This window comes from Carlito syrichta, unplaced genomic scaffold, assembly GCF_000164805.1.
Source record: "Carlito syrichta isolate Samal-C Ts95f unplaced genomic scaffold, Tarsius_syrichta-2.0.1 Scaffold68529, whole genome shotgun sequence".
NCBI lineage: Eukaryota > Metazoa > Chordata > Mammalia > Primates > Tarsiidae > Carlito > Carlito syrichta.
Window position 1 is genome coordinate 25,141 of NW_007012625.1, and position 54,627 is coordinate 79,767.

General features: G+C 41.4%; 1 protein-coding gene across 1 annotated transcript; it reads right to left on the bottom strand.

Moving 5' to 3' along the window:
* Nucleotides 1-10,235: 10,235 nt before the first annotated feature.
* Nucleotides 10,236-42,861, bottom strand: SGPL1 (sphingosine-1-phosphate lyase 1; the record flags this gene model as incomplete). The annotated part of the gene is made up of 13 exons (XM_008052104.1): nt 10,236-10,689; nt 11,204-11,324; nt 12,318-12,464; nt 13,625-13,863; nt 15,148-15,297; nt 15,942-16,040; nt 17,071-17,176; nt 18,497-18,585; nt 27,316-27,444; nt 29,411-29,487; nt 32,121-32,268; nt 35,805-35,872; nt 42,696-42,861. Coding segments are annotated over 13 exons (1,680 nt in total), but the record flags the coding sequence as incomplete, so codon positions are not given.
* Between the last annotated feature and the right edge of the window lie 11,766 nt (nt 42,862-54,627).

The following is a 54,627-nucleotide window of genomic DNA, read 5'->3' on the forward strand; positions in this document are numbered from 1 at the left end:
CCCGTGCTGGGGGCGGGGCTTACGGCCTTCCTGGGCGGGGGTGGGGAGGGAGACCATCATGCGGAGCCGGCCGATCTCGCCTCTTTTGGCGGCGGGCTTCTGTTCCGTATTTGGGGGCGAAGGGGAGACTGAGTGTGTGCGTGCCTGTGCGTGCCAGTTCACTGCCCCCTCTCGCTCGCACTTCTGGGTACAGGTTCTGGCTGGCCCCAAACCTCTGTCCTCTGTGCCGTCCTGGCCTCGGAGCCAGTTGCTGCTCCGCGTTTGAGGCCTGTGCCCCGCAATAGGGGCAGGACAGTTCAGGATCATCCCTGCAGGCTGAGCTCCGGGTCGAGGAGGCATCAGGTCCTTGGCTCAGCCGTGGCTCTAAGAATCCTAAGAATTCCGGAAGCTTTGCCAAATAGACCGCTTCTGGCCCAGAGGCCTTAGGAGCAGTCAGGACTGGGGGGTGTCCCATTTGACAGGCTGTGGCTTGGGGAGGGAGGGTGGGTGGGGCTGATGGTTAGGCGCTGAGGCCCCAAAGGTGTGGGCTGGAGTAATCAGTAACCCCTGTGGACTCTGCTCCAGAAGGCTAAGCAAAAACCCCTTCCCTATCTGTGTCCCCAGAGCCCAGAGGGCTTGTCAGTTCTGCCCCAGCCTGTGCGACCTGGGGGGTTCCAGAAGACTCTACAGAGAAAGAGGGGCCTCCCAAGAACTCACCTGGACCCACCCTGCCCTTCCCGGAGCCAAGGCAGTAAACAATGGGTTCTGCTGCCTTGGCTGACTTCTGGTTGCCTGGATACATGGACCAGGCAGATCAGCCACGGAAAGGGCCAGCTCTGGAGCAGAGGACCTCTAGGCTGCTGGGCAGAGGATGCAAATCACTGGCTGCTGCCACCTCTGTAGCCATCAGAGCAGAGGCCAGGAGAGGGACCAAGCCCTATCAGTTCAGAGAGCACACAGGCTTTCAGGAGGGAGAAAAAGGACTATAAGAGCCCTTCAATGCTTCAGCTACCCCAAGTGTCACAGCCCGGTTGCCCCAGGAAGTAGCTTTAAAATGCAGATGACAGTTGCTTAATGGCACTGCAGTTGCACCTCAGGATGTTCTGGGAGGGAGGTTCTACCAAGGGAGGTACAGCCGTCTAGCTAGTAAAGATGGAAGCCAGGCTTGAACCGGTCCTGCCTGTTCAAATCAGAGAATGCAGTTTGCCGGCTGCCTCAGAAAAGCTAAAGAAACCTCTCTTGCATTCCCTCCCCAGGCCTCAATGGCTCGTGTTTTTTTTTCCCAGCTCCTGCCCTTGGTGGAGGGGGTGTTATTTGAGAAGCCCAGGTTAGGGATCTCTTAGGCTCCTAGATCTGGATCCTTCCTCAGACAGAGCTTACTTCCTTATCTTCTCCGAGGTTCCACTCATGGCCTGAATTGTGGGCTGCCTTGAGGGCACTTTGCACAATAGGTAAATAGGATTGGTCACTGGGTTTGCCAGTTGCCCTTGGCCAAGTTACTTCCACTTTTGGAACCCCTGTGGCTTGGGCTTCCCAAGCAGCCAGAAAAGAAGGTGGAAAACCTGAGAAACCTAGACCTGGTAGCTCGGGATGAGAGGCTCCGTGGGAGGGCGATCGAGCACCCACCTACCTGCCGACCAGAGACAGCCCAGTGGCTGTCAACTGCAGTGTGGCTAAGAATGGCCGGGACGCTTGTTTTAAAGGCTGGTTCCTTCACCTGGCCCAGGGATGCGGATGCACAGACCACATTTAGAGAGTGTTGTCTGTGCTGTCACTGACTAGGGTAGGGGTGAGAAAGCAGTGGACCAGTCATTTCCCACCTCTAGGCCTGGTCCCCCTCAGTACATCTCAAAGTTATGGTAGCAGCGTGGGGGGTGCAGAAGATAGAGTCGATTATAGAACAGGGAGGTTTACACAGTCAGGGTTCTCTTTTCCAGAAAGATTGTATAGCAATGCATTTGCATCTGGGTTCTATTTTGCTTTTACACCCTCGTTCATGTGATAGATCTTATCACTGGAGGGTCTATGAGACTCTGGGGATAGGGTCAGGGAGGAGTGCAACCCAGCCCCGATGTAGGCATTACACTTCCTTTGAGATTTTCTTTCTCTGAGTGGAGCGTAAAACTCAAGACCTGAGACCCTATCAGTGAGCAAGCCAGGACCTCACCTCCTGGGCAGGGTGCCACCCTGGAGACCTTCCAGTCTATTGACTAAAGACTGCTGCCCTTTGGTCACCTGTGTCCAAAACACCCAATAAGACTGGCTACATTCACCGGAAGTTCTGGGGCCCTGTGTGTTGGCCGATGAAAACGAATGCCCTTGGGCCTCTGTTTCCTTCTTCTAGGCTGGCAAAGCACACAGGCTCAGTGCTGAGGAGAGGGACCAGCTGCTGCCAAACCTGAGGGCCGTGGGGTGGAATGAGCTGGAAGGCCGTGATGCCATCTTCAAGCAGTTCCATTTCAAAGACTTCAATAGGGTACGGCACCAGGGTGGGGCAGGGTTTTCTGAGACTGGGGCAGATGGAGTCACCTTTCAGAATTTTTTTCTATCCCATAACGTCCTTTTAGTCAAGAGTCTTAGACACTATGCTCACCCAGGTATTTGGATGTTCCCAGTAGGAGGAAGTTCATTTTCCTGCACAACTTGGACAGCATCATTCCTGGGGATCGGAGAATAGGAAGATGGGTCTTGGGTTCTCCCTACCTGGAGCTTTTAGAAAAAATCCTAGGAGGATACAGTTCAAGTAGGAACAACAAGTGTACATCTGAGACATTTTAACAGACAACCAAAAGATGCCACGACCAGAAGCCTCTAGTGTTTCCACCTGCTACTGGTCCTTGTAACAAGACTTCCCTCCTACTGCAGGGACAGCCTCCAACTCAGGCCCGAGGACCAGTAGCAGGATGCCAGTGGGGAAATGATGAAAGCCAGAGGGGTCTCCCAGGAGGAGGCGAGTCCATTCTCCTGCATCTGGACCTTGAATTGGCCTTAAAAAGGTGTCCTGGAGTCCTTTCTCTCAGAACACTAGCCAGGGTCTCATTTTACTTTAATAGGCTTTTGGGTTCATGACGAGAGTGGCCCTGCAGGCTGAGAAACTGGACCATCATCCTGAATGGTTTAACGTATACAACAAGGTGAGTGATGCTGTGCGCTTCTGTGGTGCTCTGCCCCCATCCACATTGAGAACTCAACACATTGTAAAGAGCCCTACCTTGGACTTAACCTTGGGCTCTCCACACCCATCCGTTATCCTCTCATTCTGTTCCATTCATCTCATTCCTGATCTCTTGAAGATTGTATGCGCCTAGAATCAACATAAACACCCCTGGAGAATTGTCTCACTAAATAAAAAGAAATGAAAATTGGCTAGGCACGGTGGCTCAAGCCTATAATCCTAGCACTTTGGGAGGTTGAGGCAAAAGAATTGCCTGAGCTCAGGGGTTCGAGACCAGCCTGGGCAACTTAGTGAGACCACGTCTCTACAAAAAGTCAAACAATAAGCTGGATGTGGTAGCATGCACGTATAGTTTCAGCTACTTGGAAGGCTGAGGTGAAAGGATCACCCAATCCTAGCAGGTTGAGGCTGCAGTGGCCGTGAGTATGCCACTGCACTCCAGCCTGGGTGACAGAGTAAGACTCAAAAAAATGGAAATGCAAATTAAAACTCATGAAATACTTGCAGTTAGAAAATAGACATCGAGAAGGCAAAACCCAAGAAAGTAAAGGCTGTGGGATCAGTCCTACTGATTGTTAATGGCTCTCAGTGGGTTTAATCTTTCTGGAGGTATGGAGAATGAAAAAGTAATAAACTTAAACTAAGAATACCCACGCATAGCCATGCTATCAGATGGTCTGCTTAATGAATGAAACAGTCATGAAATGCCTACTCAGTGCCAAGAGCTCTGCTGGACTCTATTTATGGAAACACTAAGGGTGGAAGAGACCATCTGCAAATGGATGGTGTTGAGGTGTTGGCGCTGGTGTTTGATTTTGTCTTTAGCTTTTAGGTTGACATTTGGATGTTAAATTTTTACCCTACAGTGGAAGTGACCATTATTTTTGAAAGACATCCAAGGGGAGATGGAGAAGCCAGTTTGGCACTATTGTGTCAGGCAAGTCAGGGGTCCCCAGGAGACAATGTCGTGACCGGCTAGTTCTGGAGCTCCTGGTGAGGCTGAGCCTGACAGCTAGTGACTCCTTCCTGATCTTCTGTGAGGTCTGTGGAAGCCCCGAATTTCTGGTTTTGTTTCAGGTCCACATCACGCTGAGCACCCATGAGTGTGCAGGCCTTTCGGAACGGGACATAAACCTGGCCAGCTTCATCGAACAAGTAGCTGTGTCCATGACCTAGAACCTGCCCTTCCTCTCTGGTTCCTCAGGAGAAAGGGTGACTGAACCGGGAAGCCAGGGAGGGCGCTGAGGAGCCCTTGGCCCTAGGGTCAGCCACCTTAGTTGAGGGGTGAGTCCTCGCTGTGGGAAGGGCGCCAGCATCCCTGCTGATACCAGGAGTTCAGACCTTTCCCTCCCGCCACTCATGTTACATTAACTTGAATAAGCTCTCAGTTCCCAGCAACAGTGATGATTTTTCTTCCAGCCTCCATCTTGCTCTCTTTCTAGTTCACTTCCAGGAATCTGTGATGAAGGGTGAAATAAAAGTCTTATCTTAGAAACCAGGACCCTAAAGTAAACCCCATGCCATGTGACAGAAACACATGTGCTTTTATGTCTCAAATAAAACTATTGTATCACTTGATCACAGGCTCTAGAACCTTCTTTCCCACTGGTCAATACAAACTGGTGACAGGCATTTATAGCACTTAGTTGCACAAGGCATTATTCAAGGTACTGGGGAAGGAGAGGGACCAGACCACCCCGCCTTCAGGTTCACTATCATCTAGAGCAGGAGTTCTCAACCCCTGGGCCTGGGTCTGTGGCCTGTTAGGAGCAGAAGGTGAGCAGTGGGTGAGCAAGTGATGCTTCATTTGTATTTACTGCCACTCCCCATTGCTTGCATTACCACCCGAGTTCCACCTCCTGTCAGATCAGAGGTAGCATTAGATTCTCATAGGAGTGCAAACCCTATTGTGAACTGCGCATGTGAGAGATCTAGGTTGTGCACTCCTTATGAGAATCTAAAGCCTGATGATCTGAGGTAGAGCTGAGGCGGTGATGCTACGCTGGGGAGTGGCTGCAAATGCAGATGAACATTAGCAGTCAGTGAGGACCAGTTACCATGGTCCATAGAAACTGTCTTCCAAGAAACCGGTCCCTGATGCCAAAAAGGCTGGGGACCGCCGAACTAGAAGAATCAAACAGAAAACAATGAACTGTCACTAGACAGAATGAACTAAGCTACTATAGATGGCAGGATAAGAAATGAGCTGAAGGGAACACAAGTGATCGTGACAAGGGCCATCCTGGAGGCCTTCATCTGAGTTATGTCTTGAAGGCCTGTGTAGGATCCTGGGGAGGCAGAGCTGCTGAACACAGATGAAGGTGTTCAGGGCACCTGTGTTATATGCCCAGTGGGACCTGAGTCTAGAAGGGCATCCCTAATCTAAAAACCGGAAATCCAAATGCTCCAAACCCTAAACCTTTTCGAACAGACATGACGCTCAAAAGAAAATGTTCGTTGAAGCATTTCAGATTTCCAGTTTTCCAGTTAGAAATGCTCAACTGGTCAGTATAACACAAATATTCTGAAATCAGAAACACTTCTGGTCCCAAGCCTTTTATTCAAGGGGTACTAAACTGGTACCTTCTTCCTGGATGTGATGGCTAAATTTATGTGTGTGCCCAGACATTTGCTCAAACGTGATTCTGAGTGTCTGTGAGGATGTCTCTGATTGAGATTAACATTTGAATCCGTACACTGACTACAGCAGAATGCCCTCCCTGAAGCAGGTGGGCCTCATCCAATCAGTTGAAGGCCTGTACAGAACAAAAGGGCTGACCCTTCCCCAAATAAGAGGGAACTCCTCATGCCTAGCTGCCCTGAGCTAGGACGTTGGTCTTTTCCTGCTTTCCAACTCAGATGAAACATCACTCTTTTGGGGTCTTAAGCCTGCAGATCTCCAGACTGGAACTAACCCATGTGCCTCCTGGGTCTACAGCTTGCCAACTACAGATCTGGGGACTTGTCATCTTCAACAGTCACGAGTCAATTCCTTTCGATAAATGTATCTGTGTTCTTGGTTCTGCTTCTCTGGAGAACCCTAATACACGAGCCTATCGCATTAGATGGGGAGATTTCTCCTGATGGTCTGCAGTTTCTCAGAATCTTAGCAACGTTCTCAGGGCTGGCCTGTTTTTACTCTACAAGAAGACAGGCACAGCTCAGGAGATGCCAGGCTGTTTACCACTGGAGCAGGTAAAAGAGCTGGTTTGCACAGGTCAGTTCCCCAGCTCTCTAGGACAGACTGTTTCCACTGATGTGCCATGGCAGAGAAGGGGACAGAAAGCAGTCTCATTTTTCAGTGTACATGCCACACAAGTATCCCTTCATGTGTGCCATGATGCAGGAGATTGGGAAGCCCTTTTCCTAGGAGTTTTCACTTGTGACTCCTAACCTGAAGCACCATCTGGTACAGTACTAAGCTGATTTGCAAATGCCAGGGTTACCTGGAGCAGGCATCTAGCCATGTCAGACCTCAGTCATCCTGGGTGAGTTGGTCCCCTAAAAAGGGCCAAAAAAGAGGCAGAGGGTGGTGCTTGGGAAATAAGGATATTGTCGGTAGGAGGGATTTTCAAGACCCCCCCTCCTTACTAGCCTATATGCTGGTAAAGGGTTATCAATACCTATGTTGGTGGCAATTTCTCTACAAAAGCTTAAGACAAACAAAATTCAGACAGTAGTCTCCTATCTGCTCCACTTCTGGCTTAAACTTTTCCAAGTGTGCTTTGATCTGATGACTTGAGGATTGAGGGACAGAAGACACCAGACATGGAGGTGTGAACTATGCTATCTTGCCACATTCCTCCCTCTGCCTGTCATCAAAGATTAAGGGTAGAAAAATGCCAACGGTGGCACTACAGTTGTATGATGTGCCTTTATGTGGGACAAAAACACAGGCAACATTTTTTAGAAATAAATAGGTTTATTCTAAACTTAATCCAAATAATTGAAATTATAGGGGAGGCTGTTACGGAGAGAAGAGATTATAATCAAGAGAAAAAGCACAAAAGAAAGGCACTAAAACTCCAAGAAAAGACTCTCAAAAACCTGACTTGTGCCTACCCAGGTTATCAAATTAGGCCTGTCATTACTTCTGTCACAGCTGAGTCTAGCAGAAAGTTGCTCATTGTTACCAAGAACACACAAAGAAGGCAAGGGGACACAGAGCAGCAACAGGCATCCCATACATGATGTCACAAGTGGGCCAGGCCTCCTTAGCCAGGCGTATTCTGGCTCCTCTTTCTCAAGGGTGACAGGTGCTCCAAGAACTAGGCCATTTGGTCAGAAAACAGCAAAGACACCAGTTATTGGCTTGATTCTGGCAACGTCTGAATGGGCTGAAAGCCAGAATGAAATGGTGGGTTACCTGACTAACCATCTTCAGAAGCTGACCAACCCCTGGAAAGCCCTCTTATTTCTTATGCATATGGGAACAGGATGCCCAGTGGCTACATGTGTGAAGATCATTTTAGGAGCTCTATCAGCCCCTAAACCAAATGCAGGGCTTGCGGCCATTGCCCTTTGGTTAGGCACGACCACACCAACCGGCTGGCTGGAGACCACCCAGATGGCTCCATCTATCATTAAGTTGTAAGCAGAAGTAGATGATGAAGATGGCAGAAATCATAAAATAGGGCCCTGGCTTGTGAAACTAATAATCTGAATCCTAGACCTTCCTGAAACAAGTATGACCACCACTCCTGAAGCAGAGACCAAGCAGCTACCTATTAAAGTGCCTGGAAATTAGCCTCTGCTGCTGTTCACCTGTGTCTTATTTGGTCCCAGTATCTGTGGGCACACGTCATGATTTCACCACCAGGGGGCGATCTCTCACCAGCCCATTCAAGTGCTGCCACCACCCCATTTGTGACCTGCATGTGTGCCCAAGTAATCAAATGAATGCCACCATTCACAGTAATTACAATTTGGGTCATTTAATTATTTAATTGTTTTTTAAGAGATTACTGCTGCAATTAGAAGGGAGCATTGAGATATGGGAGGCAGGAGGTTAGAGAAGACATAGAAGATTTAAAGGTACCATTTTTCCAAGTATAAAACTGGTAATATTAAAAGTGACATGGCAGTGTGTTCACACTACTTACTTCTAATGCAGAGACAAGACAGTACAGTTTTTTCAGAGGCCAATGTGACACCTGTGAGCTACATGATACTATTAAGACCCTCTACCCACCTCTGCAACAGATTAGGTATTACTACATGCACACACATGCACAGATACACACAAAATGAAAAGCCTACAAAAGTGTCAAGTCAAACTAAGACTCTCAATCATAATTAAAGTGGCTATAGTAGATCCCTTTAAAAAACATCATCTCCCCCAGCACCAATGTAGTCACAGCACAGAGATGTGAGTGGCTCAGGGGTCTGGTCCTGGGGAGAAACTGTAGGGCACATGCTTCTCCATTTTAGTAGCTGCAAGCCACAGTGGTGCCCAATAGGTGGCTCTGGGTCCCCAGACATCCTTCAACATAATGTGCTGGAGACCCGAGACGATTTACCCACAGCTCCAGCCCTAGCTACTCTCTCAAAGAGGTGCCCTACAGTTCAGCAACTGGAAGGAGGCGTGTGATGTTGTGTCCTGAGGATCTCAGCCTCTCCTGACACATATGCATATCCACCACTCCTGGAATCCACTGTGCACTGCAGAGCAAACAGGAAAGAAACACACACATACATACCACACCGGCCCTGAATGAAGTGGCCAGCTAGTCACAGTTGTTGGGTAAGAAGTACAGTGCCAAAGAACACTTCGAACAAACGTGTTAAGGAGCTTGAGGAAAGCTGAAGTCGGCCCTCCTGACTGGCATTCTGGTGGGGGAGGCTAGAAGATGCAGCCTGGAGAGGCTGAGTATTCAGGGGTCCCTGAGATGGGGAATGCAGCAGAGAAAAGTTTCTCCTGACTTGTTCTAAGTAGTCCCCTACTCAAATAGAAACCTCAAAGACGGATCCACTCCCCCTCCAGGGCCTGGGCCGGGAAGAGTCGCCACTCACCACTGAGGAGAAAGGCACACAAAATGATGTCATCAGAGCAGGACAGTGACTCAACCTAGATCAGAGTCCCCCAGAGGGGAGAAGAGGGCAGGAAGTGGGTGCAGGGTTTGGTCCTGTCCCTGCACCACCCTGAGAAACTAGTCTTATGAAGGGATTGCAGGCCCTAGGCTACAGTGGCTGCTTGTCATCCTGCTATCTGATTCCAAAATGTTTCTTTCCCTACACTGCTCCCTTTTAGCTAGGGCTGAGAACTGTCCAGTTTCTAAGGCAAAACTGCCATAGTACCTGTGGAAGCTGAACAAAGGGGGAAGAGGCAGCAAGAACACACTCAGAGAGAAAACTTTCCTTGCTCTGGGAGCTGTCTCACACCCACTTAAGGTAAGTCAAGGCAACTTGTGAAGGTGCTTTGAGCTGTTCCTTCAAGCACATATATTCTCATTACATGATGGCTTAATGAATGGGGGAGGAGAGGACCACCACCAACACTGGTGACACATATTTCAGTCTGGGGTGCTCATCGTACTCTGATATATTCAGAAAAGTACAGAAGAGGGTCTGGTTCCTGCTCATCACCATCCAGGAGAGGGCTCAGGTGTGCTCTGACCACTGCCAATTCAAGGAAGCAGCACTAGGCCAGAAGGTCCTAGGTTCTCTTCCTACTCCATAAAAACAAGAACAAACCAATGGGGACATCATTTCAAATAAGAATCTCCAAAGATGGTGGCAACTAAGTGTCAGATGGGGACAGCAAGCACAGAAGATACCACCCCAAACCCTGCCTTGGTGGACAGGGCAGTTATTCTTGAACGTCCCAATCCTGCAGAACAGGGAACAACAGCCTGGTCCATCTATGTCCTGGAAAAATAAAACGGAGCTACAATAAAAGTGATTCTGAGAGAGACAACTAATCTACTCTAAAGAGGGAGAGCTGAAAAGCCTCCTGCTTAGAGTACACCTAACACCCAGCTGGGGACACATTTGTTACATAAATGCTTCCCGCCTGAGGTAAGAAGAAACCCTTTTGCTACCTCATAAACTGTACCCAGCCTCCCTAAGGAATCAGGACAGATCAGAGCTGCCACACAATGATCAAGTGAAGGTGAAAGCTAGAGCAGTTAGAAAAGGAAATGGTTAAAACAATTCCTAGGGCAACATTTATGACAAGGGCAAAATCATTACATAATGGAATCCTTCAAGGTCTTCAAGTTAAAAACCACATAAGGATGACAAAAGGTGGACGTGAATCCTGAGCCTCAAGCTATCTGATGGTCTCTCTTGTGCTCTGTGGAGCAAGACCGCATGTCAAAGTTGTGCGTGGCCTGGTCGTATCCCGAGAACCTTCTGAAGGCCAGACGCCCCTTGTGACTAGAAAGGATGCAAGCTCAGTGGGGTTTTGGAGAACCATTCATCTGGCTTCCCTGGGTGACAGTGTCTGTGCTGTACAAGCTGTCCAGGAAGACTGAGGATAGTTCTGCAACCATATTCCTGTCAACGGTTGTCTGGGCCATGCCATAGATGGCACCCTACAAATCCAATCAAAGACACATGATTAGTGAGGATGGGTACAGGGACAAGGACAGAGCCCCCCCCCAGTCATAGCTTTTCACATGTGCCGCCCCCACCCCACCTTAGGCAACCTATCATTCTAGTAGAAAAACAGCTGGCAGAGAACATCATTCACAGGAACTTTCCTTCCAGTCTGTCTTTCTGCATAAAGGAACCATCCCATGGGACTTGCTGTATAAAATTCCAGAGAAAACATGTTTATGGCCTTTTCTGTGTCAAACTGTTCTTTTCAAATGGACACTAGCATCACCTGCTATGTCTAGCAGTCCCTAAACTTACGAGGTATTCTACACAGTGTGTCTCATGGGAGACGTCCAACCACTCTGGAGTGGGTGCAGCAGACCATCAGCTCCAATTAGCAAAGAAGAAAGGGTGTGGTAAAGGACAGGGGCAGGAACAGACTCCAGGCCATCTGATTCTTTCAAGCCCTCCACCACGTTCCCAAGGGAAGAAAAAAACCCCACGCCCTACCATTCCTGTGGTCTTCGCTTTAGGATTCTTCATGATTTGAGTGATGGATTCCCGGACATCCTTCAGGAATTGTATGGCTACTCGTTTCCGAGCGTGTACCAATGTGATGCAGATATGAATACTACAGGAGAAGGACAAGACAGAGAGAGAAAGAGAAAGAGATGAACCTTGAAAAAGAAAAAAATGTTCTAAAATAAAGCAGCCCAAAATATGGGAATTTACTGGTTGCCCTTTCATGTTATTTGTGAAAGTGCAGTCATCCAAGTTGTTCCCAGTCCTGGGAATCAGGGCTCTCAAATACTGAGGCTGTCAAGAAAGGGCTGCCATCGGGGCTCCTCAGTGTGCTCAAGAACCATTCTAAGAGAATGGCACAGCTGGATGCTCTGTCCCAGCCCTCCCCTCACAACTCCATCACTATTCCTTCAGCTGTATGACCACTAATGGGACACTTTCATGTTAGATGATCAGCCCTCATGGGCCCTCATGAGGACAGGGTCTAATAGCTGGGGTCTTGAAGAACTTCCGGGCAAAGAAGAAACTTTAACTCACCCTAGAGGGAAGATGAGGTTTAGCGGAATTGTGAAGAGGACAAGAGATAGTCCAGATAGGACTAGCAGTGCACCAATATGTGGAAGGGTAAGCTGTACACAGAGGACATGAACAGCCATATTCAGCTGGAATGGCGTGTCCACTTAAAGGTATCAAGGAGATGAGGGTAGAAAAGCCTATTAGGAAGACAGTTACAAGCCTGAATGACTAGAGACCCTCTGGAGGGTTTTGAACTAGATATGACACAAGTAAAGAGTATTTTATAAGAGCAATTTGTGTACAAGATGGATCAGAGGGTACAGAGGCTAGAGAGTAGGAAAGAAACCTCATGACCCACCACTGGTTTTGGAAGCCTGTCACCTAATTCTGCCAGAGTTTAAAGCTAATGGTATTATTCTTTGTATCACATAGCTCCAGGTGGCAAGACAGAAATCCTTTAGATTCTACAGATGCTACTCAAGTGCTGGGCTCTAGCAGTCACGTTCTACACTTCAGGTTACCTTGCTACCCATGTTCTTTCACAGTCATGGAGCAAAGGAAGGGAAAGAGGCTTCTCCAGGCTTACCTAGATGGGAATTGCAACTGGTTCAAGTTCCACCCCTTAGCGGTCATCAGGTTAAATAGTCGGAAGATGTCAAAATCATGGGAGCCCAAAGCAATGACGGACAACTGGGGATTCCCAAAAACAAAGATGCCTTTGATATTTTCTAGTCTTTAAAAAAAAAGGAAGAAAAAGAAAATTCAGCCACATATACTCCTCTGGTCACCAACTCTTTAATCTCCCTCATAATGAATGCAATCTACCTTTGGGGACTTAGTTTTCTCATCTTCTAAAAGAAGACGGCTAGAATGGGATTGGTGATTCTTATGGAGATCAGAATCACAGATGGAACATTAAAATAGCCCAAAGTCCAAATCCCATCTAGATCTAATGAATCAGAATCACTTGTTTCTAACCTGTCTACCCAACTGCTGATTATATTCCCCAAGGGTATCTGAGGCATAAAAGATGTACTAAATTTTTTTTCTGAAAAAATAATCCCTCCCTCTCTACAGGTCTAAAAAGTCATATATATAATCCCTAAAGCAAGAAATGGTACAGTGATTCTCAACACATGGCCCTATCAGAATGATATGAGGACCTTTTTCATTGGTAGCTTCAACATAGCCGTTCTCACCGAAGTACATCAAGGCAGCCCAGCAGGCTGCACTAATGCCGCCAGGCCGTGAGCCTGCGATGGTCGGGGAAGTAATACACAGAGGGACAGGCAAGTAATACACTAACAGATATGCTAGACAAAGCATGTAGCCAGTTCTGGCCTTGGCTTACCCCAGATTTCATCGGCCTCCCTGCCCCATGCCTTCTGCCCTATTTCCAATTCTTTTCTTATCCAGTGATTCCTGGATCAGTAGCATCAGTATCTCTTGGGAACTTGCTAGAAATGGAAATCCTTAGTTGCCATCGCAGCTCTACTGAGTCAGAAACTCTGGGAGTGGGTCCCTGCAATCTGCATTTTACCAAGAAGTCCTCCAGGTGATTAGGATGCATGCTCAAGTTTGGGAACCACTGTCTTAGCCATTAAACTGAACCTTAGCATTAGGGTAAGAGCTGTCAGTTGTTAAGACATCCCTAGAGACAAGGCAGTCTACAAATGAAGCCCCTGTTTCTGAAGACTTTCCAAAAGTCACAGCAGAAAAAGGGAGCTTGTCCTCCCAGGCCAGCACCATATTCCTAAAAGCTGCTGTTCTAAACCCTTGGTCTCTGCAGAGACAGCAAAGGGGCAGGGTTATGGATACTTAGCCAGGCAGGTGCCATGAGCCTACTAGGAGAAAAACAAGAGACAAGGCAGAATCCCAGTCTTCCACACATACTCTGACTTGAGGAAGCGAGCAGTTTTGATGATCTGTTTGGTAGCTTCAACATAGCCGTTCTCACCGAAGTACATCAAGGCAGCCCAGCAGGCTGCACTAATGCCGCCAGGCCGTGAGCCTGCGATGGTCGGGGAAGCATAGATGCCACCCTGCCAATCTGTTGCAACGAAGAACTGATAGCTCCTGTACTTCTTGTCACTGTACAACACCACTGAAGAGCCTTTGGGGGCATAGCCATACTGAGGGGGAAGAAGCAGACAGGTGAGAATGCAGTTCAGTCTGGCGTATCTTGTCCCAAAACTCTCATCATGCAAAGAAATGCCTACTTTTCAGTTTCTCTATGATATTTCCCATTCACACTAAGGATTCAAATCTAAAATGTTACCGGGCAGAAGGAACTTTAAGGGATGGATTTACATTCTCTTTGTAAGGGAGGCGGAATCGAGGTCCAGGGAAGAGCAGTATTTTGCCCAGTCTCTTACTCAGCATGTGGTTTTCCTTATTTAAAATATTCCTCTGGGGTGGCATGTCAGAATGGAAACAAGGATAAGTTTCCAATGCAGGCCAGGAAAGGATGGAATTTAAGTCCCTTGGAGCAACTAAAATCACCATCTGACCTCCTTCCCATCTGTTTTGCCTGAAAATTAACTATGTAATTGGTTTCCTTATAGAAAATGTGCTCCCCTAATTAACTCTTACCAAAGGTAACACAGAACTCATTTCACTCCCAAACCACACAGAGATAGATGGTTAAGGAAAAAAGGGCACAGGAGCTCGCTGGGTGGGAAGGTAAAAACAGATTCCGACTGAAAACCTGTTGCAGATCATTTAGAGTTTGAAAAATAAGTCTTTATTGTACTCAAGTTTAAAGCAAGCTCTGAAAATGCCATCCAAACTACACACACATTCCTGAGGCTAATACTTCTTCCACACCTGGATATATACTCAGAAGAGTCTCCAACTCTTCATCTCAGTTCAGCAGGGGTGGCAGGCATGGACATGTCAAGCACTGCAGGCTGGACATTCCTGAGCACACAGGTCTTCCCCTTCCCTGAGGACTCTTCTGTTTACATTTTCTTGTCACATAGACTTAGAAGCCAGCAGCATAGGCTGCAGGATTAACATCCTCCCTCTTATAACTCCAGCATCGACCCTCACCGCCTCCACCTTCTGCCTCAGCCTCAAAATTTTAAGGAAGTTCTTTATAAGGGCCATAGCATTAACGCTCACTGCCTCCACCTTCCACCTCAGCCTCAAGACTTTAGGGAAGTTCTTTATAAGGGCTGCTATACCCTAGTTACAGAGTCAGTGGATACAGAAATTCTCTTAGCCAGTATGCGATAAAGGAAATAGGTTCCTTTCACTATTATTTGATGATACCCTGTCACCTGAACCAGCTGACCTGGTGAGAGCAGAGAGACAGATTTAATCTTATAGGAGGAAGCTAATGCTTTAGTCAATTTATTGTGTTGAAAATAATCAAAATCAGCAACTGTTAACACTCGATCTCCTCCTTAGCTCACCTTATGGGTATCAGCTGAAATGCTGGTCACACCTTTCACCCGGAAATCAAATGGTTGCTCCAGTGGGTATCCTGCTTTCTCCATAAAGACAATGAGGAAGCCCCCTAGACAAGCATCTACATGAAGAGGTACTTTGTATTTGACAGCCAGCTTGTTTCAAAAAACAAAGAACATTAAGAGAATTTCACTTGTAGTTCTATAATAAAAACTTTGCAGGATACAAGTGGACAGGTAGGCTATACACACAAGGTTATTTTGTACTATGGCTCCCATGTTTTAAAAAATTGGCTGTTTTTGACATTCCCCGTTTATCTTTCCAACATATTTAGCCTTCAAAATCATTAATCTGAAATGTGGTATCTACTTTATATTTAAACATGCGTGACCTCAAGCTCCTTGCAACAACCAAGCAGGAAATGAGTAGAGCTCTGACTTAGGGTTCTGCTTTAGTCACCACAGGGTGCAGGGCAGGCGGGGCAATGCCCTGGGGCAGCATGTGGAACACAGCCCTCTAGAGGGCACTTTCCCACAGGCAGATTATTTCCTGATCTCAATCTAAAAGTGCATACTATTTCAGTTTAAAGTAAGGCCTTGGCCTTGTATTATCCTCCCCCATAGCGAAGGCTGGCAACTTCCAGAGGCCGCAGGGCTTCCCCTAGGACCTGCAAGAGCTGCTCATCAGTACTGTGGGCAAACCAAAATCCAAATTGCTTCTATTTGCCAAGTACTGCACCGTTAGACTCTGCTTTATAATCTCGATCTGTCTGCCATAGCAGCCCACTTCTCTCATGTACCTTGGCCACTTCAGGGACAGGATCTATCACACCATGAGGATACTGTGGGGCAGAACAGACGAGCATGGCAGTGTTCCTAGAGATGGCTCTTCTCATTGCCTAGGGATTTAAAGTTTAAAGGAAAATGAGGGTCTGTGTCACAATCACTCTTCTCTTCTGCTGCCAGAAGCAATCTGGGCTGCTAGCTAAGAGTTCTAGTTCAACAGTACCCTTCCTTCACCTTCCAGCCTGGGAAAGGACTCCCCACCACAGTGGCAGAATACAAGCAAGTTCAGACAGGTCATTTTGGGGAAAATTGTCTAAGAGCACAAAGCAAGAACAATAAAATCACAGCAGAGGAGAAAACAATATTGAGCTCAGAGGCAAAAGAGCCCAATATTAGTGCCAGCTCCACCATCTGCTCACAGTGAAGCCCCAAGTAAATGATTTCACATAGTCTGTTTCCTCATCTGTGAACTGTGATAATGTAACAGCTTCATCAACCTCCTTGGATAGTCACAAGGCTCAAATGTAATTCTGACAGCACTCTGAAACTAGAAAGTTCCTCTACACAAATGTGTAGGTATAAAAATAATTATTATAACGACAGTGCTACTAATATATGCCAATCAAAATCACAGTGAGAGTCTTGAGACAAGTTAGTACATGCTCATTGTACAAATAGAGAAAAGAAAGGAAAAGTGTTGCAGCAAAACCCAGGTCTTAAGAGTCCTAAGTTAGGGAACTGGACCATCTCCCTTTTAGAATTCATGAGAAAAGAAAGGAGAAGTGATGGTATTGACAGCAAAACCCAGGTCTTAAAAGTCCCAAGTTAGGGAACTGGACCATATCCCTTTTAGAATTCATGAGAAAAGAAAGGAGAAGTGTTGGTGTTGATAGCAAAACCCAGGTCTTAAAAGTCCCAAGTTAGGGAATTGGACCATCTCCTTTTAGAATTCATGACCCTATGAAAAGACTGAAGCTGCAGTCAATCACTACTACGAGTAGCTGTTTCTAATACTCTGGCTGCTATTTTTTTTTTATTACAAAAGACAGTTGGAGCCAGTCTGAGTGTGCCTGGAAAAAGCTCACCAGTAACTGTCACTCCTGCCCTCACAGCCCAGAACAGCAGGCCCTCCAGAGCACTCACCCGTAAATCCACCTCCATCGTCTTGGTCAGGGGGACCCGCACAATTCTCATCCCAAAATAATTGGCTGCTTTGTCAAATGCAGCATGGGCACTTCTGGGAGCCACACTAGATGACAGGGAAGAGAATAATGAAGTTCAGGCTACAATAGGATTCAAGAGATAACACAACAGCTAATCTCAATCAGCAAAAATAAACTTCTGTTTCTTTTTCCCCAAATTATTTAAGTGTTTATATTATTGCTTTGCTTTCCTTTTTAAGCAAAAACAAAAGAGGCCAACAGATTAATCTATGGAAAGGTTCTCCCTACTATTTAGGAAATCATTTTGGCTATCAGAAAGAGAATACAGAATGGATCCCACATTGGGGGATCCAAAGCTTGAAGGAGGGCTGACAGGTGAAAGTTAAAAGACAGAGAATTCAGGTCAGAGCAATGTAAGATAGAGCTTCTAGCAGCTGGCCACCCAAAGACAGGCACTCAATGAGAAGCAGGCTTCCTGACACAGTTCACGTTCAAACAGAGACAGAAGACTGAAACCTGCTGGGTGAGCACGTGAAAGCAGCAGTCAGGTGTCAGCTCAGTGGGCCCTTCCAACTCAGAAAGACCACGAACCTATAAGAAACTCAAGTCCCCATTTCTTCTACACATTTGGAAATAGTATTGAAAGGAAACGGGGTCACAGGTAAATATCTGCTTTGAGATATTTAATTCCTTAATTTCTTCACTTTTACAATTAACCTGTCCTTTTAAGGGAGAAAAATCTCTACTGCTAAGTAAGTACCAAGCACTGAAGATTTATGCATGAAGAAAGAATAGTAGCCTGATTTCTTCTCTTGTATGAATCATAGCATGGACCATATGCAACAGAACCCCTCAGTCACTGACACTTGTGGGAAAAACATCTTTTTGGTTACACAATATGAAAAGAGGGTCTAGAGAAAAAAATGTTACAAAGCATCAAAATTATGTCCATGGGTGGGCAGTATGGGTAAATCTCAAAAATATATTTTTATTTTTCTTCCAGAAAACAGCTCTGACTGAAACTTTCCTAGGGAGCACGTTAAGGCAGCCTATAATATTTAAGACAGTCTCACTTAAGGCAAGTAGAGAGCTTTCCTTAGGCTCAATCTGCAATAAATATCACAGGATTCAGAGAAGTAGTCCTCTAACTCTGCCACTTTTGGAAAAATAATCTCATTCATGTAGTATCTACCATGTACAAACTTGGGGGGTTAGGAATGCTCTTTAAAATAACGGGCTGATCCACTTAGAATTTAACTGAATGTGAAAGTACATGGGTAGAGGGGCCAGGACCAGGAGGAATAGAACTGGAATTATCAGAGAAGGGAAGAAGCAGGAAAAGAGATTATCAGACTCAGCTTTGCACCAGCCCCAAGCAGACAAATCTGGAAGCCACACATACATACATTTCTGGAGTTGTGATTCCCTTCTCTAAGGCCAGGTCCCGATATGCTTTGCAGGCCATCAATATGCTTTCTGTCCCCCCAGAGGTCACCTATAATAAAGAAGAGACACCATCTGTTGGGGGAGAGTCAGGGTTAGATGTCAGAGTACACTTCCTGCCCTGATCTTGACAATGTTTGATGAAGAAACAGACAAGGACTTGGAGGCATGGTGCAGGGCAGATACTGCTATGTCTTCCAGAAGGAAAATTTGGCTTTGTTGGCTAAGTCAATCTTGGTTCAGGAGAAGAATGAAAACTACTAAATAAAAATGAACAGAAACTCAGCACCATCTAGACAAAGGCACATTTGCCCAGGTCCCATGTATTTACAATCCATTCACATTTCTGTATTAATCTGTCCATTTTCAACTAGAATAGGGCATTTTATGCCATTCAAAAGTATCAGAATTAATTTTAAGTGTTCAATGCCTGTTGAGGAATACAACATTGTGAAGTTATAATTCTAGTAAACTATACATCAGCTGATCAAAAAAAGTGACATTCAAACTTTCCAAAGTAAACTAGTGGTTTTGACACATTTGAAAGAGAAAGGAAGAAGTTTCTACTTAGATGGAAGTTTGCTGTCTTACCTAAAATAAAACAAAAATCCTTATGTTTTTAAATGAAGCAAAATGTTTTCCTGAAGCTCAGCCTACCCCCTCTGATGAACACATTTCTTTAACCCAGAGTTTAAACAAAAAAATGTAGAGGTCTTACATTCATCTTATTTCCTCACTGAACTACAAACTCGTGAAGGTGGGACCAATCTGTTCATGACAGTATCTCCAGCACCTAGCACAATAGCTGACACCTAACAGACTCTTGATGTACATTTTCTGATGCCTGACTTGACTTTCAGTAAACTGTGACCAACACAGGCATGTCAGAGCCACCTGGCTATTTTCTGATAATATATGAAAATGACTACTTTCAAAACAAACAAAAAGTCATAGCACTGAACTAGCTGGACATCTTTTCAGGTTTACCATCTTTGAAAAGTTACACAATCTTTCCATTTTACAGGTGAGAAAAACAGCCCTGAGAGACAAAAGTGATTTCCCCAGCATCATACATTAGCCTCTGTTGGTAGAAGTGAAACTTTGTATGTTTTGGTATTTAGTATAGCTTGATATAAGATAAAAAGAGAGATGGTGATTACTGAACTTTCCTAAAATAATATCCATATACACAGGACAAGAATATCATTGTATACAAAATCCCAGTGGTCAGGAGTTATATGGAAAATGAAGTAAGTCATTTTTTGACTCAGGAAGTCTTCATGAAACATGTGACTATTGCCCACAAAATAATGCATGGAACCTGGGCATGGGACACATGTTTATATGTCTCGGTATTTTTATGTGGAGAAGACAAAGTGCGTACAGTTGAGGTCAGCTCAGCAAATCAGCAGCATGTCCTGTGGTTTAGCATAAAACCTCAGAATGTCACATGAGGAGCCAAGCTAGCTGTGAAGAAAGTCAGGGAAGGACCATCAAAGTCCAAGTCTCCATTGCGTCAATCTCTCACCAAGGCCCAGTAATGACTTAAGCATAAATATTTCCAAATTCCTTATCAACCACTTCATATGTCCTATTTTTAATCCAATAATTAATCAAAACAACATCATTATTTGTTAGGTAAACACCAGTGTACTTTTGACTGTAAAAGCAGGAATATCTACATTCTACTTCTAATTTTTATTTCTGTACTCCAAATTTTGTATTTAAAAATGCTAATGCTCTTCCACTTCCCTCCACCCCCATACCCAAAGAGAAACAACTTAATTATGAAGTAAGAAAATGAAAAGCCTCAGTAACCACTTGTTGGATTATCCAACTTCTTTCAACATGTATAAAAACTGTCACTCTAACATATGATACATATTTCAGAAAACAGGAGTAGAACATGATCTACTTGGAAAATTTTCTTCCAGATGCTGTTTGGAGCTAATGGCATTAGCATAATGTCAAGAAGTATGTTTCACATGGTAATCTATGAAGTCGCCTCTCATTCACTGTAATTGAGGCAAGTGAATAGAAGGAAAGATAGTTTAAAGTTGAAGAACAAAGAACAAGAAGAGTTTAAGAGCTTTAGTTGAGAAAAGTCTAAAGACTGACCAGTCATTTGGCCTTGTCTTTTTCTTGCTTCCCACTTCTGAACACTGAACCCTTTCTTTACCAAGAGCAGCTTCATTGAGAGAGAGATAGGAAGATATACAGAGAGAGAAACAGAGAGGGAGGCTAAAGGGGGAGAGGGAGAGACAGAGAGGGGCAGGGAAAGGAGACGAAAACTACTTCACAGATTTTCTCCCCTCCAATGCTTCACTGTTTTGTTTTTGATTGCCGGTATTAAAGTTTATTGCATTAGATTATCCCTTGCTCCTTGTTTGGTTGTTATTGCAGGTTTTAACTTTGTTTTTTTCCTTCAAGCATTGCGGGAGAGAAAATCTGTGAAGTTGGTTGTTTTCATCTTAATTCAGAAGTCCAACCCTAGGAGTTTTTTGTATTGCTACAATTAAGCCATGACTCTGTTGCTTTTTTTTTTTTTTGAGTTGGAGTCTCACTCTGTCGCCCAGACTGGAGTGCAGTGGCCGCTCCCGGCCACCACAGCCTCGACCTGCTGGGCTCCGGCGATCCTTCCGCCTCAGCCTTCCAAGTAGCTGGAACTACAGGCGCACGCTACCACGCCCGGCTATTTTTTTTGATTTATTGTAGAGGTGAGGTCTTGCCAAGTTGCTCAGGCAGGACTCGAACCCACGGGCTCAGGCAATCCACTCACCTCAGCCTCCCAAGGCGCAAGATTACAGGCTGAGCCACCGAGCCCGGCTGTCTCTATTGTTATAATCTTCTTCAGTGGATATGTCAGGGATCAGGAGAAGGCCAGAGTCTGACTCCCAGTCTCTTCCAATATTTAGATTTTTATAAGGTAACTAAGTGCTGGTATTATCTCCAGCCAAATATCCTCAGACAGGAAGCACCTACCATGTATCAGAACAAACAGAACATCTGGAGTGCACCACCCAGGACGAGCTAGGATGAAAGAAAATGGCATGAAAACAACACAAACATACTAAAAGTGGGGGGATATGGTAGTATGTAGCATGCAAAAGAAAAAGCCAACTCAGAAGGAAACAAGCTAAGGGACAGAAGGAAATTCCTCATAACTGTCTCTCACTATAGGACAATATCCTAAGAATATGAACTCAAGAAAACAAGAGTTCAAAAGCCGGACAATGAAAAACAAAATGAGACTACTGACCAAAAAAACCCAAAGCAAATGGCTCCCATACAGAACTAACAAATATATTAGGAACAACAAGGAACAGAATAAACACTACTGAGAATAAAATGCTGACTTGGAGGAAAAGGTCTCAAATAAGTTTAGTGAACACAGATAAAAAGACAGACTGCAAGAAGAGTGATGTCACTCTACACTTAAAGAACGTCATCTGGCCAGTCAGAGATAACCAAAAGGCAATCAGAGAATGACTGCAGTGGTTGGAAATCTGTGAAATCATATGAACAGCTGAGTAAACCAGAACAAATGTGGGGAGGAGAAGATTCGGGGGAAAGGGACTTTCAAATACACAAAAGTCTGTCACATGAGGAAGAAATATGGAACTGCTATTTCTAACAATAGAGATTATAACCTTGAGCAACTCTCCTAACTGAACTAAAAAGTCACTACATAAAGAAATATACTAAACCTCAAAACAAAGCAAGCTCAAGAGTCCTGCAGGATAAGTGAGTGCCAAAACTAGCTTTCACCCTGAGGGTGGTGCCAACTCCTAGAGACTTCAAACTCCCACATGACAGATGAGGAAAGTATGGACCAGGCGATAAATCTGGAGCTTGCTCAAGGTAAAAAAAAAAAGAAAAGAAAGAAAAAAAAGTCCAGTAGTAGATGGCTGGGAAAAAACTCACACTTATAGGTGTATAAGAAATAAACCCCAATAGCATAGAAGACAATAGCAAGAAAAACTGCTTTCCATAATCCTGATGCTCAAGTAAAAAAAATAAGAATCTCTCAAGGATGTGTAACAAGACAGCCTTTATGTGAGTTAGTGGCCTGAATTCATACTACCTTTGTGGTACAAAATGACAAGCTGAGAATTTGACTTAAATTGCTTCCAATAGCCAGGCTCGGTGGCTCAGCCTGTAATCCCACACCTTGGGAGGCTGAGGTGAGTGGATTGCCTGAGCCCATGGGCTCGAGAACCGCGTGGGCAACTTAGCGAGACCTCATCTCTACAATAAATCAAAAATTAGCCAGTGTGGTAGCGTGCACCTGTAGTTCCAGCTACTGGAAGGCTGAGGAGGAAGGATCACCGGAGCCCAGCAGGTCGAGGCTGCGGTGGCCCGGAGCGGCCACTGCACTCCAGTCTGGGCGACAGAGTGAGACTTCAACTCACACACACACAAAAAAAATTGCTTCCATTGTAGTGGTGGCGATCATTTTGTCATACAAAAGTAATGACAAATCTCTGGAAGAACTTAACTTCAATCTAGGCCTCCAAGAATCCCTATAAGTTCCCAGAAAAATGCATGGCTAGTATGGTTACAAACAAAATCAGAAATATAAGAAAATAAGGCATCATGAATGAAACCAACAGTATCAGACAGGTAAGCCTCGTGGATATTAGAATTAGCAGACATAGAATATAAAACATTTATGTGTGATATATTTAAATAAACAAAATATAAGCCAAGGAAAGGGACTATAAAGAACAACCAAGCAGATTTAAGAAAAAAAAGAACCAAACAGAATTCTCAAGAATAAAAATACAATCAATGAAATTTAAAAGTCCAACAAAAGAACTTAAAAGTAGATTAGACATAGCTGAAGAGGGAATAAAACCCTTCTATTTACCACCCAGCTTCAACAATTTTCAACTAACAGTCAATCTTTCATCTACTCCAACTGCCCCAGCCATAGGTGCTATTGAGAATATCAGTTGTTCTAATAATTATACCTTTACAGGTTATCTACTTTCTCTGACTGCTCTCAAACACCAATTAGATGTATGTTAGCTCTTTTCATTATATCCTTCGTGTCTCTTAACCTCTCTTTCGTACTTTCTATTTCTTTGGTTTTCTGGACTGCATTTGGGATTGGAGGGGCTGGGAGGGTAGGAATCTGTCTTGCTCCATAAACGTCACTTTAGAACCATGTATTTTACCTAGCTTGAAATGATCTTAGACAAAGGGCGTATGAGCCAAAATGAAGATGCACCCACTGGCCAAAGATCAAGTAATCTGAGCATCAATCTGAGCAACAATCACAATGGACTGAGGTACATAAAGTATTCTACAATCATCCATCTAAATGTATACTGTTGACTGACATTTGAATTATTTCCAGTTTTTAGCTATCATGAGTAATGTTATGAACATTCATGTACATATATCCTGCTACACAAGTGTACTGACTTTTCTAGGGTATGTCCTGAGTAGCAGGGTTCCTGAATCATAAAATATTTGTATCTTCAAATTTACCAGATAAGGCCAAACCGTTTTGTGGCTGTTTAACCTGTGGTCTCTTAAAAGTTTATAAAGAGCCTAATGGCACACTAGAATGCCTACCTATTATTAAGTGTATCCAGATTCTCCCTCTATAAGTAACCCCGTTCATCTAAATACTATAGGGGAACCTGCTACTGTATTATGGCTGCTTCAGTTTTTAACAGTTTTGAAATTTTGTTTTGAAGACGAATGAAAGATGTACTACTTTTGTTAGCTACTGAATATTTGAACATGTTGCTTTTCATGGTGCCACCGTATTAGTACAACAATACAAAATACTATCATCTGGAAAAACACACACGCACACACACACACACACACACAACTATAAAGTGTTCTTATCGGGTCCTTCAGTAATTCAATTTGCAGACTTTTATAATGATTGTAAGAGTGACAGGATCAGCACCTCTAGATCACCACCACAGCATAGGGAGTGAAATCAATCTAGCCTACATCAGCTGAGATTTAATTTTTTCTAAAGAAGACAATGTCAGTTTGTAGTGACAAATATAAACAGAAGTTTACCTATCACAGTTGAGGAAAACAAACAACAATCTACTTGAAAGAACATGTAAAACAAAAAATTCTCATGTGTGTCTTTAAATATGATGATACCCCCCTTTCTTTATTCCTATACCAACTAAATGAGACTGAGACTCAGTTTACAGCAAAATAATAAAGTGAACCTCCAGCTCTGGTAAAACGAGAAGTATATCAAAAAGACTGCTGGATGGTTCAACAAAAGTACACATAGATAAATGGGTGCGTGGTAGGTGTGTGGGTGCAGAAGTGTGGGAAGAGGGAAGGAAAGAAAGAGTGGAAAGCACAGATGTGGTAACATATTTATGTTTACCGAACCTAGGGTGTTCTTTAAACTATCCCAGCAACTTTATGCAAGTTCAAATTTTTTTAAAATAAAAAGGTGACAATAAACAAACAGAAACCCAATTAAAAGCACAATCCCAGGCCGGGCTCGGTAGCTCAGCCTGTAATCCCAGCACTTTGGGAGGCTGAGGCGAGAGGATTGTCCGAGCCCACGGGTTCGAGACCCACCCAGGCAACTTGGTGAGACCTTGTCTCTATAATAAATAAAAAATGAGCTGGGTGTGGTAGCGCACGCCTGTAGTTCCAGCTACTTGGAAGGCTGAGGCGGAAGAATCGCCAGAGCCCAGCAGGTCGAGGCTGCGGTGGTTGAGAGCATGCCACGCACTCCAGCCTGGGCAACAGAGTAAGACTCCGACTCAAAAAAAAAAAAAAAAAAAAAAAGGACAATCCCATTCACAATAGCCACACACACAAAAAAGGAATACATTGGCATTTTCCTAACCAGAGACATGAAAGACCTTTACAACAAAAACTACAAAACACTGCTCAAAGAAATCAAAGAAGACACAAACAAATGGAAAAATATTCCACGCTCATGGATTGGAAGAATTGACATTGTTAAGATGTCCATCCTACTACCCAAGGCAATCTCCAGATTTAACGCAATACCTATCAAATTACCAGCAGCATTCTTCTGAGACCTGGAAATGACAATACAGGAATTCATATGGAAACATAAATGACCATGAGTAGCCAAAACAATCCTCAGCAAAAAAAAAAACCAAACCAAAAACAAAGCAGGAGGTATCATACTCCCAGACTTTAACCTTTATTATAAAGCTACAATAATCAAAACAGTCTGGTACTGGTACAAGAACAGGCATACAGACCAATGGAACAGGACAGAGGTTCCAGAAGCAAAATCTCAATTTCTAACTCATCTTCGACAAAGCCTCCACCACCAAGCACTGGGGAGAGGAGAACCTATTCAGTAAATAGTGCTGGGAAAACTGGTTGACCACATGCATAAGATTAAAACAAGACCCCACCTATCACCATACACAAAAATCAACTCTAAATGGATCAAAGACCTAAACGTAAAACCTCAAGCTATAAGATTCTTAGAAAATGCAGGAGACATCCTTTTGGAAATTGGAACTGGCAACCAATTTCTGATCAAAACCCAAGTGCCCATGCCATAAGATATAAGATAGACAAGTAGGACCTCATCAAACTGACAAGCTTCTGCAAAGCCAAAGAAGTCATCAAGAGAGCAGGGAGACAGCCCACAGACTGGGAAAAAAATATTTGCCAACTGTATGTTTGACAAAGGTCTAACATCTAGGATCTACAAGGAACTCAAATATGCCGAAAAGGAAAAAACAACCCCATTACAAAGTGGGCAAAAGATGTGAATAGACACTTCTCAAAAGAAGACATAAGAGCACCCAACAGATACATGAAAAAATGCTCAGCCTCACTAGTCATCAAAGAAATGCAAATTAAAACCACACTAAGATACCACCTAACTCCAGTCAGATGGCCACCATCAATAACTTAAAAAACAACAGATGCTGGAGAGGATGTGGCAAAAAGGGAACACTTCTACACTGTTGGTGGGAGTGTAAACTAATACAACCTCTGTGGAAAACAGTGTGGCAATTCCTAAAAGATCTAAAAATCAACCTTCCAAATGACCCCACATTCCCCCTACTGGGAATATATCCAGAGGAACTCAAATCACTCTGTGAAAAAGATACCTGTACACATGTTTATTGCAGTATTGTTCACAACAGCAAAAACATGGAACCATCGTGCTGCCCATCAAAAGAGGACTGGATTAAAAAAAGTGGTACGTATACACAATGGAATATTATGTAGTCATAATAGACAAAGAAGGACAAAATTATGAACTTCACAGCAACCTGGATGGACTTAGAATCTATAATACTGAGTGACCTATCACAGAAACAAAGAACTGAGTACCACATATTCTCACTTATAAGCAGACCTTGGACAATTATCATAATATTATAAGAAAAGGATTGGCAGTAGTGGGAAACTGCCAGGGGAGGGCAGGGGCGGGACTGGCAGTAGTGGGAATCTGCTGGGAGTGGGAGGGGTACACCTCATCAATAAGGGTACATGCATAATGAATATTTGTATGCCTAACCCTGAATTGTACCCTACATCTTTAAAATTAAAAAAAAAAGAAAAAGAAAAGAAAAGAAAAAGGTGAAGAAAAAATACCTAGAAGAATATATAACAAAATGTTAATACTCTATGGATTACAAAACAGTAACATTTAAAAACTGCAGTTAATCTGGATCTTTCTACAATGATCAAATATTACTTGTGTAATAAAATATTTTTAATAAACTTCTATTATAAGCTAAAAAAATATGACTATTGAATGCCACTTGCATATACTTACACATCCACAGGAATCTGGTCCTCCATTGAACAGGGAACAAGCCATCCTCACAATTTCTGCCTCTATCTTACGTAGTCCTGGGAAGATATCTGGATGCAGGGGGTTACTCCATGCAAAATTTCCATAAGCCTGTAAAGAAATGCAAGCAGATGTGAAAGAAGAGTACTGCACCATATAGGACAAAGAATCATGCACTAATCAACAGTTCCTAGGTAATAATTAGGCACAAAACTAGGAATGGAAAAAGGTAATATCTGATCTTCCTAACCTAAAGAAGATCAAAATATTATGCAAATATTTGATAATGCACACAAATAATTTTACAATTGGTAAGGAAAGAAGTACAAATGTAGTTAAAAGCATAGGCTAGGCCGGGTTCGGTGGCTCAGCCTATAATTCCACGCTTTGGGAGGCTGAGGTGAGTGGATTGCCTGAGCCCGCGGGTTCGAGGCCAGCCTGGGCAACTTGGCGAGACCATCTCTACAATAAATCAAAAATTAGCCAGGTGTGGTAGCGCACGCCTGTAGTTCCTGCAACTTGGAAGATTGAGGTGGAAGGATCGCTGGAGCCCAGCAGGTTGAGGCTGCGGTGGCCGGGAGCAGCCACTGCACTCCAGTCTGGGCGACAGAGTGAGACTCCAACTCAAAAAAAAAAAAAAGCATAGGCTATAACATCAAACAGACCCAACTGGAAGTCTTAACTTTGCCTATCACTTTCAGCTATGTAGGTCAAATATTCTCTTTAAGGCTCAGTTTAGTTTCTTCATATGCAAAGGATAATAGTTATGGTACCTACCTTACAGGGTTTTAGCCATAATTACATAACATAATGCATGTAAAGCACATAGTAGAGTGTTTGGTACAAAGCAGCTCTTGTTAGTGTGTGCAGCAAAAGATTTATGGACAGATGATTAAGGGAGCCTGAAGAGCAAACAACGAACATCCCGAGTGGGCTGGGGATGTCTACTTAGGGGAACCTTGAAAGATGAAGTGGAATTCATCATTTGGAACAGGTGGAATGAAGGAGGGGAAGGAAAACAACATAAGAGCATGGTGTATTTAATAATAAAAGGAAGGATTAGTGTTTATGTGGGAGACTAACCAGAGTTAATTAAGAAAAAAGAGATGGGAGCTGGCTCATGAAGGGACTTGTCTCTACCACATAAGAACTTGGGTTCCTGCTGGGTATGGTGGCTCACACCTATAATCCCAGCAGTTTAGGAGGCGGAGGCAAGAGGATTGCCTGAGTCCAGGGGTTCAAGACCAGCCTGGGCACGTGGCTAGACCTTGTCTCTACAATAAATTTTAAAAATTAGCTGGGTGTGGTGGTGCACACCTATAGTTCCAGCTAAGGTGGAAGGATCACCTGAGCCCTGCAGGTGGAGGCTGCAGTAGCTGTTTGTGTGCCACTGCACTCTAACCTAGGCAACAGAGTGAGACTCCAACTCAGGAAAAAAAAAGGGGGGGTGGATTTCATCCTGTTGAAGCTACTGAAAGAATTTAAGCATAGACGTAAGATCAGGGTGTTATGCCAAGATATAGCTAAGCAAAACCCGTAATACACATTAAGGTATGAGCAGTTTCTAATAATAAAAACCAAATACAAAGAACTTAGAGACCATCAGTGCAACTCCAATGATCAAGTGGGTCTTCAAAAATAAAATGATTAGAAATGGAAGAAGCTAAGAATAAGAATTGTTTGAAGTGAGATTACTGCTCATCTCAGGTCATGTGATTTGAGGAAATTATGACTCAGTTTCCCTACCTTGCTCCTATCAAACAAAATCTGTCTTGGCATCAAAAGCCTCAGACGATAGGACTATCTGTGCTAGTAATCTGCCTTCTCCACTGGACATCTCTAAAGCCTGGAAACAGAAATTTTACTATTTTATAGAATATTCTGACAATATAATTTGATAATACTTTGCCAATATGATGCATATTTGCCTATGTTTGGGTGAAGAGAAACTTTCTAAACATCTAGGATTTTAACAATAAGATTTCTTTATTTCTCTAATTGCAAAAATAAGGAGGAACACTGAGGCCATATGAGCTGGTGAGAACTCCAATTTGTCCCTCAAGAGGGGGGTACTCACCTTCACCAGGAGCTCGGTGAGCTTCTCCTCCCCATTGTACACGGCCCCAGAGGCTCTTCCTTCCTGCCAGAAGACATCTGCAAAGAAAGTCAAGGCTACTTGTCAGTAAGCAGGAATCTCGGGGAAGACGGTCAGGTTCCATAAAGAAGAAACAGAAAGTCCTCTGGGTGCGAAAGAAAAGCTGAGCAGAAACCCAATGGCATTCTTAAATCAAGGAAGAAAGAAGTTCAGTAAAGAGCCATCATGGTAAAACAACAAAGAAAGATCCTCAATTATTATTAACAGTGTGAAAAAGATACTAACATCATCTAGGTATAGTCCTATAATAATGATATCCTCGTCCTAACTGCCTTCTAATGGCATAGAAGTGTTCCTTTGTCTATCCTTATTTTCTGTTCTCCCTATGGCTTTAGTGTGACCTTGTTCTGCAACAACTTCCTCCTTCTCTCCTTTCCTATCTAGTCCTAGGAAGCGGGGGAACTGTTATGGGCAGACGTGGCAGAAAAGAGCAAGCAAAAGTGTGACATTTCAGTATGTGATCATCAGAGTTGGGGCCAGGAAAAAAACACAAAAAGGTATAAACCGTGAGATTCCTTGTCTCAGGGACCCCACCCTTCAGCCAAGCCTGAAAACCCACACAGAACCAGCTCCCTGCTTCCTGCAACACACGTGGCAGCACTCAAGATCAGGAACACATCAACACGGGGATAAACCTCCTTTATTCCACAGTTCCTGACTAGACTATAGGGTCAGACTTACCAATTCCTATCTGAAATGCTCCCCCAGAGACATTCTACATCGTACCAATGATTCTTTTGATGTGGGTATCTCAGGTTCTTTTACTACAACGCGGCTGTGCTCTATTCAAAGTGGGTGATGAGAAAGCTATTACAGAAACACTAACACAAACTGCAAGTAGCCATGGGCTCTCCAATGCAAAGATCTTCAGCTCTGAGTGGTATATATAGAGAGACAAATTCCTCATTCTCACAGCAACCTGCCAAGCTCTGGCTTGCTGCCAGTTTGACTTTCACTCTTTTCTTAGAGGACACTACTCTCTACCATGCACACCTTCAGACCAGTAGTCACAGCATTTCAAAAATAGAACACATGGTTTCCTTTCCTATTCTTTTACTGGTGCTAGAGAGTATGGCAATGGACAATGTAAAAATTAAAGGGAAGGCAATATGGTGGCAGCAACCAGCCCTTACACTCATGAAAATCTTTAATATGTAGATCTTAGGGTGCTAACCCCTGCTTTATATCACCTATATCCCAGACTATATGTAGTAGTCCAATGTTTAAACCTCAACACATCACTTAAAATTTTAAAAGGTATTTGTCAAAATGCAATGTAGTATACTGGACTGGACCCTAGAATAAAAAAAAGGACATTAGTAGAAAAACTGATTAATTAGAAGTAGAATTTGTAGTGTAGTTAATTTTTTAGCTTCAACAAATGTTATATAAGACGTTAACATCAGGAAAAGCTGAGTGAAGGGCATATGGAAATCTCTGTATCACCTTTGCTGCTTTTTTATAAATCTAACATTATGCCAAACTAAAAAGCTTATTTGTTAAAAGTACTTGTAATATGGTCTTTATAATAAACACGTGTTTTGTGTTAAGAATAAACGCAATAATAGTTAACATTTACTGAACACTTACTATAAGCCAGGTACTATACCACACAGACATATAATCTCATTTAATCTCCATAATCATCCTTTCAGGTAAGTACTGTACTATTATTGCTATCCCCATCACAGAGATACAAAAACTGGGCATACACAAGTAAGTAACTAACCTAAGGTCATACTTTAAGTGGAAAAGGTATGTGTGAATTTGAATCCAGGTTGATTTCATGGGTTCCTTTTTTTTTTTTTTAATCGAAGTCTCAGTTTTGAGCCACCGCGCCCAGCCAGTGGGTTACACTCTTAAACATTAAGCTGTCTGGTATCCTTCCCATATGTGCTCATACATATGTGTACTCTCTCTCTCTATGTGTATTCTCTCTCTCTCTCACCCTCATCATTCTGGGAGATAGATATACAGATATATATATATATATATATAGGTATGTATCAGCCGTGTTTACCTTTGATGAAACTACAATGACTTTATTTTCTTTTGTGCCTTTTTGCAGATATCACATTTTTTACACGAATCTATACTTCTTTTGTATTACACATATTATATTCTCTTTTTTTAAAGCACATATGTATTTGCTTTATTCATGCTTACAAAAGGAAATAAAATCAAGTTCCACCATCTCTGAGATGAAGGGTGGAACTAAACATTTTTTTTTTTTTTGAGTTGGAGTCTTACTCTGTCGCCCAAACTGGAGTGCAGTGGCCGCTCCTGGCCACCGCAGCCTCGACCTGCTGGGCTCCAACGATCCTTTCGCCTCAGCCTTCCGAGTAGCCGGAATTACAGGCATGCGCTACCATGCCCGGCTGATTTTTTGATTTATTGTAGAGATGAGGTCTTGCTGCCCAGGCAGGTCTCGAACCCGCGGGCTCACCTCAGCCTCCCAAAGGCGTGGGATTACAGGCTGAGCCACATGAAATTCAGCCCCTGAAATGGAGAATAGGCCTTCCTGAACATTTAAGTACCAGGCATGAACTATTCTTAGCCTCTGTGAACATTAAATGAGGGCAACACCAGCTGTTTAAGGAAATAGAAAGCATGCATATGCTGAGCATCATACCCATAGAGCTGTACTCCTTGAGTTTCTCCAGAACTGCAGATGGGTTCAGACCCTGGGAAGGCAAAGCTTTCACATAGTCTTTGTCCACTTTCAGGAATGACAAGTTCTTGCTAATATCATCCTTGATCTTGTTCAACTGGTCTTGCACCTGCAAAGGTAAGAAAGACAAAGTTAACAAGATGTAAGAATACAGTAGAGAGAGAAAAACCAGTTACAACATTCAGTCAGCTGCTCAATGCTGGGTATTGTACAGGTGCTACTACTAAACCAGAATGATATTTTTTTTTAAGAGATGAGGTGATATTTTGACTATTCTGCTAATTTTTTGACATATGCAAGAGTCTCTTAAAAGTTTGAAAAGTTGGCCGGGCTTGGTGGCTCAGCCCATAATCCTGCGCTTTGGGAGGCCGAGGTGAGTGAATTGCCTGAGCCCGCAGGTTCGAGACCCACCTGGGCAACTTGGCGAGACCTCATCTCTACAATAAATCAAAAAATTAGCCGGGCGTGGTAGCGCACGCCTGTAGTTCCAGCTACTTGGAAGGCTGAGGCGGAAGGATCGCCAGAGCCCAGCAGGTCGAGGCTGCGGTGGCCAGGAGCGTGCCACTGCACTCCAGTCTGGGCGACAGAGTAAGAGACTCCAACTCAAAAAACAAAAACAAAAACAAAAGTTTGAAAAGCCAACCTCCTCTCTAAAGGTCAAAAATGCATTCAGTGTCCCCATGCCCTGTTTCTCTGTCATGCTGACATCATTGCTACTTCATTTGTATTTGCTAAAGTCAGCACTTCTTTGAGGGCAATATTTGGACTTTGATCCCGCCTTGGCAGCAGCTGCAGTGTGTGCAAAAGAGTCAAAGGAAGAACCATGAACAGTAGCCAGAAAATCAGCCATGCTGCAGTAAAGGGATTCTGGTCCCTGTGCAAGTAAGAAGCTCCTTCAACAGTCATGCACAGAGCACCAGGAATTTGGAGGCATACAATTCCCCACATATAAGCACAAAGCAATCTAAAAACTGCCAGGGACCGATCATAACTCCTTAAGCTGCTGTTGACAGCTTGCACCATCTGACCCTAAAATGCTAGGAGGAACTTTCTGCTATGCAATTTATCAACTATGGTTGTTTCCTTTCATCCTCATAGCCACAGCTTCTGAGCCTTTTGTTGTTGTTCATTCACTCGCTTACTCAACAAATATCTGTTAAACAACTACTGTAGTCTAGGGATACATAGTGAACAAAACAAACTTAGGAAATGGGGTACACAGTAAAAACATTCCTGTTGTTATGAAGTTTATTTTTAATGGGACAGAAAGTAAAAGTAAGACAATGAAGAGTGGTGGGAACAAAATAAAGAGCACAGGAAAAAGGCAGAATGCCAGAGCTGCTTTTTATGGTAAGAGACGCTTGGGTGGTAGATTTGAGGAGAGAGGCTACATGTCACAATTTGTGCATGATACACTGCTATGGTTTCAGCAATGTATTTGTTGAAGTCTGATGCCCAAGATCTCACTCCATACTATTTAGATGTTCTCACCTCTAGCTGTAGATGATTAGAATACAAAAGCATCTTCTTAGATATGGCCCTCAACTAACATAGGGAAAGCTACTCTTTTAAAACACATCTGTAGTAGTCTAACAGGACAGCACTGGCAGGGATCAGAGGCCACAGTCCTGGGCAATGCCAGGACATGCTATGGACATAGATATATTTTTTATGTAGTACATAGAAAATTATACCCCATAAATGGTGACCAAGTGACCAGTATAAAATATGGAAGCTAAGCTTACATGCATAGATTATGCTGTTGTAATAAAATAAAAAAGACAACGAGAGGCATATTAGAAAGCACATCAAGTACTTTCTCATCCCCTATCTTGCTTCTGAGCCTGTATCACATTAATCAATTTTAACTTCTTCATAGCAAAATGAGTTTGTTTTTTCCAAAATGAAATTTTCATGTACTTGTTCACTTGCTTATTTTCTGTCTTCCTTACGAAAATATAAGTTCCATGAGAGGAAGGACTTGGTCTTGTTCACCACGGTACACCTGCACCTAGAAAAGTTCCTAACACTGAGCAGGTGACCAATAAACATGCACTGAATAAGTGAATGCAAGTGAGTAAATGAAAGAAGGGTGCACATGCACACGTATGCATGTACATACATAACTAATATTAACTTTTTGTCTCTAAGTCTCAGAATCTACTTCTGAAAAATGGAGGGTGACTAGATAGTTGCTAAGGATCTTCTAATTCTGTTATTTTATACATTTAAGAATAATACAAAATAAAACAAAAATTTTTTAATGACTTTCAAAAAGTAAATAAAAATTAAAAACCTAAAAAAAAAAAATGAAGAAATGGACCACTAGCATTTACTTGTTTCAAAATCTGGAAGTTAACAGAGAAAAGTAAGAAGAATAAGGACAGAAAAAAAATGCAAGAAACAGTAAGAGACAACCCTGTTGTTCTGTGTGCTTTAGTCCATCCTCTGTAATATCTTTCCCGCCTCCACCCTTTATATCTGGGGAGCAAACAGAAGTCTATCTACTCTCATTTCCCTTCACAACCCCGTTACTGCTTCTACTTCCCTACAGGAAATAAACCTGTATTTCTGGGAGAGTTAGTACAGTAGTCTGAATGGATTTCAGACAAAGGCTAAAGATAATTGGCATCTTTTCTGGTTTGGCCAGGAAAGTGAAAAGGGATCTGGAAGCTAAAAGTGAAAGAAAACTTGAAGGCAGATAAAGTTGGGAAAGCCTAAAGGAGAGCTGAGGGTCAGGGCAGGGTACTGGAGGAAAGGAAGACATCAATGTCTCATCTGCCCTTCTCAGAGCTTGCAAAGGGGCCTGCTCAGTTTATCTTCATCTGTGATAAAGAACCTGCAGGAAGGGTACAGAGGTGACTACCTTATCCTCAGTGTGGGAGAAGGTAGAAAAGATAAAATGAAGGGGTCATACTATGCTACAAATAGGTGCAGAGAGCAAGAGATAGCTTTGTTATCTCTTTTAAGTTTTTAAACCTGGGGCCCACAAACTACAGCCAGGAGCCAAATATGGCCTACTTGTGTTCATGAAGAGAGTTTCTTTAACCTGTCTTCCTCTTGCTGCTTTCCCTCTGCAGGGCAGAGGTGAGGAGTTGCAACAGATGTGGTATAGCCCGCAGAGCACAAAATGTTTCCTAGCTACCCCTTACAGAAAGTCTGCCAACCCCTGACCTAAGACATGTAAGCACCCAACTCCTAGATAAATATCTAAATTCAGCCAGCCAAACATTGCTCCAAAGCACCATAGCACTTCAGTCAGGTTTTCTCATTTCAAATTCTCTTCCTCAACAGGTTTCTCATCTCTCTTTTAGCCAAATAGACTGGAGAAAGGATTAAGTGAGGGTTTCTCAACCCTGGCCCTTTGGACTTTGAGCCAGATAATTCTCTGGTAGCAAGAGCTGTCCTTTACACTGCAGGATGTTTAGCAGCATCCCTGGCCACCATCCACCAGATGCCCACAGCACTCCACTCGAGTTGTGACAGCCAAAATTTATCTCAAACACTGTCAAATGTCCCCTGGAAATGGGGGACAAAATCATCCCTTCCACTTGAGAATATTAGGGTCAGTAACTAGAAAGAAAGAAGTATGATTATCAAGAGTGGAAAAATATTTCACTAGTTTACTCTACAGATTCCACTTACCTTTCGACCAACAAAAGGCATCTTCCTACTAAGCTTAAAAAATTTCTTTTTAAACCTGGACCATAAACCTAAAAGAAACAAACGGTTCTATTATTGAAATGAACTTCCATAGATATGACCTGTTGGTCCTAATGTAGCAACTATTCAATGTATTCCCCACAACTTCGCTTGTCTTTAGATTGCAAAGGTAGAGTTTCTTTTGAAAATCAAAAACTTTTAAATTTAAATTTTTAAATAAGTAATATATTTAACGTGGTTCAAAATTTAAAATAAACACGTACACAGTAAAAAGTTTTCCTCTCTCTCACCTCGACCCTCATCCTACCCCTAGGTAAATACCATTAGTTTCTGGTATATCCTTCCAGAGTTTCTTTCTGCATATATTCTTGTTCCCCTTTTTTACACAAATGTTAATATACTCTAGCACTGTCCTAGACCTTTTTTTTCCAGATCAGTGCTTCATTCATTTTTATAGCTGCAGAGTATTCCATTATATGTTTATATCATATTAATCTGCCTCCATATACTGACAGACATGTGATATTTGCTATTATTATAAGCCATGCTGAAATAAATGCCCTTATAACATATACCATACTGCATACATACAAATATGCCTGCAGCATAAATTCCCTGATACAGAATTGTGGGTCAAATGACATATGTATTCTAAAGTTTTGACCTTTCAAAGTTTTTCAGGTACCCAACCTTTCCGTCCCTCAAAACAAATGGCCAACCAATAGTTTTTTTATTTTTGTTTTTTTCAGGATCTATGCTCTAGTCACTCATCCGACACAGATTCTAGCAACATTTTCTGGACCTAAAAAGACCTTCAAAATCATGGATGCCAATCAGAGTCCATTCTGTCAGGTAGTAATAGGACAAATAGAGAATTCCAATCCTGTTGATTGCAATAATTATAAATTATGACCCCTACATAGACTGATATGCCTTCTAATTCATTCACATTCAATATATCTTAACTGACAAGAATATTCTGAGGTTGACACAGAAGGCATTATATACTATCTATGAGTGGCTAAAAGGCAACAGAAGATCAGAGCATCGAAACTTGCTCAAGGCCACAGATCAAGTCAGTGATAGAGTAGAGATTCAACTCAAGTCTTCATTTTTTCAGTCCAGGACTCCCAGGACTTCACAATGCTTCGAATGCACAGTAGGAATTTTCTGTTGTCCCAAATGAGTCTGTAAGAATCTAGACCTAGCTTTCATCCAAAGCAGAACTGAAGATGAACCCTGACTGCATTCCTGGGTATCTAACTTTCCTGCCAGAAGGAGCTCCCACTCAACAACCACAAGATATGTCTGCACCCTCTCATCATGTTTATTACTGGTATGATACCTTGCATCTTTGCTGGTCGTTTTTGCTTAGACTGTATCCCTCTCGACCTACCTCACCCTAAAGAAAATATTCTGTAAATGCTTGGGACAAAAACCGGGTGGCTAAGATATAGACTGAACAATAAGACAAAGGGACTGAAACCACTTGCTTGTGGTTACTTTTTTGTTTAAGTTTTACAGTACTTCCTTCCAGCCCTATGTTTTACACATGTAATACACAGTTGATATCCTGTTTTATGCAAAATAACTGTATCCTCTTCTTACAGCATTTTCTAGATTATTAAAAATTCTTCCTAAACATATTTTTAACCCTTTGTACTCTGATTTCCCCTGGAGGGGACATTGTAAATCTAGCAAACACTCGGATGTCCCCTCTCAGAGGACATAAAGAGATTGCTGGTGATTATACAGGACAAACTTATGCAAGTACAAATTTTTCAAAAATGTTTCCATGAAGTTTTCCACTCAAAAACAATGAAAAATCTATGTCCCACTTGAAATCTGTCAAGCTTCTGATCAATCAGTTAAGAAGTGATTTTCAGGAATCACAAGTGCGTCCTTTCACATCGTCTTCAAACAACAGACTGGACAATAAGTTACATATTAAGGTGGGAAGACGAAAACAAGACTGCATTATCTGCTGGAATAGAAAAACACCCGATGAAAGATGTCAAACAAATTACTAGTGTACAACATGAACCTGTAGTGCATGCTGGTGACTGATATACATGTTACCACATGTTAGAAAAATGTAAGACATAAAATTTCGATTTTTTTTGCCATAAACAAGTTCCTCAATGTGCAAAATTCCATTATAAGCCAAATATCATTACAATAAAATAATTGGTTCCAATACTATATATATAATATACAATGATTCGTTTTTCTTTATTTTGTTAAAAAAGTGCAGTAGGATTGCTGGTAGGTGATCCACAAGATGTCTTCAAGTGGAAAGAGTTAATGTTATCATAACAGTCCATCAAATAACTATAAACTAATGTTGGATATTTCAGCTGCTTTTTATTCAATTGTCTCTAACAATGTTAAAGCTGTAAAGATACAGAATTGCTTCCTTATTTAATGGATGAAGTAATTAATGAGGTGAAAAGAGGTCTAAAAATCAGCAAACTGAGCTAGCTGTCCAAAAGTTTCATAACATGACTAGGTAGAGGATAAAATAATAGATCAATTTTGTGAAAGTTCTGAGAAAAAAACAGGGTGAAAAGAACAGAACACAGAATCAGAGATTAAGAAATTAAAATGAAAAGATCATATAGTTAACCTTAAGATCATATAGCTAACCTTAAAAGATTATCACAAAAGTAAAAGTTCCCATAGGTACAGAAAAAAAGTAATTAGAATTTTTTAGTGGTGGCTACCAAGGTATGGGGGTAAAGGAGAGAAAGACTGGGGCAATACTGATCAAAGGATACAAAACTGCAATTAGATGGGAGGAATAAGTTCAAGAGATTATGGTAAATACAGTAAATAACAATATATTATATACTTAAAAATTGCTAAGACAGATTTTAATGGTTCTTATCACAAAAAATGGTAATGTGAGGTAATGCATGTGTTTTTAAATTAGTTTGATTTAGTCATTATACAACACAAACACATAACAAAACATCATGTTGTATACCGTAAACATATACAATTTTTGTCAATTAAAAAGGAATAAAAAAAGAAAATTTCAAGATAACAAAAGAGGAAATGCCAATGTCAGAACAACAATGCATGGCGATAGATAGTTGACAAATTCCTTTCATGTGAATGATTGCACTCATGCTCATATTACCCCTGTGACTAAGTAAGGCGGGTGTTTTACCCATTTTATTGTGAGGAAATAGGTTAAGAGAGCTTAAGGGTGTTTTCTAAGGTGGCACAGCAGGAAATTGAGAGTATATCATCTCTCCCCACCACCTAAAGCTGATTTCTGCTGATGACCTATGGACAAACCACAGTCAAAATCAGTATCACAGTAAAAGGAGTATGCTATCAGCTGATAAACACGGAGCAGAATTAAGGAAGAGAGAACACCCTGGGGAGCCGCTAACCCCTGCCTAGCTCATGCTGCTTCCAGTTCTCCTCTACAGTCTCCATCCTTTATTCCAGAACTACCCTCTCCCCTCAGAAGAAGACTCAGAGTTTGAAGATCAGCAAAATTTATCACTAGTTCAGACTTCAGACTCCTCTAGCACAATATACTAAAAGTATCTTGATTGTTCAGCAATACATAGCAAACTTCTACCTGGGTAAGGTGCTATAAAAAAAAAAAAATCATAATTCTTTCAAAATTATCCCTGAGTCCCAGAGGGAAGATATTCTTATCTATGCCTGAAATTCAAGTTGGAAGTTACAAAATAAAAAGTATGTTGTGTGTGTGTATGTGTGTTAAACTGTACAAAACTGTCAATATTCAATAGCTTTTGGCCTACAAAAATAATTTTTTTTTTGTTTTGAGTTGGAGTCTCACTCTGTCACCCAGACTGGAGTGCAGTGGCTGCTCCTGGCCACCGCAGCCTCAACCTGCTGGGCTCCGGCAATTCTTCTGCCTCAGCCTTCCAAGCAGCTGGAACTACAGGCGTGCGCTACCACACCCAGCTAATTTTTGATTTATTGTAGAGATGAGGTCTCACCAAGTTGCCCAGGCGGGTCTCGAACCAGCGGGCTCAGGCGATCCACTTATCTCAGCCTCCCAAAGCGTGGGATTACAGGCTGAGCCACCAAGCCCGTACAAAAAATTTTATAAGGTTCAAACTGATTCAGATATAGAAACAGAGATAAACAGTTGTATCCTTCAGTATCAAGATTTTAATTTTGTTCTTGTGCCTTATTCATATTGTCCAAATTTTCTAGAGTGAATATGTACTGCTTTTGTAGTTATATATAAATAAAAGAAGTCAAATGGCTTGGAGCTCAGCCCACAAAGATGTAGATGACATAACTCATTAATATACTGCTGCTGGCCAGGCACAGTGGTTAATGCCTATAATCCCAGCACTTTGGGAGGCCAAGGTGGGAGGATCTTTAAGGCCAGGAGTTCGAGACTACAGTGAGCTATGATCGAGCCACTGCACTCCAGCCTAGGTAACTCTGTCTCTGAAAAAAATAATAATAATACTGCTACAAATAATTTTTTCACAAATGCTCAAGAGGCCAGCATATTCCTTTTTGGACACTGAAAGCAGGTAAGTACCAGGATCTAAGATGACTATATCTTTAGTAGTTTGCCAGTTAAGCAAAATTCATAGCAGAAAATAGAAGTAAATTCCTAACCACAAAAAAATAGAAGTACATAACTAATCACCAAAAAATTTATGTACCTAATAGAAATAAATACCTAACCATAAAAAGAAAAAGAAAAATGGCCAGGCGTGGTGGCTCGCACCTATAATCTCAGCACTTTGGGAGGCAGAGGTGAAAGGACTGCCTGAGCCCAGGGGTTCAAGACCAGCCTGGGCAATTTGGCAAGACCTCGTCACTACAATAAATTTAAAAAAAATTATCTGGGCATGGTGGTATGCACCCGTGGTTCCAGCCATTTGGAAGACTGAAGCACAAGGATCACCTGAGCCCAGCAAATCAAGGCAGCATGGCCATGAGCATGCCACCGCACTCCAGCCTGGGCAACAGAATGATACGCAAAATTTAAAAAAGGGGGGGGTGAGAAAAGAAAAATATGTAAGATAATGTATATTAATTAACTCTATTTAGTCATTCTACAGTGTATACATATTTAAAAACATGTCATACATGATAAATATGTACTTTTTGTCAATTAAAAGAAGTTTAACATTTGTTTTAATAAGTAATTAATACCAGGTTAATACTAATCATAGCTAAGAAATATAATATAAATTTCAAGGTCTCTAGCCTTAATCTGGTTTCACAAATGTATCACCTTAAAAAGAAAAGTACACAGAATGGTGGTTGCCAGGCAGTCAGGAGGAGAGGGTAATGAGGAATTCCTACTTAATGTTCATTAAATTGCAATTTCAGTTTGAAATGATGAAAAAGTTCTGGGGATAGATGGTAATAATGGTTGCATAGCAATGTGAATGTATTTAATGTCACGAATTCCACACTGAAAAATGGTTAAGATAATAAATATGTTATATATGTTATCACAATAAAAAGAATGAAAGAAAGAAAAGTTCATGTATTGTTCCTTGGAGTCCTCTTAAGTGGGCCCCTGAGCTCACTGAAAGCTTCCCGGAAAGGAATAGGCCTGAGTAGAACTATGCAGGTTGCATCCATATCCAAACCACTGACTGAGCAGATGCTACAGAAGAGCCGGCCTGTCCTGTTTGTTAGAGTTTATGAGAAAATCTTGCAAGGACTAGGAGCAGCAACTAAACTAAACATTTTAGACAGGAGAGTCATGTGTCATTTCCACTTTAATTAAAAAACTCTAGGCAGTGATACTTGCTTCTTGGCTGTCATGTTTTGTAATGTTGACTGTGCCATAAATGACTCAAAAGCCATCTGCAGGGTAAAGAGATAAAAATGGAATCTGGCTTCTAAACTGACTTCCCTGAGGGAAGAGAAAGAAAAGCAGTAAGAGTACAGTTCAAGAGCCCCCTCAAGCAGATGTTATCAGGGAAGTAAACTGTTGGGGAAATCTCAAATGAGAATCAGCAAATGATTACCTTCAATGATAATGGATTCTACTCCAAGGAAGATAACTCAGACACTCTACTACAAGTAGGAAGGGGTACAAGGGAGTGCTACAGAACACGCATCTCCAAACCTGCTATTTGTATGTAGAGGCAAACTAAACCTACCAAGCACATCTTGCAGGGGGAAAATAATTCACAAGAAGGTCCCATGCCATCAGGTTTCTAGGTGGGGAAAGGCAGATAAGCAGGAGAGGGGTTGAAACCTGAGGAAGGTGTAGAATTTACAATTAGATCACTAAGAGACTCTCATCTTCTGCACTCTGAGAAGTGGTCTCCTTCTCTCCCGAACCGAGCTGGTTCTGAGTCACTAACAGGAAGTTCAAAGGGCAATGTTCAACTCCAAGAGCATAGGGACCTGTACCAATTGTACCAGATATCCCCAGAGCCTAGCACAATGACTGGAACATAACAGGCATCCATCCGCCTTAGTAAGTACTGTTCCAATTTCACCTAATCTTTATCGAAAAGAATAACCCAAAATGAAAAAAATAAGTTCCTGCTCTGGGAACTCCAGGTGATACAATTATATTCTAGGGAAGAAACTGGTATCGTTAAGCCACACTTTAAATTATCTGTGGAGCCTTACAATGACTGATTTCTGAGGAGTTTTTACATAAACTACAAATCCAAAAAAAAAAAACCACAAAAAACTACATATGCAGTAACAATTGCGTAAATGTGCTATTATAACTTTACCAATCAGAAGACAATGTACCACTTTCCATTTAAACAGATTTTATAAACGAGAACCAAATCAAAAGGCAAGAAATTAGCCCAACCAGTGAGCACTGAGTTGCAAGTCTAGTGACACTCCACAATACCTTTACAGAGGGGACAATATACTTACTCTCTGGTTGGAAGATAAATTCATATACCCAGACTATCAGCAGGGTCCACATGACACTCCATGCAATTAGCTGCCAGGGCTCATATTTGGTGCAATGCCCATTTACATAATTCTTGGCTTTCGTGGAATATACTTCCAAAATCTCTAAGTAGGGCTCAAAGGCCTTCTAGAAATACAAGAGAAAAATAGAAACATCACATTTAGAGAGAGAAAGGCAGTCTATCTTAGTTTGTTCTGCAACTCTCATTTTTCAAGGGCAAGGTCATTCCCAATCTTGCTCTACCTCAGCAATAATCTTATCATCTTCTACGCACGCAAAGCTTCTACACCAGTCATTCCAGTATAACACTGCCACTTATGAGCCATGTGGACTTTGACAAGATTTTTTTTTTATCTTCTGCCTGTTTTGTACAATAAGGTTAAGCCAGATCATCATTTCAGCTCTAAAGCTTCTCTGTGACTGCCAGTATCCCTGTCCCACTCTTTTAACTCAAACTAATCCTCTCAATATGAATGTCACTTCTTTTTCTTTACTTTATTTTAATCTTTCCCCTTCTCTAACCCAATGGTCACCAAACTGGTTCCATAATGAGCTATATATTAAATTATTTTATATTTTAAGTGTTGTGAACCAAAGGTTCTCTTTTACAATTACTCAACTCGTTGCTGTAGTGCAAATGCAGTCTCAGATAGTGCAAATGAATATGGCTGTGTTCTAACACAATTTAATTATGAACACTGAAATTTGAATTCCATGTAATTTTCACGTCACAAATATTCTTTAACAATTTTTTAAAAAGTAAAAATTATTCTTAGCTCAAGGACAATACAAAAATAGGCAGAGGGCCATATCTGGCCTCTAGGCCACAGTTTACCAATCCCTGCTCTGGCCCTACTTGACTATAAATTTCTTAAAGTCAGCAACCATATCTTATTATCATGTGTAGCCCTCACAACACCTGGTACAAGCAAGAAAAAAAAAATCCTGTCATAAATAAACTTTACCAGAGTATCTCATTCATCTCTCCCTTGCAATTCCCTTCCAATCTTCATTTGTGATAAGTCCCATACAGAGCTTATCACAACCTGCCTGGCAGTCTACTCATCTGTTTCTTATCTCCCTGACTACATAGTTAGGCCCTTGAAGATAGACCAGTTCTCATTCATATTTAAATACCCTACAGTGTCATATACAAAATGTCATTTTATAGTTTATTATTCATGTATTCAACCTTAATCAAGCATCTCCAGTGCTTAAGGCATCGAGCTTGGAAGCATTTGGGTAAACATCATAGTTATTTGCCCTTACTGAGCTTACAGTCTAATGACAGAAATGTACATGTGTCTAGATACACATATACAGGCACTTATCTATATAAATGAGAATTTAAAACTCTCAGGGGAATAGCTACAAAAAGGATGTGCATGCTGAGAGAGAGCAGTGATGAGGGCCTATCTAACTCTGAGAAGATAATGACAATGACAAAGGATAAAATTTAAGCTAGTTAAAAGGGCGAAAGAAAATTCTCTAGATAGAAAAGTTAAAATAAAAAGTCACACCTGGAAGAGAGCTTAGTAGCTGCAAATGCATAAAGAGTCTAGGCAGGTTCTATGTGGTAAAAGCATAAGTCACATGATGACAGGGACCACACCTGTCATATACAGTGCTAAGTTCTCAAAACATGGCAGAGTGCCTGGCACACAATCTACTAAATACAAGCAGACAGAGGCTGACAGTGCCGAAGTAAATGAGTGAACACTTCAATCAGAGAACCAAGGTTAAGAGAAGTACACTAGGCCCATATTAAAAACAGGCTTGGAAGAAAGAAAAGTATGGAGAGTAGTAAAATCAATAGGCACTTTTTATAAAGCAGTTTGTTGGCATCTATTAACATTTTAAATGTATATTAATTTTGGTCCAGCAATTCCACTTTGTGACATCTACATACTTGCACAAAGAGACATGTTCAGGGATATTCATTTTGGCAGTCCCTGTAATAGCAAAAGAAAAAATTCATATAAAGTAAATGTCTACCCATAGAAAAATGGTTAAATAAGCTATAATACACAGTTTATGTACCCATACTAGGAATCATAAAAAAGACAGCTGTACATGAACTACTTGGAAAAATTTCCAGAATATTGAGTAAAAAAAAGTAAATTACAAACAACAACAATAAAACAAAACAAAAGGCATGGACTATTAAGGATGAGAGTAATTTTTGGGGCAATGAGTACTGATAATTCAAAATTTTCAAATTCAAGTTTGAGAGACCAGTTAAGCAGCATCACCATTAACCATGATAAGACTAGAAGAGGAAGGCAAAGTGAAGAAGGTAGGAAAAGATGATATTGGTTTGAGTTATAGTCCTACTGATAGCCACATGCAATGTCCTAGTAGGGTCATGAAGGCTTAGAAAGAGGAAAGGTACTCAACAAATGTTTGTTGAAAACATTTATATCTGCAATAGACTGAATGTTGATGTCTCTCCAAAATTCATATGTTGAGGTGCCGTCATGAATAGGATTAGTACCCTAATAAAAGAGACCCCCACAGAGCAAATTTGCCCCTTCCACCATGAGGCCACAGTGAGAAAACACCTTCCACAAACCACTTCGTGAGGGCTACTTTCCAGGAGGTGGGCCTCATCAGACATGTTTCTGTTGTTTATATGCCACCCAGTTTATGACATTTTGTTTCAGCAACCCAAATGGACTAAGACTATACACTTAGTAATTAGACTGTGGTGTAAGGCAATTAACATTAGGCAAGTACTGAGTTCCCTAGAGGGCTATCCATGGAGACAGCTTATCTACAACCCACTCCCCCGCCTCCACAATAGTTCTTGGTGACCATTCCCCAGAGTCTACTGTTGCACCAACAACTTCAATCCAAAGCAGTGGCAGTACCAATCAAAACCTAGGAAAGACCACAAAAGTCTATCATCAAAGGTATGTCATGATTTCCATCATTATAAAGAATCTTCTAGTGTTAAAGCTGTGGTCAAGTCAGATGTTAAACAGTCCATATGAATGGGATAATAGAAGAAAAATCACTCAGATTAGCTGTTCTTCTGGTGATACTAATTCCTAATTCACCCAGAAAACAGAGGTTACCAATGTCAAAAGTTGACTGTAGATATTACCAACTCTTCACAGCACTGGACAAAAAAGTAATATAACCAGTATTAGGGAGACAGCAAAGAACTAGTCAATGCAAACTAATTTTTAAAAGCCTTAAAATTAATATAAAAACATTCCTCACTAACATTTATTAAACTGCACTCAGCAAGAATATATTTTCTTGGTAACTGCTTTGACTCTTAAGAAGATGGTAAAAATCCTTGAATTCAAAGGGGATACTTTAAGAGGAGAATTAGCTCTAAATGCTATAACTCCAGAGACAGAATGACAATATAGGTGGATGGGTGCTGACAAGTTTCCAAGTAGGCAACTAGTTGGTCACAGAAATGACTTCCCCTGGCATTATTTTAAGGTCCTTCAAGGTTACCACAAACAATCTAGGCTCAGTCCCCAGTGAAGAGGCACCTCACAATACTGATGCTCACAGCATTATTGGGCTCTGTGGGCTAATATATCCTATCTCCTTGGAAAAAAGAATGAGACCATTCCTTTGGGCCTTGAAAATAGTACAACCCCCAGGTTGGTCCCTGATGCAAGACTCCAGCCCTTGGGAAGCATAAAATCTAAGAGCTGAAGGGAACCTAGGAGACCAAGTCCAACATTTTCATTTCACAAACAGAGGCTCTAAAGTAAAATGGCGTATCTAAACTAATACAGACACACTTGTGGCAGGATGGAACCTAGGAACCCATGTCTTCTGACCAGCATTCAGGACTCTTTCAATTCTTGATTCTCAGTGTTCATGGGCAGAAGATCATTTAACACATTACAATTCAGTAGCATCTCAAGAGTTTTCTTTTCACAATTTATGTCTTGGTAATTATTTTCATGATTTACCATATTTTGGATATATGGTAACATTCATAACAAACTAAAATTGTATAGCTAGGTCATGACTACAAACAAACATCTAGATAGAGATGGCACAAGAACTTAATGTAATTACTACTTCCCACCATGTCTTTTAGTTTATGGCAATACTTTTTTATAATCTACATATACCTGCATATTTATAATTACAATTCTTAGGCTTCTATTTATTTCAACTTAATCTATGTATTGTGCCTCTGCAAATACAAGAACTATGATGATCATCTATGAAGGTCACTAGCTTATTGTACAACTGCAGGCAAATTATTTTGCCAATCTGTTCTTCTATTTCTTTATCCAGAAAAGGAAACACAAGAATAATACAATCACAAAATAAATGATGCCTGTGTCTGGGAAAGAGGGGGATAGGGAGATGGTGTATTTCTAGCCCTTACTTAACAGAACAGTAGTTTTGGTAAAGTTTCCACAACTAAAACACACTTTTCTCCACTGCTATAAAAATGTATTCACATAGAGAAAACACACAACAAAACTCTGTTCAATGAATGACAGTAAAGAATATCACAAGTATTTTAAAAGTATAATATTAAAGGAAAAAAACTCTGATACACCTTAGTAATATGAGTATCCAAAATATTAACTATTCTAAGAAGCTATTGTCAAATAATGAGTAAACTAACTAACCTTCCTCTTGTTTGAATGAGTAAACTAACTAACCTTCCTCTTGTTTACTCCATTTCCAATCTATAGATTTCAGTTGATGCTTAAAAGACATCAAAATAGTACTCAATAATCTTCATCGTTATTAGACAAAAGGCAGTTACTAGAATTTATGGGGGCTCAATAGCCCACTATCTCCAATGGTATGGAACTCTTTTAGCCCCCACATCACTTCAAGGGAGCAAGACACTTTCATGAAGGTACACAAGAGCAGACGTCAACAAACATTATAGATTTGGGGCGTGTTACTTGTTAGTCCACTGAGTTTCAAACTTCCAATACAACCCAGAGAAATGTATTTTACAACACAATCTAGTACACAGAGAAAGATATGACCAAAACAAAAGTTTCAAAAATAATACTGAAAACCTTATTACTTTTGATGCATTCACATGTTTGCTATTTCTTCCATGTGTTTAATGCTTGACTCACTAAATTGATTTTGTGTCCCTCTAAATGGATTATAATCTGCAGTTTTAAACCAATGCTTCAGAGTGATATTACTTTTGGCTTCCTTAAATGTAGAGTGTGGTTGTGGAATGCAGTGAAGGAGATAACACTAATGTTATTTCTCACTCTATACAATCTCAGTGCTTTTTATACTTATGACTTAGTCTCTTAACATTTTTGTGAGGCCAGGATTACAATCTGAAGTAATAAACCCAGGAGATTCAATCACAAGTTACTTCCCTATTGATACCAGCCCATAGCTACCCCCAATGACACTAAACTCTTGTAGTCCCCAAATCATTTCAAAAGAGCAAAAGATTCTGCAAGTAAACTTCCCATAGCAGCACCATCTACCCCCTTCCCACCCCAAAAGAACTGGGGCTGCTCATGACCAACTAACAATTAGGCAGTGATATATTTTCCTTATTAAATTTCTTCATTACCAATATATATCTAAAGAAGAGTTCTGTAAATGAATACAACTGGCAAACATTTTTAGACCCATACTGACTGATGCATCGTTCCTTGGAATTAATATAATCCTTTCTCCATTATTCAACAGGGCTAACTGGTTGCTATGGAGTGAATGTCCCCTCTAACACTCATGTTGAAATTCAATGGCCCCATAACAGTGTTGAGAAATGATTAGATCAGGAGGCCTCTGCCCTCATGAGTGGATTAATACCATTATCTTGGGAGTGGGATCCTGATTAAAGGATGAAATTTTGGCCCCCATCCTCTCTGGTTCACATGCTCACTTACCCTTCTGCCACGTTGATGCAGCAAGAAGGCCCCCAACAGATGCCAGTGCCATGCTCTTGAACCTTCTAGCATCTAGAACCGTGAACCAAATAAACTTCTATTGTTTACAAGTACCTAGTCTGTGGTAGTCTGTTACAGCAGCAGAAAATGGACTGAGACACCACATGTTATTTGATGTATTCAAAAGCAATGGCATCTCCATTCTGGCAGCCCTCAGAGCTGCCTACCATGCCAACCTAGAAAGAACTGTAATGCTGTCACTGCTATAGACATGCCAACTGCTCCTTAAGAGTTTCAGTCATTCAACAATAATTCTCCAAGTGTCTACTCTACACAGGCACTAGTTTACAGGGATCAAAGTTCACTCATTTGTTTCAATGAAAACACTCCCCTCCATTTAAAAGATTAGGTTGCCACCTGATTAGAGAGAATAAAACTAACTCAGAAAGAGAAGGCTCGAAAGGGCCATGATAACACACAGGAAAGGTGACACTCTTAAAAAGCATTGGCTTATTTCATATGTGGTAAAATTTATACAACTTAAAATTTTAAATGGCTTTCATGCTATCTTACTTGCATTTTATAACCTCATGAGGTGCTTAGATTAAGAATTGTATAACTTTATAGATGGGGAAAACTGAAGTCAAGAGAGGTTAGGCAACTGATCTGTCAAAATGATACAAAGTGGCAGAGTCAGAACTTCACACTCACAGTTTAATTCCAAGAGATATCTAGAACTCCTTCTCAGGACTTCAAAACATAAATATCTAAACATTAACTGGAGAACCTAAAATAATACCAAATAAAATCAAAGTGCTATAAAGCCAAGCGGAGAAACCAACAAGATATTCCAATGTAATTTCCTCTTCCTGTTTCACTCACATTAAAGAAAATTAGGCTGAAGATCAAAGAAAATCATTCCTGCTGTCAGGCAACCTATTCCACAAATAATTTCTGAAGTGCCACAGAGACAGACTCTCTGCCAAGGAAAATGTAGCAATTTTGCTCAGTGGATTCTTAGGCAATGCTAATTAAGTGAAGGTTATATGGTCAAAAACGAAGTACACACAAGCTAGTTTCCTTGGGCTTCTCTAACAACTTGTACCTTCAAACTGCCTGCTTGTCTAAATGTGGTTTGTTGGCCACAACACAGACTTGGGCCCCTGAGTGCAAGTCTGTCACTCACTCAAGGAAATGTTCAAAACAATAATGTATTAATGATTTTATCAATCTCTACAGATTCATAATAAAATAAAGGTTCTGGGAAAGCTACTTCCTTACAAAAGGTCTACCTTCATACCAGAATACAATGTCTCCTTGACATTTGTAATGTGCCAAATATTCAGCATGCCTCAATTCAGTTTATTTCCCAAGAGTTAACTGAGACCAAACTGCATTAGCCCATTGCATTGTGAGTTAATCTGTCCTAGAAGCAAAGCATTCAACCCTGGTGAGGGAAAATAACCAAATAACAATTTTAATATAGAAACTCTCTTATGGTACCAGGTGCTGATAAGAATACAAATAAGAGAGAGGATATAAGTCTCATATCTCCCACACTGCCTAAAACAGCATCTTCAACATATTAGGAACACAGCATTTTATTCAAATAAGGTAAAATAATACAATACTGTATATACTTTTGAAAGTTCTGTTTTGCAAGATTCTAGGAAGTTTTTGCCTCCCCTTGCCCACATCTCTCCCATTTAAGCTTAATAAGAAGCAGCAACAGTGGGCTGAATGTACAGAGGAAAATGCCTGGTTATCTGTAACTAGACTCTGCACAAACTGGTACTCCTCTGACAGGAACACACAGTATACCACATAGGCCATCAGGGCTGAAGACACTAAGGCCCAAAAGTTACACAGCTCGGAAATGGCAGAGCTAGGACTCAAATCTTCAGTCTCAAAATGCATTGTTTGTTTTTTTCACATTTTCCACTGCTAAGTTTTCCAGAAAATCAGAAGACCAACAGGTTCAAAACAGACAGTTCTCATAGTCCTGTCAGTTAGTCTATTCCAAGAACCAAATGAAAGGCCCACATCTTCAGCACTCTCCCAACTGTGAAGGACAACACTGCCAAATGACCCAAACGGTCTGGGGATGTAGACTGCTGTTACATGGCTTTCTCAAATGTCAAACTTCATTCTTATCTCAGCGAGAGACTTATACTACTTACCTGCTTCCAAAAGAAAGACTGGAAGAAACTAGTTTAAAAAGTACTTCAGAGAGTTTTCTAAAAAATCATAAAATGTTACTGCTTGAAGGGACCTCAGAGACCACCTAGTCCAATCCAATTTCAATGATGAAGAAACTGATGACACCAAGACTAATACCAAAATGTTCTTCCCTGGGGTCAAACTAGAAGCAGAGTCCCCGTGAGAATCTAACTTCTTGTTCAATACTCTTTCTGTTAAACCAACAGGGTGCATCAAAATCATCCAAGGAGCATGTTTCCAAATATCCCACCCAGAGGTTCATTAAATGCAGAATGGAACCAAGAGATGTGTATTTTGTAAAACTTCCCCCCACATGATTCTGACAGCCATCCCTGGTTAAGAATCCCTTCTATCCCCATTCCTTTCTCTTATAAAAGAATTGCCCAATAGCTGACTCCTACTACTGGGACCCAGTCCCCAACTTCAGTGGTTATCCAGCAGAAGGTAGAAGGTAGAAAAAGACATCCATCCACCAAGCTATCCTGCAAAGTGTTAACGTCAGGGCCCAATCTCATCCATGCACTGGAGGTCAACTCATTGCTCCCGGCTAATATTTATTCGTTGGCCAAACATAAATGAAAATCGAAATCTTCCACCCTGCAATCCTACAAAGAAGAATTTGTCTTCCTCTTCCTTCCACTTTCTTCACCTCTAATACAATGGCATGATTCAACATCTTAAACCTTTTCCATAAGAACCAGAAATCTGAGCTTTAAAGCAGGAATGGGCTTGTGAAAAGAAAATCCTGTTTTACCCAGTTCATCCACTGCCTTAGAGTCTTATGAAAAAATGATACTCTGAGGACTGAGTCTCAGGTTAGAGAGGGAAGTTGAAATACAGAAGAGACCCAAAGAGTTGGCTTATCTATGCTCACTCAGTTTTTTCCCTAAAAACACAGAAAACAAAGCTAAATGAAAACGATTCTCTTTCATATAACAGCCTGCAGAACTTCAAGGTCCAAAGTAAACAGGTAAGAAAACACTCTTGTCTTAAGAATCAAAAGGGCATTAAGTTTATCATCAAAAACAGATCACAATCCCAAAGGGAAAACTCCCTCGGGTCATTAAAAAGAAGTAAGAATTGAGCAACAAAACCAAGCAGCCATTCCAAGTAACCAGTAGTGACTGTAATACAGAAATCTTTTAAGAGACTGAATCATCATTTCTTAGGAGATATAGAGCAAACTATATACGATGCCAAAATTCAACTGTGAATCATAAGATCCAGTATCTGAGAAGCTCAACTCAAAAAGCTTCACAGTCCACGTTTTCCCTTCCAGCCATGCCTTGTAGAGAGTCAGATATGGATGCTCAGGACCATTTTACAAGCATATCCCAGTCTAACTGCTCTACACTGGGAGTATTCAGGCAAAGCATCCTTCCAACCCCAAGATATAAAACAATCCTGGTCACAGAAAGGACACAGACATGAAATCTTCCCAAGTCATCAGGAATACACTCATGGGAAATCAAAGCTTCTAAGCTCATAAAAGCTGATGGCCCTGAACACTGCTAAATAGTCATTTTATTTATTTACTTGCAGTCAGGATAAGGCATCAAGTAAAGGCAGATGCTGATTCTCTCAAGTAATAATTCTGAACACCTCCTTTCTGAAATGTATTTTTTAAAGTACTAGGGAGAGCTTAAACTAAGAGAGAAGAATAAAATGCATAAAACTAAGTCTAATAAGCAGAGTAACAAGCTGGGGGATGTAGAGGCAAGTAGATAAGATACGAAGGAAAATGCCTATATGCAAACATGTACATGTTGCTAAATCTGCTATGAACTCTCAGAGTTTCTGACAATAAATAGCTAGACGATTCACTGTGCCCATGCACAGAAGTTATCTTTCAAAGTACAAAAGAAGTTCATTATCATCTGAAGACTAGAAATGAGAATTTCTTAGATAATAAGATCTAGTGAAAATAATCCAGCCGGGCTCAGTGGCTCAGCCTGTAATCCCATGCTTTGGGAGGCTGAGGCGAGTGGATTGCCTGAGCCCACAGGTTTGAGACCCGCCTGGGCAATTTGGCAAGACCTCATCTCTACAATAAATCAAAAAATTAGCCAGGCGTGGTAGCGCGCGCCTGTAGTTCCAGCTACTTGAAAGGCTGAGGCGGAAGGATCGCCGGAGCCCAGCAGGTCTAGGCTGCGGTGGTCGGGAGCATGTTGCTGCACTCCAGTCTGGGCAACAGAGTGAGACTCCAACTCAAAAAAAAGAAAAGAAAAGAATCCCAATTGTTTACACAAAAAGGAGAAGTCTTGACTTCCCTGGACATATCACAACTGAGGAAGAAGTCAGCTGACTTCTCCCCTTCCATACTTATCTGATTAATAGGATTATCTGTCTTTGTCATGGAGTTAAGACAGCCAGGCTTTCCAAATTTATAGCCATTTGAAGAAATCCCTTCCCTACAATACTGCTATTAGAGATAGGAAATACTGAATATATACTAAGGAGTATAACTTAACTAAATTGCAAAAGTTACTTCTCTGGAGATTTCTAACATGCAATTCTGTTCAAAAGAATAACGCAGGAACCTATCTATAGGTCTCTGACTGACCCTTAACCTGGAAGGTCTGCCTTCAAAATTACCAAAGACCTACTTTTAAAAACTGAAGTATGCAGTTGAGCAAATTTAATTTAAAATTAATATTTGGAAGAGTTTCAGATTTTCTGATAATCTGTTGAAAGTACAGAGAGAAACGTGTTTCTAATGAAAAATTTTACATTATGCAGGACACCCCTTTGAGGTTACCTGATTCTGATTATAAGGAAGCTGTTTATGACTTTGAAAGTTGTAGATAACAGCAATGCAAACTAATCTTCATCTATAAACAAGCAAATTCTGTCAGGTCTGGTAAAAGTTCAGCCAACTTCCCTCCCACTATTGAAGATAGTATCTTTGCCCCCATTTGCACATTCATTTCAATATTCCTGATCTATAAATATGCCCAGTCTTTGGACTTCTCCTTTTAACCAGTTAAAACAACTGCCTGGTTTCATCATATGAGTAAAATAAAATCTTTAATGTGTACTCATTCTGTCTCTGTATGAATCAGGATTTTACTTCTGTAAAATTACCTTTTAACAAAAGCTAGAGATTGTCACAGTTCCCCAAACTTCTCCTTTCCTCCCCAGAAAATACTTGGGAAGATAAAATCTTACATAATTACAAAGAGTTCGGGACACCCAAAGGTCAGTAACCAGGGTCCATATTCCCCAGTTAATAGCCCAAGACAGAGCTTTAGGTAAGAACAAGAAACACTACTAAATATATTCATTACGTAAAATTCTGTAGGAAAAGCCCTATAACTGTAATTTTAAAAGGAGTGCAGTTTTTATCTGTGCTACAACATGGATGAACCTTGAAAACATTATAATAAGTGAAAAAAGTAAATCACAAAAGACCACATATTGTATGATTTCATTTATATGAAATGTCCTAACTAAGCAAACCTACAGATAGAAAGTAGATTGGTAGTTGCCTAGGACTGGGGACTGGGGGCAATAAGGAAGTTACTACTAAGTACTGGGTTACTTTGAAAGTTCTAAAATTGATTGTGGTGACGGCTGTACAACTCTGAACATATTTTTAAAACCCACTGAATTGTACACTTAAAAAACCATTATGATCCAGCAATTCCATTTGTGTTCACCAAATATTCTCTCAGCTAACACCAACTATCCAAGATTCTTTGGATTCACAGGCTTTCTTTAGAAAAACAAAAAGGTCAGCCGGGCTCGTGGCTCAGTCTGTAATCCTGTGCCTTTGGGAGGCTGAGGTGAGTGGATTGCCTGAGCC